Raw genomic sequence first — 70,341 nt, forward strand, 5'->3', positions numbered from 1 at the left:
TCTTTGCATTTCAACGGCTCAAGATTTGAGAACAAACAAAGTTTACCTATTTCTATCAGTTTCAAAGTATTGTTACACTAATCGAGGAAAGCCAAGGAATTAATCTTTATTAAGATAATATATTAAAGATTAAGTACACACTGAATCAGCTAAAATACCTTGTTTAATCAGATTATAAAACACGCACTGAAAAACCATGCTCTATTGTTTTGAGCACATACCAATCAATATCAAAAGACTTCTTTATTCTAAAGAAAGGAACGACGCTTTCCAGTTTTAAATACATGTCGATACATGTTTCGACAGTAACGTATGTCATCGTCAGTTACAACAAGAGTGAATTTGAATATACATGTAGATATACAAGTTTTGCACAATAGGTGTTACCTAGAATAACTTACATAACACGGATAAAATACATTTTTCTGCACATTTTTTTTCAATGTTGTTTTGTTTTCAATTCTGTGTATTTTATTTGTGTTACGTAAAATTTATTAGTAGCCTGCTGCTAAAAAGACTTCTGTATTCGTTATTAAGTGTTCTTCTGTTGAATAAACAGACTCAAGTTTTTAAGGTATAGTTCGGCAGAATAGGAAATTGACATCAATGAAACTGTGATTTTCACCTCGTTATTTCTGTTAAATTACTACAAATGATGACTCTGGAGAGATAAAAGTTCAGTAATGACACAGGCCTTTTTATTTTGCTACAGAAATCCAAAACTATGTAACTTATGTTATCTACATATGGCCATATATCCCAATATGAGACAAGTTGGACCCGCGAACCTTTTTTTAACCACGGTACAATATCGTTCCCAGGGTGTTCGCGCAGTTAGGCGAAGACAGCCACTCAGGGCCTAGCTGCCCCGCGTAGGGAGGGGGTAGCAGGTTGCCTTGATCCTGAGAAAATTTTTACTTTTGCTCCCTTGTTTCCAATTAATAAAATCCACTGTTTCCAAACATTTTTGTCAAAGTCCTCTTTAATGGTAGAGATATTCTTGGTTTCCTCAAATTAATCCCCAAAAATATGATTTGTTCCCTTGAAGTAAACCTAACCCCTCGTTACCTCTATCACACGTTAGCCTGGGTCTTTTTCCTGGTTTCTAGACTTTTTTAGCCGGCATTTAGGAGATTCCCGTTTGGCTTTTATCGACTGCAGACGAACAACCTTGTTGTCATTGTTTTCTGGAATCTCAGAGCAACTAGTGCTCTGGGAAAAGGTTGAACGCCGGCGTAACGATGGATTCGTTTGGAGCGAAAAGCGAAACAGCTTGGCATACACAGCTTTAAAGCGCCTATTTCGGAAGGCGAACAGAAAGGGATTTAGCGCCGAGTTAAGGTAACCGAGCATCAACAACACTACGTAAACTTTGAAAGGAAATTCTTCCCAATTATCGCCGTCAAGGTTCGCGGCGATGCTGAAAATAGAATACGGTATCCAGCAGATGAAGAAGGCCATCACAAACATTGCAGTCGTTTTGGCCGCTTTGAGGTTTTTCAAATACCGCCTGTTATCTTCTTTGGAAGGCTTTTTCATCGGAAAACCACTTGTGTTGGTGAACTTGTGATGCTTGCGAGCAATGAGATATATCAGGATGTAAAATACGCACGTGATTAACAACGGAAAAATCCAATTTAAGGCGGTAGTGACCGTCGTGTATTCCTTGGTGAGCGGTAACATACAACTGCCCTTGTATATCGGCTCTTCACCTTTTTCTAACCATCCCATGCCAAGAAAGGCCCAGAAGATACTGTAAAGCCAGAGAATTAAGATCACGATTAACGCCCTGTTGGGAGTCAAGAACTCCGAACGCCGAAACCGACCAAGAGGATCGCTGAGGGTCTTGTAGCGATCCACGCTGATGGCCAAAAGGGTCAAAATCGAGGTGGGCACAGCGATGAGGTACACCATAGTCCACGTAATGCACATCGCTTTTCCGTGTTTCCAAACCCCATTCAGAAAAAGTCCCTCTATGTCAAATGGAACGGCCAGCGTGACGGTGAGAAGATCTGAGACAGCCAAAGACAAAAGCAACAGGTTTGTTGGATTGTGGCGGAGGCTTCTATTGGCAAGTATAGCGTAACAAACCAAAAGGTTTCCAACGATTGCTACTGCTACGATCAATATGTAACAAGTGGCGACTGGATACACGAAGGTGGGTTCGAAACCGAACAAGGGTTCTTCCTCAATAGAGTGATTTGCGGTGGTGTTGTTCATCTTGTTATTCCGGGGCTGTTCCGCCTTCCAAACTTCCCTTTGACCTTTCAAGGAAACAAACACCTCTGCTTTCCGGTGTTCCAGAGAATCTCGCTTGGTTTCAGCGTTTGTCAATTAAGCTGTACCTCGCACTGCAAGTTGTAAAGTGATAATGGGTGATTGAACAACAGCAACAACAAGTTTTCTTCTGCACTCACGCTTTCTCGTATTTGTATAATGATTGAATTGAATTAAAAATACAAGGGGCGCCAACTAGCTGGGAAACATAATATCAGTAATATTAGCTTGGATGACTTGGGCTTAATTTAACACCAGGCACTTCAATTTTTGGCGGTTTTTTATCATCCTCAATATCACTATGTAAAATGAATCACCGCGGTTGTTTTTTCAAGTAAAAATGCAACTCCAGGGAGGTTTATTTCTGTTGTAAAATGGTTTTAATTTTACTTTCAAGTACCTATGGAGGTAAATACGTGTGATTTAGAATGGTTAGAAGTAGAGCACGAAGAATTTTTTTTAGAGCACAATTAGCATAAAAAAGATCTTAAACTAATATCAAAACAACACCTTCTTCTCAAGGTGAATGGTAGCAACGTGTCACGTGACAAAGGGGAAATTTGGATAAGAGATATTTGGATTGGGTGAAATGTGTCACATGATAGTCACATGATAAGATGACGCGAAAAAATAGAACTTGTCTTTAAATCTCCCTCTGTATTGGTAGACTTTGTGCTACTCAGTTCGTCACAAAAGCTATTTTTAAACTATATTTTTCCCAAGGTAAGAGGTGCTTTTAAATGTAATGTTGGCATCCGGGAGCCATATCGACAAAAACAAAGTTAAAAATACTTTTTTTTGTTTTTTGTGTTTTTTTTAATGATTGAAAACGAAAGAGAGAAGAGATAAACAGCTTGATCCACTTCTTGGATAAATGCTATCTAAATGCATTTCTACTGTGATGCTAAGTAATTTTGTTTTATTCGGTGCGCAAATGAGAGAAACGTTTCTGATTATATATGATTTATCTAAGACTTTCTTTAACAAGGGAAGAAAATTGCGATGGAGAAAACATGTTGATGCGAAAGCGAGAAAAAAGGAAGTAGAACTACGGACTCGTCAAGATATGTGTGTATTGTAATCTTTACCCGACGGTACGTTGTATTTGACGTTGAAACTCAGAAGATTTATTACCGAAATGATTAACAATAAGGATATAATGGGAAAAATCCCCCTGCTAAACCAATTATGTGTGAACCACCACACAGTGGTAACGCAGGTATTCCGTATAAAAACCAACAACTGAATGAATATTTTCTTTGTAACGGACCAGTCAAACAAGCGAAGATCTGAAAAACTACATGAAGATCGTCAAGATTTTTATCAATCTCTTCTGACCGTTCAACTTAACGTTACTGGTGTACAGTCCTTGTTGGAGACCGTATAAGAAGCCAATATAGAAATTTCGTTACATTTAAGGCCAAGTTAGTATATCAGTTAATATCGCACTTCCATCTTCCATCCTTCAAAACGCTTGGAGGTGGCTGCTTGACAACACTCTCCAGCAGTTACACTTTGACGGATCAATACTACCCCACTTAATCAAGTGATGTTACAATATTGTTATCATACAAGTGGTCGATCATCGTTGAAGAAGTAGTGGTCATCTTCATGGCACAAAAGGTTACCATAGCAACGATATAACCAGTTAAAAACACCCTTAATTTCAGCTCTAAGTGCTTTACTTCAATTTTAGTTTAAGTGCCTATAATTTGTTAAAACACCCTTAATTTTAACCTAAGTGCTAATAATTTGTGGCAGAATAGGCCACCATAGCAATGATACAATCTGTTAAAACCCTTAATTTTAGCTTAAGCGCTTATAATTTATTATTATTATTGTTATTATCGTATCGTTGCTATGGTAATCTATTTACTGTGAAGATGAGCACTACTTGTTTAACGATTGAGCATTTGTGTGAAGTACTTGAACCTAAAATTAAGGGTGTTTTTATCAGGTTGTATCGTTGCTACCGTAACCCTTTTGTACCATGAAGACGACTGCTACTTGTTTAACAATCGAATTGTGATAACAATTTGAACGTACAACTTTTTGCAAATTTGAAAAAAAAATTGTATAAGGTTCAGAGGCAACTTAAATTTTGGAAACTTTGAAATGGATCAAAAAACCCCACCCCCTACCCCCTACCGAATGATTTAAACTTTGCAAAAAGTTGTATATTAATTAACGTGCTGATCACAATTCGATAAAAAGAGAAATGGTTTTGAACTGTAAGCACTCAAAGCTAAATTTATGGGTGTTTTTATCTGATTATATCGCTGCTTTGGTAACTTATTGTGCCATAAAGATGACCGCAACTTGTTCACCAATGATAGGGTATTTGTATAATATGAATATTGTACTGATCACTTGATAATGTGCGTTAGTATTGATTTTTCAAATTAAGACTACTGGAAAGTGCTTAGTGGAAACTCTTGCCAGCCACCTTATCCAGCGCAATACTAACACAAATAGCAAAGTAGAGTACGTTAATGTTTTTCCCTCGATCAGAATTGAAAGTGGTCGAGTCAAGTCAATGCAGGGAGATTTCAGCAGCTGCGACGTGTGATAAGGCCCAGCTTGTGAAAACAATGTTCTTGTTCTTGACTTGTTCGCTCCTTTGTGGAGTAAAGGGCATCCACAGTTCTCCTTCACCCGTCTTGATTCTAGGCTTTGAGTTCCATTTCCTGCCATCGCGAACCTATCTGTCGCAGTTCTTGTTCGGCTGACCTACCGCAGTTGTTTTAGGCCTTCCCCTTGTTTTTCTTTGTCTCCTTGCTTGCCCATTGTTGCCGATTCATTTCCGCTTCTTCCTTCTTATTTAAATTAGCATCCTATCTTCCTGTGTTTTCTTCCAGAGATCTTCTTAAGTACTGATGACCAGGCTTGAACTTTATCTGTGAAGTTCTTTGTCACTCTTCAACGTTCTGCTCCAAACATCGACTGACGGTCTTAACATTTGTATTAAAAATCCTAACTTTGTTCGCTAGGAATATCTCCTTAGATGTCCTCACGGGTCTGAGTCAGAGAATAAATACCGCTCTGGCATTGCCAATTCCTCCCTTTACATCCTGTTCAGGTCCTCTCTCCATAGCTATCACGCTTCCCAGACAGGTTAAGGAGGAGACATCTTCTACGGCCTCGTTGTTTAGCTTGATTGAGTTCTTTTTTTCGCTTTTCATTCGTAATGACTTAGTTATTTCTCTTTTGATGGTAACACCTGTCATTTGTGAGGTTCTGGCCAGCGACTGTATTTTATTCTGTGGGAAAGGAGGGCGATATCATCAGCAAAATCCAAACCTTGTTGTTGAGAGAGAAGGGTCCATTGGATTTTTGTCCTGTAGCCCTTTAACCCGATCTGAGAGTTATAATACGATTTCTATATGATGGTGATGAATTTCCCTGGAGTGGCTACAAAATCTGTCTGTGGCGGCCGGTTCAACAATTCCAGGAAGTTGCTTATTAAAGCTGACGCCAATGATTACTCTCGGCTACTGTCTGTGCAAGATGATTCCTCGTCTTGTGCAAATCAGCCGTTTTGTACCAACCTCGTTCCCAGGGTCTCTCATCTTACCGCCCCTGGGAACGAGGTTGGTACAAAACGGCTAGTCTAGAAAGTTCAGCTTTCAACACCACCTTCATCTACGTCTTCCGCGATGGTGAAACGATTATATGATTTAGTACTGACTGATACCAGTTCACCATTACAGTTGAGTTCATAGCCTCAAAAACAACGTAGCAAAACAAATTTGATGAACTGAAAAATATATTCAGACTATAAAGATGAAAAGGAGTCCAGTCTAATAAGCATAAGCTACTGCTCAGTATTTTGGCAAATGTTTGATTCGTTGTCATCGCAGTATCCTCGTTTCAGCGCAACCGAACATTCCAGAACATGTGTATTTAACAAAGTATTTTTTATGAAAATCAACGAGAAAAACTTTAAAAGTCCTAATGGCAGCATGATTCTTTCTCGTGGCCTCGGGCAATTTTCAACATATTTAAATACTTAAGTGTTTTTAAAATTGTTGGAGCTTTGGTGACAACAGGCTGTAATTTACATCTTATTGCGAGTCTGTATATAATACAGTAAAACCCGCGTATAAGAACCTAGGTTTTTTCAAGTTAGCCTCCATGGGTTCTTATATAAATGGTGTTTACTGTAAAATTAGGCTACCTAGTATCTTAATCACTATCAGGTTCTTAATTTTTGTAAAAAAAATTAAAAAAAAACCCAACTTGTTCTCATGGATGTGGCCTTTATATTGAATCATTCACGTACAGTATTGGCGTCTTATAACACAGCCAGTGTTCTGGCTAGTTTTTGTTACCTTTTTTTTACTGCATGTTATGTACTGTATTATATTTGAAAAAACTCTATATTTTGAAAATAAGAACCTGTATTGAGATTTTAGCCTAGAATGGTTCTTATGTGAATGTCTGCCGCAAGGGGTTAGGTCACGCAATTTTAGGCAATTTCAGCACTGATCAAATGGCCATAGAATTAACTGAAATATCACAAAAACGGCTCAAAATTATAGAAGATCTCAAACAAAACATAGGAAAGCCAAGAAGGGGCATGGATGGACAAAACTGGAGAGGATTAAAGTGGGTTGTATTTGGGTAAATTTGAAAAACGTCGGCCCACCTTTTTTCAAATTCATATCAGTTTATATCAAAATGTCATTTACACAGCTGGAAAATCATTCTCTTTTGTAATAGTTTCTTTGTTATATAGAAATATGGGCCCTAAAAATTAAACTTGAAAACTGAGCCGGATTCGTTTAAAAATAGCTATCAGTAATGCTTTGTCTCTGTTTGTTATTTGTGGAGTCATGTTTACCCAAGACGCGTTTGAGACCTGTTGTTGCTGGAATTGAAATCAGTGGTGGATCTAGGGGAGAGGCGCGGGGGTTCGCCCTCCCCCCCTTATTTTGGGTAAAAAAACAAAAGATCACAGAAGGATGAAAAGCCGGCAGGGCAAGAAAAAAAATACACCCCCCTCTCCCCTTAGCTCAAGGTCTGGATCCGTCACTGGGTATTGCCAAGATCATAAATACCCCAAAGAAAGTTATAGTTCTGAAGTTGTTAACTTTTAGGGAGGGGTGATCTAACAGGCAGATGTACATTTAGTCAAAAGCAGGTCGCTTTTCCTTCATTAACATTCAATGGATCAGTAATAATAATGCAGTTATTTTAGCCCTTTCCAAGACCCCTAGAGCACTCAATTTTCTTGATCCATGTTTAAAACGTGTGTTTTCTGGATCATGCCTGGCTCAGACGATGATTTTCTTAAGCGACGTCAAAGCTTTGTTAAAATGATTCGGCTCTTACTAGTTTCTTCTACGATAGGTCCGCACTGCGTCATGAGAGTCTTTGGCGGCTTTCCTATTTTTATCACAGTTTCAATTCCGACAACAACCAGTATCGGGTATTTTGATGATAAACACACGAGAAAAAATACCCTTGCATTACCGTTAATTAACAGTCAGAACATTAGAGACGAATCATTACTAACAGCCAACTTAAAACACTGAGACCTGTCTTTTCTTTCTGCATGGCAACAGAAGTAAAACGCTTCCTTAAAAATTACTTCCGAATTGAATACCGAACGCTTGCAATATTTGCTTCACAAGGCAGATTCCGATATACCTGCCGATATAAGTTCTTGGAAGAAAATAACTCTTCGATCGACCGTGCGCTTATCAGCGAAAATTATCGGTAATGTAAATCCGTCACGTTTACTTATTCTTGTTATATTTAGATAAAAAATAATTAGGTGAACTAGACTAATACATCCTTTCGACCAGAGCACAAACAACTTTGTGGGCTGTTATTAAATAAACTTGATCTAGAATTGTTTTGCGTATAAAAGTTGCTAAATGAAGCTTGCATGAGTTAAGAATTCCAACAATTTGATGAAATCCTAAGGCTGAAGGGTTTACCCCTGGGTGTCATGCAAACTTTCGAAATTTTCCTTCAGTTTCAAACTGTTGTAAATAGAGACACTCAGTTAGAGTAAATGGGCATCAATGTGAAAATTTTCACAGATAATATAGCCAGGGTATGGAAGATGTTTCGAATACCGGAAGAATAAAATAAATAGCCAAAATACTTAACGTTACTCCTTGTTCAAACGCAACGTTTTATTCACTTTAGAAACGCGTCAAAATTTGAGAAAACTTCGAGTTCTTAAACTCAACCAAGTAATAACGATGAAGTCAGTAGTGTAAAAATGCAGGCACTGTTTATGCTGTGTTTCAGATCACGGCTTCAGGTGATTGATCGAATGCGATATTGATTTGTCATGGAAGTGAACAGATTAGACGCACGGAAGACGTAATAGGCTCAGTTTGTCGATTGGTGCGGTCAGTAAAGTGATCGCTTTTTAGCTCTTATTCCCGCCAAGAAACAGACCAGGGGACCAGGGGAGTTTGCAGTAAGGACCAACAACAAGGAACAAGAGAATAGGGAACCAGGAACAGTTGCGAAGACGGACGAGAGATGAGTAACGCGTCGGCACCAAATACGAGCGACGTTGTTGATGATGAACCATATTATTCTTTCTCAGCTGCCTTCAAGTATCCTGTCTCAACATGTTACATAATAATCATTGCAGTGGCAATCATTGGAAACTTAATCGTTTGTTGTACAATCCTGGTTGACAGAAACCTTCGAAACAACCCAACAACCCTCTTTCTTCTGTCGTTGGCATTCTCGGATTTAGTGACGGCGACGGTCGCTGCGCCGCTTGACTTAGATATATTTTTTCTACGAGGGGTCTGGCTGCATGGAGAAATGATGTGCGAAACCTGGAGCACTGTTTTTTTGATTGCTGTACCCACCTCGATTTTGACCCTTTTTGCTGTTAGCGTGGATCGCTACAAGAGCCTCAGCGATCCACTCAATAGGTTTCGTCGAACGAGGTTCATGACTCGAAAAAAAGCTTTAATAGTTATTTTCTTCATATGGGCTTACAGCGTTGTGTTTGCGTCACTTCCCCTCATGGGCTGGCGAACTCACCCAGGCGAATCAGTTATCTTTGCAGGCATTTGTTGGTTTCCTTACACAAGAGTTTACACTACGCTGACATGTTTTCTAAACTTTACGTTGCCGTTACTCATCACCTGCGGAATTTACACGACAATTTATCACATTGCGCAGAACCGAAGCAAAAGCGTCACCGCCATTCGACGATGCGAGTGCGGGAAACTTACATTTTCACAAGAAGCCAATCGTTATTTAGGAAACCTTAAAGCAGCAAAGACTATCTCAATGTTTGTTGGGGTGTTTTTTTTCTGCTGGGTCCCGTATTCCTCGTATATAATTACCATCAGCTTATGTAAATCGTGCAGTGACATAATACCACTTGAAGCTTATCCCTTCATGCTGATGTTGGGTTACCTGAACTCGGCCCTAAATCCTTTTCTTTTCGCGTTCCGAAGCAAGAACTTTAAAGACATTTACTCCAAGATGAAGATTTCTGTCGTTCCCAAGATATTGCCAAAAAAGAAGTCTCGCAGGGCTTCTACAATATCACAACTCACTTTCACATCTGAGATTCCAGATACAATGGACGATGGCATTTGGCTTCAATCAATAAAGCTCCAGCAGCCTGGTGAATTAGCCAGTGTCCAAGATGCGAGGCTGTAGAACAGTAAAAAAAGATCCAGTTGATTTCTTCACCGTCGCACGCATTATTGACTGTAAATATTTCCCAGTAAAAAGTCCAATATTCCGTAGTAAGAAACTGAGACATTGAACTACTTAAGTGTCTCACTCTTTCAATTAGACTAGAAACTTCTCAAACTCATTAACAATTCATCAAGTTTAAACAAAGGAAATCATGACCGTGACAATGTTTGGATATCTGATCTTAATTAGCATAGATTTTGATGATTTCATTTCTCCGTTTTCCCCTTAGTTTTGGTTTTGATAGAGAAGAAGTATCAAACACGAAAGACAGTGTTTGACCACATTTTTCAAACACTCGAGGTACGTCAAAAATACTCCGCTACCCGTCGTATTTTCAACTCTCTTCTCGGTGTTTGGGAACGTGGTCAAACACTGTCTTTCGTGTTTGATATATTATTTCAATCTCGGTCTTAATCGTCTTAATCTATCTGTGTATCTGGTGGAAAATACAAAAGGAAATGATATGCTAATTAGAATTTTAAACATGACCTTTCCATCTCATTTTACTTTTCAATATCAGTTAAAACTGAGGCTATACATATTAAAACAATACGTTTGTCTAAAAATAACTTGAGAGGGATTTTTAGCCTGCAGTGCAGGCGTTTTCAGTGTGTTCAGGAGTTATTGGTATTAGCTCGCGATCGAGTAGATTCACCGTCTTGTTGACTCAGGGAAAGTGGGCGAGACACTTCTACTGCCTGGGACGCCTTTCTGTCTCTCCGGAAGCCTCCTCCAAGTTTGAATCCAAGATGGCGTTTGCTTGATCAAAATGCGCTCGCTCGCCAAAATACGCCTGCATCGCATCGCGAATTGCAGGCTAATCCTTTGTCCTCTCTTAATAATGTAAGTAATAACCCAACTTTGGGCTGTTGTGTTGGTAACTTTCTTATTGGTTCTCGAACTCGGATTATTTTACCTAATCGTGCCTTTCCTGTTACGCTTCGGTGGCATATCTGGCACGTTTGGTGAAGCCATGGTTGGTATTTTGGCGAGACGTAGCTGGGTCAAAAGACCCATGGCGAGACCAAACGCGCTTCATACACCACCGAAGCATGATAAAAAAAGTACGATTAGGTATTTACCGTACCCAAATTTGGCTAAGTGAACATGATATCATAACCATATCAGGTCAGTGACTTGATATCGCAGGATATCAAGAGAGTAGACACGGCTTCTGATTGGCTAATAACGAATTTGGGTACGGTAAACGGCGAATAGTAATGAGGGGCCTAATAATATACTCATTCACTCAATTATATTCCTGCCCTTGGGCACATAAGGCCATAATATGATAATAATATAATCCATGGCAAAACGATCGCAATTCTTCAACGTAACATGTCGCAACAATGTTGGGTGCAACATGGTGCGCGCGTTTGGCCACATTGTTGCGACACGTTGCGACATATTGGGTGTTGTTAGTTCAAGTTTGAAAATGGTCAAATTTGAGCCAACAACACCCAACATGTCGCGACACGTCGCAACAGGGTGACCAAACGCGGGCAACATATTGCGCCTAAGAATGTTGCGATATTGAACTCAATTAATTGACCTCGCTCCCAATGTGTGGCTTCATAGCTCAGTTGGTAGAGCATCGCACCGGTATCGCGGAGGTCACGGGTTCGAATCCGGTTGAAGCCCTGATTTTTTCAGGCTTCTTCTTTCCAATTGCTTAAATTAGAAAATTTACTGCGATGATCATTCTTCACTTTCATCTACAACCGAAGTTCAAATATGAATTATTTCATATATACTTCACAATGTTGCGATATGTTGCGTTGAAATGTTTCGATCCTTTGGCCGGGGCTCAATGTGATTACTGTACAACAATATGGCCAGGTCGCACTGAGAGTGCTATCTACCTTATGTTCTTTTAAAAGAAGCAATGTAAAAGCCGTTGAAGTCAGTGCAAATGAATACGAACGAGCCGAACACAGCTAAATTAGAGGTTAAATTGATCATTTGACTTGGAGCACTAATTTAAAAAAGCTAAACGTCTGAGATATCACCCAAATGACTTTATTATGTCTATTGTGGAGTAAATTAGCCAGTTACAAAAGACTGAAAAGTGGTCAAACCTTTCATATAGTTCTGTATTTTAGTCAGCCAAAAAAGTGGCCTTATTCTTTACCAATAGTTATATACAATATTTAGAAATAATATAAGCCTCGTGGTTTCTTTATAGGCCACCTCGCCACTTTCTGACCCTTTTTGCTCTTGTTTGTACATCTCATTTATTTTTTCGATATTTGTGGCGAATAAAAAAAACGAGCAAACAAACAAACAAACAAAACATGGTCCCCAGCGTTTCCGCGAAAAATATTATCGCGTGCGTTGCGTGGATGTTTTCGTGGAGGGTGAAAATGCGTGTTTAGTCGCTTGAGCTGTCCACGTGATTGCCTATCTCTTGGCCCTCCTGAGATTTGTGAACCTGGAACTGATCTAAGAATAACGTAAGAGGGATTACTTTAAAAACAAGACCTATACAGGGACCAAACTCCTTTACCCTTACTCCTCTCTGGAAGCCGAGGACTATCTATCTAATAATTTACATATGTGTTATTAAAATGAAATCGCGTGGGAGGGGTTCATCCACTTCCCACCCTCCCCCAACCCTTGTACCACGGTGGGTTGGGTGTACGTCCGAGTGTTTTAACACTCTTTGGTCACGCCCAACAGATCTCCGCCTCCAGCTTATCATCAACATGTTGACGTGTAAAGTGATCTAGAACTCGCTAATCAGTCATAAAATCTCTCTACAGCTGATAAAAGGTGAATAGGGCTCAGCTGCCATTGGCTTTTCATTTACTCTCTAGTCTATCGCGTATACGTAACGAAGGAAATCAAACATCTTCTTGTGTGTGTTCATGTTGTGATTTTGGCCCCGTTAATTATGCGGATCTTTCTGACCTTGACCGTGAGCCGTCATCTTGAAATAGAGCTCTGTTAAGAACCTCTATTAAGCGGCCACCCTCGGGGAAATTGGAGGTGGCCGCTTAATAGAGGTTTGCTGCTTAATAGGAGTTGGTGTAATTTGAATATTTTTTACCATCGGGTAAATAACTGCTTAGTAAACGTGGAATCATGGTTTTATGAGGCGTCCCTTTCTATTTCAGACTATTTTCCATCATCGCCTTTTCCAAAACGAACCAATATGGGGTGGCCGCTTAATAGAGTTTCGACTGTATATCATTGTGTCTCTGAACGAACAGAACACATGAGGAGACAAGTATAATTCAAGGAGAGAAGTCCATGCGCTTTGATCATGTTTTTGCGGCAATCGAAGGAAACCAGGCATTCTTCAGCACCAAGGGTTTTATGAATCTCTACCCCATGATTTACTTCTTCGTTGCCTCTCAGACATTGTTTGATGTTTCTATTTTAACTTTTATTTGACTAATTTACATTTCTGCATTCCGGAATTAACGCTGACACGGTATTTCCACTATCAACTTTTATTTTAAGTCGCTACAGCAGATTAATTGATATTATTTACACATTTATATTCTTAGCAAGTATTAATACCTATTAGTTAAACAATTACAATGTAGCAGTTCTTTTACCAGGTAAACAATATTTTTCCACATCGCAAAATTAATGAGCTTGGAAAAAGTTAAAGTATGAAACCCACCAAGATCTAGAGTTGAAAATGATCTAGCTCATTTGAGCATAGTGCAACTTTAGATTTTGAATGAAATATCTACAAGAAGAAACAAAAGTTGAGAAAATCTGACTTTCGATTAGAAATATGATGTTTCCGTCGAGTTATAGAAACGCGAGTGAAAGTTTTTTGAGAACGAGAAATGCTGTGGGAACAAGGCGACAGGCAAATGTTTCCACAGTATTTTCGAGTGTTGGGCGTGACTAGTCCAACCGTTATCCTGTGCATTTATATTTGACGAGGTTACCTGAGTACTGTTTATACATAAAGCGATATTCATATTTTATGTATGCTGGCTAGTCCTTAACAAATGTTTTTTGCCGACCCCTTGCCTCGTAAAATATCATTTCGTAACCGCAAATATTTTATAATGCCTGAATGAATGACTGCTGGCCTCTTGATAAAACAGCTGCATCTGGATATATACCTTGTATGTAACATCCCTTAAAATTCCCGTAATAAATCCATAGATTTAATTTGTTCAAGGAACATTTCAGGTTGTGTTGGGGGTGAGGTGAGGGATGTTATTATCGGAAAGAAAATGTTTAGGTCTATATTTGGAGGAAAGTTTGTGCTTCAATAATGCTACGAGCTTACAAGAATAATACAGGTAATACTTCAGCTCTAACATACCGATGTGAAAAACAAAACAAGTTTAACAGTCGATGTTAGAAATGAGCAAGACAAGTGTTCGAGCATATCTAGCAAGATGAAATAACACGGACTGTACAATAAGGGCTTTTGATGATCGAAAGAAGTTTAATCTTTCTTTAAAAGCAATATACATGTTTCCTTTTTGATTGGCAATAATGCGTTTTCACTCATGTCGCCAGCAGCCATGCAAATTTATTGGAACAAAAGAAAGTGTTCAAATAAGAAAAGAGTTGAACTCCCACAAGATTGGTTTAGTACACCAACATGGCCGCCGTTTCATTGTTTTGGAACACCAATATGGCTGCCATGACGTCATGTGAAAACGCTCTATTGGCTGGTTTTGGTTTTACGACACTCAATTGGAAATTGCTTTATAGATTGCAGCAAATCCAAAACCAGTCACTATTTGGCGACTTTGTAACTTCTCGGCGCCATGAATTTTACAGGCGGATTTATGCTCAAGCATAAATCAAACACAGTGTTGACTGCATACTCCCCTATATGGGCTAAATAGGTTTGTGCGGCCCCAAAGGGTATGGTATTTTAGCCATTTTGGTAAGAAAAAGGGTATCGATATTAACCATTTTGGTTTCCAATAGTGTATGGTCTTGAACTCTAGACTTGAATTAGGTATGTTTTTTAGAGAATACTAAGACCATCAACAAAAACGCTTCACAATGCCTTTAACATCTGAACTGAAGAGCTAATTATAAGGCAGGTCTGAAACAGGGTATGGGTTTAAGGGTTAGGTCTTAAATAGGATATCGAATTTTTGATCAGGTCACATTAAAAATAAGCTAGGGAAAATCGCAGATTTTGGTCCTAAATGCGGTAACGGTTTTGGGAAGTGGGCCGCACACCCCCACCCCAATTTTCAGGGAGTACCTCTGGGGGTACAAATAAACATTATTCTTACCCTGATTTCAGTTTTGTGCATTTTGCTGACGAAGTGATTTGCGTGGTCCTAGCAAAGGTGGTAACATGTAAATAAGCAAAAATCATATGTTAAATTGGCGTGCGTTCTAATTAGAGTATTATAGTTACTGCGTATCAATGTAGGTTCTGACCGTTCTGTGTTCCAGTGAAGAGGTTTCTGCACAACATGTGACTCCTCAAAACTTGGACTGCATCTTTGCCGACAAACTCTCCCTTCTCAATTTCGCCGCGTGAGCGCGAACCTCGTATTCGTGTAGATCGACAAAATCTGATGCAAGGGTGCTCTGGGTCAGCGTGGAACGTCTGCAGCTGAAGTCGTTTGTGGCCTTAGGTCGGGGTTTGACAGATTTGAACACCATATTGTAGGTAGCCTTAAATCGATTGTTGCGGAACGCGAAAAGGAACGGGTTTAGCGCCGAGTTAAGGTAACCAAACATCAGCAGCACAATACGCACTTCATTCGGAATGTGGTTTGCACACGTCTCACATAGAGTGGCGACCATACTGATCGAGGAGTATGGAACCCAACAGCAGAAGAAAACCCCCACAAAGATGGAGATGGTCTTGGCTGCTCGGACGTTTTTGGAATAAACCTTTTTTTCTTCTGTCGAACGTAGTTTTCGGCTCTCAGCTCCGCCAAAGTTGTGTTGCTTGCGAGCGATGAGATAAATCTTGATATATATGGCACAGGTTATCAGCAAAGGTAAAATAAAATTTAGAGAAGAACTGAGCGTCAGGTACTCCAAGGGAAAAGGGAAATAACAGACGCTATTGTAGACGAACCTCTCTTCTGTTCGCCAGCCCATTATGGGAAGTAAAGCGAACAGCAAACTGTATAACCAGATAATGAGGCTGATAATCAGAGCCCTTTTCCGAGTCATGAATCTGGAACGGCGGAAGCGATTCAGAGGATCACTGAGACTCTTGTAACGATCAACGCTGACGGCCAAAAGGGTCAAAATCGAGGTGGGTACAGTGATGAGGTACACCGTGATCCAGGCCTTGCACATTATTTCTCCGTGCTTCCAACCCCAATCAAGAAAAAGTCCCTCAATGTCAAACGGCACAACGATAATCACGGTGAGAAGATCGGAGAACGCCAACGAGAAAATAAAGAGGTTTGTTGGATTATTGCGAAGGTTCTTGTTGACGAGAATAGCGTAACAGACCAAGAGGTTTCCAATGATTGCCACAACTACGATTAGTATGTGACACGTCGCGACTGAATACACGAAGCTTGGCGAGAATGAGAAAGAAGTAACTGTGGCGCTTGGGGTTGCTTGTGGTACGGAAGTGTTGTTCATCTTTTGAATCGGAGGCTGGTCACAGAAAGTTTACCGTGGCAAGCTTTGAAAAAGCACACACTAACACTGGCACTTTTCCCAGTTGATTTCTTTAAGCGGCAGTTATTCTACGCTGTCCCAGTTTTTCTAGGCTTGTAGTGCAGGAAGTTTCACAGATCCTTGGATCGGAGTCTGTTGTGATTTATACGACAAACAAGGCGTCCGTTTGCCAAGTGCTGTCGGAAAGTTAACAGAATCTACTTAAAAGTGCTTGTCAAGACTAATCATAAGTTTAATCCACAGCCCTTGAGATATTCTCTCTTAATTGAGCTGAAAATGAAAAAAATAAAAAGCACTTCATTAAAAGCGGTATTCTCAAAGAAAAGGTTTATTTAAAAAAACAAAAAACGTTTAGGTCAGGCATGCGTATTGTAAGAGCGAAGTTCCTTTCTTCTGGGTAATACTAGATGTATTTTCAGACCCAACTTTGTATTCTGCTCTTTAAAGACTCAACTTCAGATCTGCCGTTACGAGAATTTATTACGAATTTAAAAATTAAAGTTGCAATTGCTTCACGTGGGCATTTTAAAAATTAGCTGTATAATTTTTTCCGTTGGATAATGGTATTTTCTAGTTATTGGTACCCTTGAGTCAGTGGTAAACAAACACAATTCTGATTCTGGCTTTAATCTCTCAGAGACACTATTACCAGAGTCGTCAATATTACCAGAGTGAATTTTGAACTATTTATTAATTTCTAAGGAAGTTGTATATCATTCTGTGGTATGACTGCTAGCAGATAACATCAGTAACAGAAACTAATTTGTTCTATCGTTCTGTCAAAGCCAGGAATAAATAAAAATGCTGGGAAGACGGAAATGCCATTTATAGATCTACTGATAACAAGTGCTTTTGTGAGACGCCAATTTTCGGCTAATATTAAGTGTGCTACCTCAAAGATGAAATCTTCCTACAAACATTAGACATAACACCAGGGATGTATACTGAAAATGAGAAAAGGAGCCACCACGTAGAACACTCTTGCACGCATTTCAACGGACGAACTAGAGCCATCTAGATGATTTACATATATATATATATATTAGAAAAATGTCGGTTTTATCAGCCAATTTTGTTTCATTTCCTCTATTTCATTCTATGCAAAACAAAGCAATTCGTGTTCTATGTCAAAAATAGGCCCATAATGATTTATTTAAGAGAACTTTAATTTCTTGATCAACTTACAGTTGCAAGATTTGGGAAGATTTGGAAGAATGAAATTTCATGAAGAGTGCTAGAGGGCTTGCTCAGCAAGTGATCTTAATTGAATTCTAGAATGATCAAAGAAATTGTCTTGTACAAACGTAACGTTTTCCCGAGTTAATTTGCTCATGGGAAGGTCTCGACCAAAGAAGCGATTAAATGCAAGATAAATTCCATGCTCTATCGACATCTCTAATTACTTAGTAAAACTAAAAAGGTTATCTGTTGATAAGTTTTCTTTCTTCTCAAAAGCCAAGTTCATCGAATGTCCCAAAACCAGATAAACAAATGGACAGAATATATATATTTATATATATATTTTTTTTCAGCCAAGCGAGGTTCCATAGTTAATAAATCTGTCTGATTCTGTTGTATTTTCCCTGTGTGATATTCTTAACAGCGTTCCGTAGCTTCTTCAGTTTCGTGTTTGGCGAGAAACGAACACTGCTGCGAAGTCAAAACAACTTGGTAGTGACGCCGAATTCATTTTGAATTTCGGCAATTTCACAGCTTAAGGAGGTTTCCTAATTACTCTGTTGCATTGTTGATTATCAATGAGATTTTAAGCTAAACAATAGCTGGAGGGGAACACGGAAGGAAATCAAAACATGAAAAAAAAAAAAAATTTTAAGGATTACTAAGGATTACTACTATTTATGATCTTTTACACCGCGGACCCGCCTCTATTTTAACTGGTGGATTAAAAATTATTGTTTGCCACTTATTTCCTGACGAGTCCATGCATTTGAATTAAAGAAAACATTTAATTTTAGTTTTAGTATTTCAATTTATCTATAGCTAAAAGACCTCCGCAAATGGGATTTTGTTTTGACAAACACAATATAAAAATAAAATCTCATCTTCTAAATACAAACAGTGACAGCGAAGAAAACAAATTCTCCGGCCTAAGCGGACTATAATTTTCGATAAACGATTTTTCAGAGTCTTTATAAAATACAAACAACTAGCTCACTCTCTCGAAAATCATCTGCAAAACACAGGTGGGCGGTGGTCACTTGTAATCAGTTGTTTTTGCACGGTGTTTTGGAAAGAGCGCATTTTCTTGAAATTATTAATCCACTTAGTAATGGAAGAGGTGTTCGACTACCGATATCGACAAAATAGCACTCTGAGTTTTTCTGACGTTGCTCTTTTCATGTCAAGATAACATTATGTTGACAGTAACTGGGGAAATTTAATCATGGCTTGATAACTTGATTTAAATCTTTGATGTTCCTGTTTTGTCGCATTTCTGTCGCAACAAAAAAATTGCTTTCTGTTATTTTCAATTCTTCATATATGTATAATGGATTTTTCTTTCAAGCAATCCTGTAGCTAAATTGGTAAGTCATCTATCGGAGAAAATGTCTCGTTTTTTTGACAGCTCTTTACACCCTGCATACATTTTGTTTCAACGGGGGAAAATTCAGTGTCGACCCTACGCACACTCATCGATATAAACCTTAAGTTAACGCATAATTGCAACTATATTAGCTCGACTGCTGTATGCATTGTCCGTGTAAGTTTCACTACAATGCTTGCATTGTGTACAGAACAAAGTAAAGATAGAAATGAGGGAGACAGTCACATCAACCAACAACATCAAATGCACGTTTTGACCTTCCAAAACAGTCCAAAGACAAAATCGGTTCACATTACCTATAACGTGAACTTAGTTGACGAAGCGAAGGTAACCTTGATTTGTAACACCTTTCCTTACCTCATCCTTTCGGGTTGGTTTTAACTTAAATCTGTGAAGTATTCGCCTATTTAATTAAAAATATTGACTTACTTATAACAGTCTTGACGGGTTCGAGAAGGGGATTATCGCGTAACGCCCCGCAACTCAATAACTAAGTACTTCTGGCTTCTTCTGATTGAGGAATAAGATCAGAAGACTTAAAACTCAAATTTGACGGGCCTCAAGGGTGATACACGGAGAGACAAACAAATTGATTTCCGCAAAAGTAGCGAATCTTATTAAATCGATGCTATCAACAAGAAGCGACAAAGATTTATGAAGCTTTACCCCCTATAGAGATCAAATATCTCCAACTTATCTTTACAGACTGTTTAATAGACTCAAAATATGAATTCATCTTGAGAGCGTCTAGGCAAGGCGCGTTCTTTTGCGTGCTTGGAAATGCTAATTATTTTTCTCTGGTAATGAATTTGGAAAGGCAAAACGGAAGGCGGCCTTGTGGAAGATGGCAAATTCCTAAATTATTAAAGTTTGGCGGTGTTTACATCTGCAATAAAACGAGGCTTATACGGAGAATTAAGTCGAGAATTCCTGTTGTTAACAAGTCAATAAGACTTTGCTGTCAAGCTGTGATGTCAGTATACGTCCGGCAGCTTAGAGAGACCAGGGTAGGATAGGATGCTCTTGATCACGTTTCACGGAAAGTGAAGTCCTTTCAAACCTCACGGATTGCACGCATCACGATAAAAGAGGAGACATTTTTACCCGAACTTGCAAAATTAAAGAGATCTTGATACTTAAAGGATGCGTATCTTGAAAAAGTTAGCCTAAAGTTTTCAAGTTCGTCGTTTGTAATCCGTGTTAATCTTCTCCATCCTTAACCATCCTTGTTCCTCTATGACTTATTATTATTATCTCCTTGGTGTTTTTCTATCTTAGTAAACTATTATTTTCAGGTCTCCGTCAATTTAAATGTAATTTTATACATAGCTAAAATATCGTGACTGAGCTCCTTTAATGTCCAAAGAACAGCCTTGTTCGACATCTTCATCACCTCTCCACTTCTTTTTTCCACTAGCAGCAGAAAAAAAAAAAAAAAAAAAAAAAAAAACTGCGTTCCACTGAAGCCTAATGCTGAAGGACCGAGCGGATTATTTTTTATTTCACAGAAAATTACTCTGAAAAATCATGGTTTATACAGTACTAATGAAATCACGACCGACGAGAAAAAAAAATCACAAAAACTAGCCGTTTCACTTTACACGAGAAAAAATAACATCATTTACGAATCACGAAAATACGTTTTACCACTCACCGAGAGAGGCGTTAAACTTTCCTTAGATGTTCGTCCAAATTAACATAAGTCTAGAGTACTGCAAGCATTTATCGATATATAGATCTGACGAAAACGTGATCTTTGAAAGCTATATCTAGTTTGTGCACAAACAATGTATACCACAATAACTAATTTTTCGCAGTTACCAAACATTCAAATTAGAATTATGATTAGAGTTCAACTTCAAAATAAACAATTTGCGGATTTGCGCAAACCGTGGAGAACATCAAACTTAATAAAGGACGTGCTTTAAGAAATCTCCTTGAATGTGGCTGACAATAATTTTCATTTTTTATGTATTTAAAGATTAACGCACGTGACCAAATGATTTGCCGAGCAAATTGGCTGTCAAATGGAATTCATTCATATAGAAGGGAAGTGGTGACCGGCTCTGGAGAACAAATGTGTCCCACAATCACTTTGGGCCATGAAGCACTGCCAACCCTCCGGCTGTCTCCAACCATCAGTCAAAATGCCTTCGTCTCTAATTGTTGCTCTGATAAAGTACTTGGGAATACGCAAATCCGACTCAGAACGTTTGCCTGCGCTCCCAAATTCGTCTAAGAACCAAATTGCTTCTCGGCCGAGGTGGATAATGGCTCTTTTCAAAATTGATTTTCTTCATTCACAAGAAAGAGACTAAGCACAACTTGCCGAAATTAAAATATAAACGGGGAAAAAACACCAGTGAAAACATTTATGTTTAACTGAAGCCGCTCTTCAAATGACAAAAAATGAAACATTTATATAAGATAGAAGCAAAGCTTCAGATTAGTAGTATATAGGGGATTAATCAAATACCGTTTCGCAGAGGGAGAAGTATTTCCCCGTTTCACAACCCCCAGCTTTAATTCCGAAGCTCGCAAGCTCGCTTCGGTTGAACCAGGGGGTTGGAAACGGGGAAATGTTGGGTCCCTCTGCGAAACAGTATTTGATTAATCCCCTATATAATACTACAGGGACGGAGGGAAGGGGAGGGCTTCCAATTAGAAACAAACGACCCCGCTGTTATACCGCTCGGACATAAGCGATGATTCGAGCAACAAACAAGTGTGCGTGGTTGATGCGTAGCCGGAAAGAAAGCTGCGAACTTTCCGATGCCATTCAAAACCTCCCTCCAGAGCTTCGCGAGAAAATTTACAAAGATTATGTCACCATAAAGCTTTGCCAGCGAGCGGATTTGGGCTGGGACAAGGTCCACGAGCATATTTCAAAACTGCCTTTCTGCCAATACAGGAAGCAGATTGCACCAATGATAATCTGCTTTGAATATCCGGACTGCTATTTCGAGGGCTGTTGTTTCCCCTGTTTCGAAAGGGAGGGAACTATTCATAAAGCGACGCTAAGCCAGGCCTGAGTACAAGAATTTTTTGAAAGTATGCTCCTGGGATGGTTACAATTGGCATGAGTGGTTCCTTTTTGGCAGGGAGCGTTAGCGAAAAAAAGGTGGGGGGTTCCTAGTAAAAAACCTCATCAGCATCAAGCATAGCAGCAACGACCTCGCGCGTAATATCGCGAGCATCTTTTTGCAACTCAAGTGTGAAATATTCGTGGGCGAGAAACGCGATCAAGTGGAAGCAGACGAGCATGTTTTTATAATATACAAATAAAACCGTCTCTTTCTAAAAGTGAGTTCGAAGCTGGGGTGTCTGTTATTTTTTTTTATCAGTTCAGCTTCAAGTCTGCCGCGGATGTCTTTCTCCAGTTTCTTGACATCGACATCGGTAAGCTTTCTCTTTGACGGTTGGCGAAGCATCTTTGCTCGGACTTGTTCCTTGAGTGCGTTATACTGTTGAAACTCGGAAAGGATGGTGTCAAACTCGTGGGAAGACACTTCGTTGTTATTCAAAGCTTTGGAGAGCAATCTGTTGATTGTATCCCGCTTGGCAACGGCGAGCGTGGTAATCTCTTGATGTTTTTTAATTTTGGAATCAAGTTTTTTGCTGGTGATTATCAGCCCCGAAGAAACGAGAGCTAAGCAATCCCCAGCGCCGCCCAGTGGAACTGTTGCTGGCAGGCCAACCAAAGACATAGCGGAGCCAAAACTAGCGCTGGAAAACGCTGCCGAGAGAACACTGGAGCCGGCAGCACTCCAATTAACAAATTTTCTTGCCCGTTTGTATTTTTTAGCAACCAGGCGATAGTGGGCGACCTCACCGTCCAAAGTGTTGGCAATCTCGTTGATCTTTTGCAAGCGGAAATTTTCGGAAGGCGCCGCCAGTACTGGATAGAGAGGCTCGGCAGGCGGCGCGCTTGGAGGTAACAGATTTACTGAAGACATTATATATAAAGAAATTTAATTTAACTCTAATTCAAAAAGAAGCGGGAAGCCCTTGAAATCAAAGAGTTTGCCAATTTCATCTTTGACGCTAATAGTGATGCTATTTATAAACTCGTCCGTAGAGCAGTCACGCAAAACCTGTTGCGGAGAACCATGGTAGCTTACATTTTCAAAAGGCTTCCCTTTCACATCAAACATAGCTAAGACATCTGACTTTTTGCCATTGAACAGATTCCGTTCTTTGTCGATCAAATCACAATGAATAAAATATGTCGTTGGAGATGTAAGCCTTTTTACGCGGGTTAGATGATTCAACTTTCGCCCAATACCAAGCAAATTGGCTAAATCGCGATCAAGTTCAATCGGTTTACCCCCAGAATTTCTGATTACAAGCTGGCCAATAGGTTGATTTATTGCTGTTTCCAACTTATAGTTATATTTGCCAAACAGACCGTCTATTTCTTTTGCAATTCTTTCTAAACTATAATGCCCTGGGAGTAAATTACTAACTGACAAAGCTTTATCTTTGTCTTTATCTCCCAAGGTGGCTGAACCTTCCTTTTTCAGAGTGTCCCAGCTGTTGAATAAACTACAAGATATGAGTTTCATGAAATGTACTTTCGGTATCGGGTATTCAAAATAGATAGTCCCTCCGTTCTCTTGTGTGACAATAGTGAGAACAACCATTTTATATTTAACAAACAAAATTGTGTTCAAATACAATGGCGAATCCGTGGAAAGATCCTGAGTTTGTGAAAAAAGCGGCAGTCGCCAAAGAAAAGGCGTGGTCAAATTTTTTAAACAACTTTCCAAAAGCGGACAAAAGCCGGTTCGTTTCGCAAGAAAGCATCGACGAGAAAAATAACGCAGCCGCAGAGGTGTTTTTCAAAGAAAGCGAAGGCTCGTTACAAAGCGTCTTCGGATCAGACAGAAAATATTGGAGTGCGGAAATGAAACAAGCGCTTGGTTTGGGGGACAGCTGGGTTTTTCCTTACCAATTGTCGCCACTTGATTCAAAAGTTTCCTTACCCATCCCCGCGGAACCTTTCGACGGAAAAGCGTCAAGCTTGAAGAAAATATTCAACGCCGAAATCAAAATCTACGTCACGCCTGACCAATATTTCACGACAAAATTCAGAGAAATATTTCAAAAAACCAAACTCGGGCACACTTCTGGAGCCGAATCAAAACACTGGTTAGGAGGGCCTGACATGAAATATTGGCCGCAACAGCTCAACTTCGCGGTTTTCTGCGCGACACAGGGGTGCGGAATTTCTCGCGAAATCTTTGACAACGGGATAAATCTCCCCCGCAGATAAGAGCTTTTTACACCTTCCACGTGTATTTCACCGTCAGGCGCATTTTGTACCAGCTAGGAGGAATTCAGAGCATGAGCGCTTTGCCCGGAGACCCGCCTTTCAACCAATTCAACAATCATTATGACGTTGCTTCGTACAAAAGGCTATGCAGCGAGTTCGGCATAGACCCCTCGAGCGATTTTCGCTTCACGCACGGGGCAAACCACGGTCTTGGAAGCGTTTACGTCTATGCGAGCGGCGCGTCGAAAACTGATTACCTATACCCGGGATGGAACAAATTCAGTGATGAAGGAGGGAAAGCGCTTAAAGGAAACCTGATTTATTACATCGAGCCGGGTGCTTCTGCTTATGTTCAAGCGGACTGGTTCGCGCCAAACACAGCATCAGGTTTGACGCAGGCGGGCTTGTCGAGAATCAACCAGTCAATCGAGGCTTTCGTTTACTGCATTCTGGGCGCGCAGGTGAACGTCCGCAGCAGCATTCTCGGTTCTGGGGGCCGGGCGAGAGAAGCCCAGAGCGAGTTCCTGGTGCTGATGGAAGACGCGATCAGACAGCCCGACCTGGCCGCGAGCGTGCAAAGGTACCAGCTCGCAGTAGATCAAGCGAAGGTTAGGCTCAATCTTGCTGTAGCCCCCATGGCCTGGCTTATGCCCGCGCAAATGATAATCAACACCGAAAGCACAATCGGTTACAACAACAAGCTGAAACAGGCGGTCTCCGGGATGAAACTTGGGGTGAACAACGAGGTAAACCCGGAGACAAAAAAAGCCGCGCTCAAACTCATGGCAGGCGGCTCGTCAAAAATTAACACTCCCAACAGCCATCCTTCCAACCCGATACACAAAGCAGCAACAGCCGAATCAAGGAAATCAGCTTCAGCCGAAACTCAGCAAGCACAACCAACGTCACCAAAAATAGAGCCCAAGGCTCCAGATAAAACACCGCAACATGAAATAAACAAAACGGCGGTAATTGTCGGTGTAGTAAGATTATCGGCTTTGCTGTTCATGGCTTGGCGGTAAGCTACCGCTGCTTCTTAAAATATTTTTCGAACAAAAAGGCCACCGCGGCAAGAATAAGCAGCCAGGTGTGCTCGGCCAGAAACCCGATGGCTTGGCCGGCGGTTTTGAACAAGAAGCTCACGATCGATCCTATCAGCCCGGGCAGAATAGAAGCAAGTTTCGCGCCAATATCTTTTAGGTCTTTCCCCAAAGCCTTGCCGGTAGCTTTCAAATCTCTGGTGAGGGCCCCGATGACAGCTCCGATTGTGGTCCCTGCAGCAAGACATATTGCTGTTACCGTCACGCCATATTTTTTGAAGATCTCTTTTACCCTTTCCAAGAGAGGCCGCGCCCTTTCCCTTTCCGCAATCTGAGTTTGCAAACGTGCGATCTCCTCGTTTCTTTCTGCCACTCTTTCTTCTGCGTCTTCTATGTCGGAGGGCAAGGCATTCTCATCTCGGATGATCTCCTGATCTTCCTCGTTTTGACGCTTCAGCTCGCTCTCCCGCTGTTTTAGGTGGTACAAAGTTTTTGTCTCGTTGAGCCTTTCTTCCATCGAATTTCTGTTCTTTATCTCTTCCGCAATACTTGCTTCAAGGCGGGCTTTCTTTTCATCTTGATCGTCCAGTTTTTTACTTTTTTCTCTCGTTCTTTTCTTTCTTTCAATGCTTCTTTTAAATCTTTTTCTAAATTATTTGTCAGTTCTTTCTTCCTTTTAATTTCTTTTTCATATTCTGGCAGGTCTTTGAGTTGTTCAATCTTGGCTTTTTCTTTATTTAACCGCTCAGTAAGAGCCATTACCAATTCATTTTGTTCTCTCAATCTTTTTTCTGCTTCTGCCCTTTTATTTCTTATTTCCTCATATTCTTTTTGCTTTTTTCGAATTTCTTCAGAGTTTCTGCTGATAATTTCTTCAGCAGGATTACCCAGAGCATTTTTGACGAAGGTTTTGTTTAAGAAGGCTTTCTGGAAATCGCTGCCATTTTCCAAAACAATTTTTGTCTTCCCCAGGTTCGGACCAATGACAACCACACCTCTTTTACCTTTTTCTTCGGAGAATTCAATTCTTAGCTCATTTGACCCCAAACCAAATTTGGCGTTCGGGTACCGAGCTTTGATAAAAGTTTTGATTCTTTCGATTTCTTTTTGTTGTAAGCCGGGGGGCAAAAGCTCGATTCCGGAATCATTCAGCAGCCCCGTGTTCTTGTCTCTCAAGGCGTCTAGCCTTCTTTGAATCTCTTCGTCTGTAACTTTTCTATATGTCCCCCCATAAGAAGTTTCAGGCAGCCCTATCTGCTCGTGTTGCCACGTTTTCATTCCTATTGTCTCTCCGCCGTGGTAAGGAGTGGACCACGCGCCTGGCTGAAAAGGCTGGGTTCTTTCAGCCTCTTGTTCGCCATCGTCGTCTTGATCGTCCGTATGACCAAGGAGAATAGCGCCTTCTTTGTAACCAAATTCGCCGCCGCCTTCCGCCATAGCAATATATTCCAATTCTGTAATTTTTTAAATTAGAAGAATATTAAACGGTGGTATTATACAATGTCAGTGCCAGAGAACCTTCGCCCAGCGTATACAAAAAAGACATTACGCTCCATGCAAGCCTAGCGCGCAGTCAAGCGAATCACCTTTTCCCGCACTGAAGCCAAACCCGGCGATATTCTGTATGTTTCAGTGCCCAAGCTGAACGTGAACGAGGTTCTGGTGCCGGGCTCGCTAGCGCTTGTCTTTAACATCGACCTTTCTGGAGGGCACGCCAACAGCTTCCTTGTCCAGAACGTCACGCGGGCGCTCGTTGACAGGCTGCTCGTGAAGTTTGGAGGCACTACCTTGCAAGACACGGTTGGATATGGCATCTACAAAATCTTTGATGACCTTTTCCTTTCGCAGGAAAAGCGAGACGGCATGATTCTCGAAAGGATTCAGAGTGAGGATCTATGCAAGATCCGCTCAGGTGCGGGAGACAAGAAAACATCGGGCGTCGACGCTGAAAAAAAGCTGAATGAGGTATACGGAGGCAAGTACCGGATCAGGCTAGACCATCAGATTCTAACTGACCACGGCGTTTTCTACCCCCAGGCCCTTTACAACGACCTCGTTTTCGAAGTAACCCTTGCTGAAGCTGAACATGTGGTCAATGGCTCTGATACAACCCAGCTGAAATACAAGCTGACCAACATCCAGCTCGAGTACGAAATGATCCGCAGCAAGACTCTGGCAGACGAGGCGTACAGCGTTTACTCTAGCGGCAAAGAGTTCGCCTATGACCACGTGATGCGTTGTGAAGTGGTGATCTTCAAAAAAGACACCGACACGAGGATCAACATCAAAGTCGACGCCCAAAAAAGGTCACTAAAAGCCATCCTGCTACTGTTCATAGAGCCATATGGTGATGGCGCCAGAGATTCAGAAAAATACGTCTTCCCGGATCTGACGAAAGTCAGCGTCACGATCAACGGCTCGCCCAACATGATTTACAACAACGGAGTCGAAGGCAAGGACATGTGGGAAGAGGCCCAACGATTCTTTGTGAAGGAAAAAAATAAAACCGAGCACATGAATGCGACAAAGTTTTATACCGGGGATAATTTCGGGCTTCTGATAGATACGCGCTCCATGGCGGACCAAGAAATGCACGGAAGTGGCAAGCGCCTTGTAAACAGTACCGACGGTGTCCAGCTGGAAATCGAGAGGAAAGCCGAAGGTTCAGGCAACGTGAACTGCCACGTATTCGTCATCGCCGACTCCCAGGTCAACATTATGGACAGACAACTAGAATCTGTGCAGAATTGAATATGAACATGGACCCAAGCAAGATACCCTTCAACGCTCTCATCGTGGGGCCGACTAATTCAGGCAAATCGAGGTTCGTGGTGGACCAGATCTACGGCCCTTTCCGCTTCAAGTTCGACTACATCGTTCTAATCTGCCCGACATTTGCGCACAACAAGACCTACCACAGAATTGGTGAAAGTGATCCAAGAATGGATGTGATAGTATGCAAGCAGCACGACGTGGAAAAATGGTTAAAGCTCGTGAGATGGCTTTTCGAGGGCGCCAACACGCTCATAATACTCGATGACTGCGCAGCCTCCAAAGATGTGAAAGGGCGTACAGGCGAGCTGGTGAATCTCGCCTTTTCTGCCCGGCATATGGGCATCAGCGTTTTGGTGCTGACCCAGAAGATAACCGGCATAAAGCTTCCTTCCGGGAGAACGTGGCGGCGATCGTTCTCTTTTACACCCCCTCGGCCAAGACCACGAAAGCCGTTTTCGACGATTACGTCGGCGAACTCTCTCCGGATGAGTACAAAGGTCTGGTTTCAAAGCTGAAAGAGCGAAAGTTCTCTTATCTTGTGTTCTCGCTTCGCCACCCCTACGGGGTAAGACATTTTAAATAAAAAAATGGAAGCTGTATATAGCCTTGCATAATGGCTGAAGAAGAGGTCGCGTTAGCAGAAGTTATGAACCTTCTTCAAACCGAGCCCGAGCCGAGTGGTCCAGCAGTTGGCATGGCTCCAACCGTCCCCGGGCCTGACATTCCTTCTCTTCGCGAGCAGCTGGCCGTGCTGGTACGGTGTCTACAGGAAAAGCAAAAGACGCCATCGGAGTGCAGTTAACCCACGAGCAGATGAAGCGCCTGAGCGACAAAGAGGTCGAGAAATACACCAAACGCTACGAGACATACGTGGGCTCAAAGACAACAGAAAGTTTGATCGACAGCTTTATTTTTCTTGTATCCAAAGTGGTCGGAATGACCGTCAACATCAAAGACATCGACGCTTACCAAAAAGAACTCAGAAACGACTACATCATAAACAAAGAGCTCTCCAATCTGGCCGGCAACCTTGCTTTGAAGTGCGGCCGGTTTCTTGCTGCGGCCAACGCGGCGCTGATCACCACAAAACATGTTGATTTTAACTCACATTTGGAGAGAAAGGCCGAAGTAAAATCGGAAGAGCAATCCTCAACAACCGCTGAGTAATTGCAGAAAAATCCTGAGTGAATTTGTAAGCATTATTATATTTGCACAGCATGTCTACCGAACAATCCGAGAGCGCAACTGCCGTCACGGCGCATACGCAGGGCGAGACCCAGGCAGCACCTGCCGTCGCTGTCACACAGCAAGCGACAACTCCGACTGCAACAACGTCAACGCAGCGCGTAAAAAATCCCAAGCGTGTGGCCGCTGGAAAAATGGTTGCTGAAAGAACGCGGCTGGTACGGGAACAACAGAAGAAAGCGGCCGAGGCTTATCTCGCGGAAAATAAGGCGAAAGCCGCCACAGCCGCTCCTGAACCAGCCCCGACTACAGAAGGCGAAAGCCCAAAGTGCAGCGTAGAAAAGAATAGCGGCCTCAGCACCACCCAATGGCTTGCTGTTGCCAGCATAGTCGTTTCACTGGTCGGGATTTATTACAAACGGGAAGAGCTCAAGGCCGTATTCGGTAAAAAAACGCCTGAGCCCGCGCCTGAGCCCGCGCGTGTTGAGCCAGAACCTGCTCGCGCGACACAGCCAAAAGGTTTAAAAAAAATGATTTAAACTCTTCCGAGTGGAATATATATCAACATGCTTAAAGTTGACGTTCCGCAGATTCTCATCTCTTCAGCCGCAATTGTTGGTATAGGGCTGGTATGGTACGACTTTAACAGAAAGGTATGAAACAGTACTCGATCTTCTCGAGGTAATACTGTGTGAAACGGCCGAAGAAAAGGCAAGAAGAATAAAAGAAATAGAGGAAGAAATAGAGGAAGAAATAAGAAGAAAAGAAGACGAAGAAGAAGAAGCCGCGGGAAAGACAGATTAAATTTTGATTTGAACTTGTATATTTTCTATAATATCAAACGCTACCATGTCCGACAACAAGCTTGTCAAGACCGTCATTGACGCCGCTACTATCACTGGCTTAGCCGCAAAAAAGGTTGTAAAAGAGAATTTTACTTCTGATCCCAGCAGCAGTGCGATGAATTACGTGAAGTTTACCGCCGTCATGGCGCGTAGCATTGCGCTCAAACAGTACCTCGAGGACCAAAAAATCTTTCCCACCAGCGTCTGAAATTAATGATTTAAAAAAAGACTCTGATATATAATAACACCATGGCAAGCATCGCGATTATGGTTGGCGGGGCTGTGTTGAACGCCACGGCTTTTATCGGAGGCAATTATCTGGCGAGGGCGCTTGGCGGGGGCGACAAAACTGCACTTGAAGAAAAAAAGCGCCATGACAAAGCTCGGGAGGCGTACCAAGCGGCTTACGTCAAATACACGCGCGACCGCACCAAACTTCTTGACTGGATTGCGACTAACGCTGAAACAAAGGCGGAGGCCAAGCAGAACTTCACAAACACTGACTATGCCTTCAAACTCTACAACCAGGCGCATCCTGACGAACGAATGATACCTCCCAAAGATCCCAAGTTCTCAGATTTCTATCAGCCAAGCGAGCAGCAGGTGAACTCATGTTCGTGGGCGCCGGGGCGCTCGCTCTGGGCTACGCGGCCTTCCGGGTCCTTTAACCTTTTTTACGCCTTACTTATAGTAACGCTATGGACGGCAAACTCGCAAAGATATACTACGGCCCCGGGTGCTACTGGAAAGGTATCGCCGCGATCAAAAAATTAGCCGAAGCCGCCAAGGTACCTGAAGAAACCGCAAAAAAGTGGCTGATCAAGCAAGCGCTCTGGCAGATATTCCTCCCCGCGCCGAGGCGAATTCCTTGGCCGAAATTCGACGTTCCCACACCCAACAAGGTCCACCAGGCGGACCTTCTTTTTCTGCCGCACGACAAACTTCCCCGCGGCCGCAAAGTTTTCAAATACGCGCTGACCGTTGTCGACGTGGCCAGCCGCTACAAAGAGGCCGAACTCCTGACTTCGAAAAATTCTGATGAGGTCGCCCAGGCCTTTCAGAAGATTTACAAGCGCTCGCCTCTGAAATGGCCTCAAATGCTGCAGGTTGACCCTGGGCGCGAATTCATGGGCGCTGTCACAAAAGAGATGGGAAAGCACAAAACATATATCCGGCGCGGGCGCGTTGACATTCACCGCGACCAGGCCATTGTAGAACGTTTCAACCGCACCCTGGCTGAGCGCTTTTTCAACCACCAGTACGCCGTGGAAGTGCGTCTCCCTGAGGGCCAGCGGTCCACTGCCTGGGTCAAAAGACTTCCAGAAGTTGTTTCGGCTTTGAACAACGAGGTAACAAGCCTTATCGGCAAGAAACCCGCCGTTGCCATCAAAGAAAAATCTGTTTATGCAAGGCCATCGACACCTTATTCAAGGCCTGTTGGGAAAAGCGAAAAAATACTCCCCTCTCTTGTCCAAGTTCGTTATCTCTGCCAGCCCGGCAAGCTTGAAGGCGGTGTAAAAAGAGCCACAGACCCAATCTGGTCTTTGAAAGTTTACAGCATTGAAAGATCTTTTACCAAACCCGTTCTCTACTATTTGCGCGACGGCCCCAAGCGCGTCTTCGTGCGTGAAGAACTGCTGGTTGTCCCTCCAAACACTACTCTTCCTCCGGCTGACGTGAACTAAATGTGAAATTCGATTGGTTCGGTGTGAATCCCATCGGGCAGCACCCACCGCTTGTCGTAATAAGCGCTCAGCCCCAGCTTCTGCTGCTCGTAAGTGACCATCTGCCCGTCCTGCATCCTGAAACCTCTGTTGGTTGCCATATCCTTGCTGCCTTCCAACGCTGCCTTAAAACGCTGCCACGGGATCTCGGTTTGCTTCTTCGACATCCCCTTCGTGCTAAACTTCTTTTTTTCGCCCTCTTCTTCGTCGACGAAATAACACTTCGAGCAGAGAGCGATCATCCGGCTGCCCTCGCACTCAAGCTTGAAGAGACCTGGGGTGCGGCCGCTCCACTTGTCCCAACCCAGCCACTTATTTTTTTGCGCCTCAAATTCTTGCTTCAGATCCGGCCGAACAATGTCCTCGAGACGCTTTGCAGAGATAGCCATGTAGTTACTGTCCGTGTCCATCTGGATCAGCTCAAAATCTCTTCTGTCGATATACCTGTCGAGAAAGTCGTAATAGAACTCCAGCATCCGCAGCTTTGCCAGCTGATAGACAGCGATTCCAACTTGAAACGGCCGTCTGATTGTGATCCGAGGCTTCCGGCTTTCCAACTCATACGCCTGCCCGATCTCGTTAAGATCAGAGTAATACGCGCTTCGCAAGGCTCTGTCGACTACCTTCTCGTCTTTGGTGTAAATCACGTTTGTTTGCCGCTCCAAAGCTTCAATGAGCTTCCCGTACGCGCTGTTTCCCAGTAGTTTGAACACTTCAGCGACAAGCGCCTTGCTTTTATCCACGTCTCCTGTCCGGCGCGCCTCCGTCACCTGCTCCACGAACCAGGGAAAGATCTTGGCCGGTTGGTAGTCGATTGTTCTGTAAACCTTCGTGACTACCGCCCCGTGGTTCACGTACCACAGCAGCAGAGGGGCGTATACTAGCATCCGTTCTGCAGACAGCGCCCCCACAAGTTTTTTTCCGTTTCCGCGCTTTCTGCCGTTTCGAACTAAGTAATCGGCCATATGTTTCGGCACAGCTTCGGCAGGAACCTTTTTGTTGTTAAAGAAAGGACACATCTCCTCAAACTTTGGACGCAAGCGCTCTGGAATCTCGATGTCCACTTCGGCAAATCCAAACCAACTTCCTTCTTTGAGCCTGTGCGTTAGTGCAGGAGCCGCCTCCGCTTGGAACTCGCCGCTGTAGTGCACTACCCTTTCCTTCCCGCAAGGCATTTCTCTGGGCATGGTCGAAAGATAGAGGGCGTTGGCGTCATAACCAAGGATATTTTTGCAAAGACACGGTTCTGATATTCGATGAGACCTTATCTCTTTAACATCAACTTCGCTGTACCTTGTGAAAACTAGGCTCGGGCCCCCGACAACAGCTTCTTTCAGCATCTCATACGCTTCTTTGCCCGGGCTGTAAAGCTCCGCACCACGCTCAACCGCTCCCCGGAGCAAGTAATGCAAACTCACGCCTGGGATGCTGACAGCGTCTTTCAAAATGTCGATTCCCTTCTCGGTGTAGAAGTTTCTCATCTTTTCCAGGGCCTCAAGGCCGGGAGCCACATCTAGATTGTTGTAGTAGCGCAGCCAGTCTGAGAAGGTGCGCATGCCCTTTTCTTTGAACAACCGCTGACACCCCTCCCATTCATCCCGCGTGAGTACGTATCCGCCCTTTAGCTTCGAATACCACTCCTCATATTTTGGGAGCCCAGGGTAATCAAGCTTTTCGGGGGTGTCAAACCATTCGTATGGAAACCACGATTTCACTGTCTTGCATTCGTAGGCTTTCACCCATTTCTCGTAGCTCGTCCCCGGCCCAAGGTAATTGATGATATCGAGGAAACGGAATCCCCAGGTGAGAAAGAACATGGTTTTGTTCCCGTTTTTTGCCACTCTGACTTTGGGCGATGTTTCAGCGAGGCGGCCAGCGAAGTGGGTTTTGATCAGATTCAGATCGTAACTCCCTGAGTTGAACCCGACGACAGGAACCTGGTTGCACCATTCATCGATTTTTTGTCGCTGCGCTTTTGGCAGCAGGTGCGCGTCTTCTGGCACAAACTCCGCTCGTACCTGGGCCCGGATGTTTTTTCCGCGTCTCTCCAGCTCTTCCATAAACTTGCGGACCAACTCCGCGGAGTCTCTTTCACAGATGTGGGTGGGCTCTCTTTCAAGGGTGTCGCCAACGCTCACCGAAATTGGCACGTGCGTGTTTTCTATCGTGAGCGCGGGCGTCGCTTCCTTCTGATGATTATTATCGCCATACGCCTCGAAATCGTACAAGATCGCGTGCGGGTAGCTTTTTGTTTCAGCCCGCGGCGTATCAGCGGCGCTTTTCCCAACTTCGCACGCCCATGCCTCGATAACTTGGTAGCCGGCCTCTTGCAGGAATCTTTTGCGTTTCATTGTGGCTTGCTACATATCTTCGCGCGTTTGGTTGTTGCGGTAACTGCTTTTGTCGCGATCTTGCGGGTAACATTTTCGACACCCGTGCCAGTGGCAGCCGTGGTATTGAAATACAGTCTTCGTTGCGCGGTTGTAGCCGTCGACATGTGCGCGCTCAACCCAACGCTCGCCACCATGCCCGCACATTGCGTGGTAAATGTGGATTTTCCGCCGCTTGGCTTCTCGATCAAGCCACCGAAGCGATTCTTTGGAAGCGTTGTCTTTTGGATAGAAAGCTTTCTCGAAAGCTGTCTGCGGGGCTTCGACCCTTTCACCCGGGCAATTGATTACCGTTTTTCCTGCAGTGCAGGTTTGGAAATGCCGATGCAGATGGCAAACTTGTGTGAATCTCGCTCTGCAATGAGTGCATGCATAGTTTTTGGCCAGCCTGGCAATATCTTTGATGACGAACGCGTGCCCTTCGTAGATACCGATTGTCAGAATGTTCTTCAAACTTGATGCTGGGTTTCGCCTAAGGTGCCATACCACTTCTTCCGCCCCTCTCGGGCTCATACATCCGGATGCCGAGCCAGTCCGAAAAAGCTGTACCTTGATTCAGATGCCTTTCAACCTTTTCTAATTCATCCAGAGACGTTTTTGGGCAGTCGGTCGGCATGGTTTTGAGTTTGAAGAAACTCTTGGCTAGACCGCGGGCTGCTTTTGTACTTCGATCGACACGCGCCCCTCGGTGCACAGCGATACAGCGCCAAAGACACAAGTTGTCTTTATACATGTCCAAAGCCGCCATAGCCCCTCCGTGGGCAAGGTTGCGCAGCCAGTCCGGCAAAGAACCTGCGCCCAACAACCGCTGGCGGTCAATCACAACCTTCAGGTCAACATTAAAAAAGCTTACAAACTCCCACTTTGTTGATGGTCTTTTGATTTTGTCATGGTCCAGGCGTTTCGTCTCTTCTTCACTCAGCCATTCTTCTGCCTCTGCCAGTCTGTTTATCCAAGGTGAGCCGTGGTTTTTGTAGTACAGAATCACCGTTCCATCTTCAATGTTGCGCAACTGATACGAGAAAACATGCCTCAGGTAAAACGATGTGCCAATATTTCCTCGAATTTTTTCCATAAAGGTTGTTGTTAGGTCTTTTTCCAGACCTCTGATGAAGCGCCATGGAATGTAACGCCGTCCTTTACTCTCTTCCCCCTCATGTGTTGCATTATCGAACAGGTCCAGAATCTCATTCTGGTAGTCTGCCACTGTTCGGATGTTCTGCGCAGGGAAAGGGTCGTACTCCCTCAGAAGCTCTTGCGTTTTTCTCCCATTTCTTTGCCGGGGAGGGGGTCTTGGTTGGTAAGGTTTTGGAAGTAAAGGTTTTTGCAAACGCTTCTCCGTTTCTTGGGAAATAGGTTCATCCAGCACGTTCTGAACGATCTTTCTAACGGCTGGCTCGTTTTCTCCAAGTAATTGCTCTAAACATTTCAACGTTGCTGGATCAAATTTTGCAAACTCTTCTTTCAGAATTTCTTCAAACCTTTGGTCAACGGAAGCCATAGTGACTTTTTGTATAACGGAAGGTTTTATTTCTCTAATTGGCTGACCTCAGCTCGAGCAAAACAAGTTCAAAAGTTTTCTTTGCTTTTTTTGCGCTTGCGGACAAGCCGCTGTTTTAGCGCGCTACCGCCGCATGGAATACATAGACGGTAATCACACAAAACCCCGACTCCGCAGCTATTACACGAAGCTGGCATTTTCATTCCTTTCTTTAGTTGGTATTTGTGCTGCCTGCAATAAGCGCCGACACAGCTCTTTCCGCAGCTTTCTTTCCGGCTACGCATCAACCACGCACACTTGTTTGTTGCTCGAATCATCGCTTATGTCCGAGCGGTATAACAGCGGGGTCGTTTGTTTCTAATTGGAAGCCCTCCCCTTCCCTCCTTCCCTGTAGTAGTATATAGGGGATTAATCAAATACTGTTTCGCAGAGGGACCCAACATTTCCCCGTTTCCAACCCCCTGGTTCAACCGAAGCGAGCTTGCGAGCTTCGGAATTAAAGCTGGGGGTTGTAAAACGGAGAAATACTTCTCCCTCTGCGAAACGGTATTTGATTAATCCCCTATATACTACTAGATTAGTAGCAGAGCCAGGAGCAGAGCTTTTTGTTAACTCTATTCAAAGTCGCTTTCTTTTTAATATTTCGGTTTCCACTGATTCGCCGCTTATTTTCAATGGTTCTGCGTCGCTGGATTCAGGATTCAGTATTCAGGAAATTCTCGATTCAGTTTAATGAACGAAAGACCTTAATTTAGAATTAAACGCACTATGTGAACTAGGGGCAAGTGCCATTGACGTCGACCACCAGTGAAAGAATTTTAATTTGTCGTGCGAACAAATTGTTTTGTATCTATGTGTTTCTTCCCTGAAGCCAACTACTGTTCATTTTCCACGCAGATAGCGTCCTGTTTACAAATTGCGGCGAGCCGGGATTGGTTATTTTTCTTAAAAAAAACTATGCAGCCTTGCAGCTGGTGCGGAAGAAGAAAAGCGAATTAACCTCGCGACTATAAAACCAATCTTTGGACAATTCCGTTTTGGTTCTGGCTTGCTAATGAATTTTCTCAGTCCGTTTGATCAAACCGTTATTCCAAACCGTAATAACTGCTAGCTCTATTTCTCTCAAATCGTCAGTGAAATCTGGAATTGCCCCAAATAGGCTCAAGAAAACTTCATTAAATTCTTATTTCTATGTATTAAAATTCATAAATGTGACTTCAGTATCTTACATTTGAAAAGTTAATTTCATTTCTTATCTTCTCGCATTTTCATTTTAATATACTGTAAAAAATATAAACTTCCGCGTACATTACAGAGAAAATGATGTACCCAATGTGGACACTTTCACAAATAATTCTCATCTTCTTTCTTTTTAACTAATGTACACAATTCAATTCACCGAACCAAAAAATTAAATCATTTAGAGAAATAACACAGGATTAAACTGCGTGGTTAAATAGCGTTAACCCGTCACTATCAAAATCTTCACGGAAGTAATTTACTTTGTCGAGCAGACTGTAATTTTGCGCAAAAGATAGTGTTTTCTAAAACTACCTCAGTAAAACCCCCTGACTGAAATTAAAGTCAGCTGGCACTAAGAATTTGACTTGGATAAAACCCTTCCTCGTAGACGTCTAGTCAAAATGGTTTCCAAAATTTAGATTCATGCCGATTAAGCTAGGCTCCCTTATCTTTCCACCAACATTTCTTGCATGTTGATACCGTGTAAACAATTTTTACAACGAAATAACTGAAGAGGACGAAGGAGGACTAGCGAATATTCGTCTACGCAAAACGGCTTTGAACAGCTGCAAAATTATTTAGCGCTTGACATTTTCGCAAATTTTCAACGCCTTGAAGAGAGAGGAGACGGCGATAGCGTTGGATACGCGTTCTTAATTGTACTAGAGCGTAACAGTCATAACCGCAAGGAGCGAACATATAAAGCAATGACTAGCCGATCGTACAACCGCGAAATTTATTAACGCCAGAAATGTGTTGTTTCCTAACTTGAACATCGAATAGTCACACTGCACTACTCATAAAAACTGTGTCTGGCTAGATTCTAATAATCATGAGCAGTTTTGAATTTCAGTCGGTATGAAAATTTGTGCAAAGAAAATAAGCAAACAGAGACGACGTGGGTAAATGAGATTGTTAAGTAAAAGTAAACTTACGTTTTATAAATTCAGCACTGAAGTGGCACAGCACTCAGCAAGCATAATCCAGTTTGTAGCAGCTCTGTTGGCTCAGCTTTATATTATAAACTACGTCTTATTTTAAAAGCTTTTTAATTTTTATTTTATAATTTATACGAGACCCGAAAAAGTTCTTGTTGCGTTGAGGTCACATGAGGTTTCGTTTGTAATTTAAGAGGAAGGGTCTTTTCAGTTCCAAATCCCCCCCAAAAATAAACCGCTCGATTTTGCAGAAAACAACACTATGAATAAAAAGACCAAAATAGCTACATTTCGTAACTTGTGTGGCAAATGCAATAGAACCGTGACATACAGAAAGAAAAGTATTAAGATAATTTCTTTACGCTCCGCTTCCGGCAAATATAAACAATGCGGCAAAGTTGTCAAATACTAAACATCGATAAGCATTTTAAGTGTTTTTGTTTAGAGAAAATAAAGGATGTTTAACTGCTTTGTAAAGCACCTTGCAGAATACAATCGAAAAACAAGAATTTCAATCTAAACTACTTACCCGCGTTCTATGTTACTCACAACTGAACGTTCTCACACGCAAAGTATTACGAGCCATACAAAGGTTCTACTTTACATTTGAATATCCGCAGACCGTGAAATCGCAATAAAATAGGCAACGATCAAGCAAAATTCCAAAACGCAATCACTGATTGAGGTAAAAGGAAAACAATATTTTGCTGACTGAACGACCTAATACAGTATGGAATGTGTTTCTGTAAGTGAACATAGATTATTTTCTGTATAAATCTCAGTAACCAAGTCTGGTTTTGTAGTTGGAAATACAATTAGTAAAACGCCCTTTAGAATATCAATTTTCAGAAAAAAAAAGCAGTAGACATACCAAGAAAATGCGCGAGTCCACCAAAGGCTTTTAAAAGATGCTGAAACCCTTGAGTCTTACACAAGTGTGGTCTCGCTCTGGGGTTTGCCTCGAAACATATTAACCTGCACATTTCATTTCATTTCCCTGAAAATCAATAAACAACAGTCCATGCTGAGCTTACCCATTTTACTTATTTACCCGACAAGGGCTCGCACAGGGAACACAGGACCCGAAAAAAAGAAATGAACTATTGTTGTGTAAATATTGCAAATCTCCGGCTGTGCAAAACATTTTGAGAGACAAGGCATTGATAAAGTGACGCCTGGATACACTGACAAGAAGAAAAAACTCAGATCTTGTAAATGCATTTTCATTTACACAGTGTCTTTAAGTGATTTTTAATAGAAAGTAAACAAAAACGTAGCCACACAGACTGAAAAATGTCAAGTCGCATTAAACATAATGGCTAGCATAAGCGGTAATGATTTTGGGCTGCTGTGCAGGTAAGGTGGGTTCTTTTCAGAAAAATAGTCACACCAACATGGAAGCTCGCATTGCTCAAATGCACAAAACTGTTGAAGACAAAACTAGCAGTGAAATTTCTTATTCGTTATTAAGTTTCACTGCAGGCGAGTAGAGCGGAATAAAACCAAACTCCACAGAATCAAAAAGCTAGAACAACGGAAAAGAAATGATTAAAAGCTAGAAATAAGAAAAAGGCACATTCAACAGTCTTTCAACCGAGAGTAAATGTGAACAAACCGTGCATTATTGTTTGTCAAATGCGAAGCCTCTCAACTCCTGAGAACCAACTCTTCAGAATTTTTAAGCGGCTGCATTTGAAGAAAACATTACACAACTCAAACATAGATTACGCGACAGAGGTTAATAGCAAAGTCAACCCTTAATCCGACTTGATATTTTAGATGCAAAAAGTTAGACCCAGTTCAGAGGCCGAACTTGTCATGAGCCGAACCTAATACGATGAATTAAGTACATAAAAAAAGTTCGGCGTCTGAATCAGTTAAGAACGGCTATTTGAATTTGGAGAGGCTCAGCCGTTCTTCCCGCCTAGCTCAGCCGGGAATTTCGGCTTTGGAAAGGCTTTGATTCAGACGTCGAACTTTTCATGTGCCGCAATGCCGAACCTAATGCATACACCTTTCCTGAAAACCGCTGACCTTTCAATGTGTTTTGGTTCAAACTAAATTAAGTTCGGTGAATTAAGGACGGTGCCTACTAAATACAAAGGTTTTTGCGCCAGGTTAGGACCGTGCGGAAAAAGTAGATCTTTTCAAGGGCTATTGGAATCCACAAAGAAAACTGCGGGTAGCTACGCATTTTTTCGAGATAATTAGCCTTGAATCTCAACAAAAATGCTCACATTAGCATTTTTCTGAAAAAAGAAGAAAAGAATATTTCCTCAGAGATTTCCTTAGAATTCACCTTTGCATACATTAAAGCAAACACATTTATAAAGACCTTAAAACTGCATGGTAAATGGTAACATAAAAACCATTTTCAATATGTTTTTAATAACAAAATCGTTGCAACAAAGCTCTTAGCGTCCCTGACAGCCTTCCTCGGGTTCAGCTGAAATACAGTCTAAACACGTTTTGCGCACAACCAGAAACTAATCATGTGTTGAATAGGCATGCCACCTCCATTTCATAACATAAAATGTAGGGGTAACCACGCGTTTTTTAAAGTTATTCATCTTTTTTGAAAACTTTTACGATGCCCGTTACATTTTTCCCTGTCACCTCCCTAGTAAGTAAAACAATTGCGTATCTCGCACTTGTTTTGCGCGCGCACTACGTCATCTGCAGGTACGTGTTTACAGTTGGATTTCAGTATAATTTTCGAGAGATAACAGATAGCTTTTCAGCCGGAAGACGGTAACAGTTGGTGCTTAGCGATACGCTACTATTGTGGTGTTCCTGGGTTAAGTATACGCGTATACGTAAGGAACGAAATCAAACATCTTGTGTGTGTTCATGTTGTGATTTTGGCCCGTTAATTATGCGGATCTTTCTGACCTTGACCGTGAGCCGTCATCTTGAAATAGAGCTCTATTTAGCCTTATGTGCCTTATGGCATAAAGAGATATAGATAGATAGATAGATTAAGCGGCCACCCTCGGGGAAATTGGAGGTGACCGCTTAATAGTGGTTTGCTGCTTAATAGGGGTTGGTGTATTTTGAATATTTTTTACCATCGGGTTAATTAACTGCTTGGTAAACATGGAATCATGGTTTTATGAGGCGTCCCTTTCTATTTCAGACTATTTTCCATCATCACCTTTTCCAAAACGAACCAATGAGGGGTGGCCGCTTAATAGAGTTTCGACTGTATATCATTGAGTCTCTGTACGAACAGAACACATTAGGAGACAAACATAATTTAAGGAGAGAAGTCCATGCGCTTTGATAGTCGTGTCTTTGCGGCAATCGAAGGAAACCGGGCATTCTTCAGCACCAAGGGTTTTATGAATCTCTACCCCATGATTTACTTCTTCGTTGCCTCTCAGACATTGTTTGATGTTTCTATTTTAACTTTTATTTGACTAATTTACATTTCTGCATTCCAGAATTAAGGCTGACACGGTATTTCCACTATCAACTTTTATTTTAAGTCGCTACAGCAGATTAATGAATATTATTTACACATTTATACTCTTAGCAAGTATTAATACCTATTAGTTAAACAATTACAATGCAGCAGTTCTTTCATTAGGTAAACAATATTTTTCCACATCGTAAATTAATGAGCTTGGAAAAAGTTAAAGTATGAAACCCACCAAGATCTAGAGTTGAAAATGATCTAGCTCATTTGAGCATAGTGCAACATTAGATTTTGAATGAAATATCTACAAGAAGAAACAAAAGTTGAGAAAATCTGACTTCCGATTTGAAATATGATGTTTCCGTCGAGTTATAGAAACACGAGTGAAGGTTTTTTGAGAACGAGAAATTCTGTGGGAACAAGGCGACAGGCAAATGTTTCCACAGTATTTTCGAGTGTTGGGCGTCACTAGTCCAACCGTTATCCTGTGCATTTATATTTGACGAGGTTACCTGAGTACTGTTTATACATAAAGCGATATTCATATTTTATGTATGCTGGCTAGTCCTTAAAAAATGTTTTTTGCCGACCCCTTGCTTGGTAAAATATCATTTCGTAATGCTTGAATGAATGACTGATGCGCTCTTGATATAACAGCTGCATCTAGATATATACCTTGTATATAACATCCCTTAAAATTCCCGTAATAAATCCATAGATTTAATTTGTTCAAGGAACATTTCAGGTTGTGTTGGGGGTGGGGTGAGGGATGTTATTATCGGAGAGAAAATGTTTAGGTCTATATTTGGAAGAAATTTTGTGCTTCAATAATGCTACGAGCTTACAAGAATAATACAAGTAATAGTTCAGCTCTAAACATACGGATGTGAAAAACAAAACAAGTTTAACAGTCGATGTCAGAAATGAACAAGACAAGTGTTCGAGCATATCTAACAAGATAAAATAACACGGGCTGTACAGTAAGGGCCTCTGATGATCGAAAGAAGTTTAATCTTCTTTCTTTAAAAGCAATATATATGTTTCCGTTTTGATTAGCAATAGAGCGTTTTCACTCACGTAACCAGCAGCCATGCAAATTTATTGGAACAAAAGAAAGTGTTCACATAAGAAAAGAGTTGAACTCCCACAAGATTGGTTTAGTACACCAACATGGCCGCCGCTTCATTGTTTTAGAACACCAATATGGCTGCCATGACGTCATGTGAAAACGTTCTATTGGTTGGTTTTGGTTTTACGACACTCAATTGGAAATTGCTTTATAGATTGCAGCAAATCCAAAACCAGTCACTATTTGGCGCCTTTGTAACTTCTCGGCGGCATGAATTTTACAGGCGGTTTATGCTCAAGCATAAATCAAACACAGTGTTGACTGCATACTCCCCTATATGGGCTAAATAGGTTTGTGCGGCTCCAGAGAGTACGGTATTCTAGCCATTTTGGTAAGAAAAAGGGTATCGATATTAACCATTTTGGTTTCCAATAGTGTATGGTCTTGAACTCTAGACTTGAATTAGGTATGTTTTTTAGAGGATGCTAAGACCATCAACACAAACGCTTCACAATGCCTTTAACATCTGAACTGAAGAGCTAATTTTAAGGCAGGTTTGAAACAGGGTATGGGTTTCAGGGTTAGGTCTTAAATAGGATATCGAATTTTTGACCAGGTCATATTAAAAATAAGGTAGGGAAAATCGCAGATTTTGGTCTTAAATGCGGTAACGGTTTTGGGAAGTGGGCCGCACACCCCAACCCCAATTTTCAGGGAGTACCTCGGGGGTACAAATAAACATTATTCTTACCCTGATTTCAGTTTTGTGCATTTTGCTGACGAAGTGATTTGCATGGTCCTAGCAAAGGTGGTAACATGTAAATAAGCAAAAATCATATGTTAAATTGGCGTGCGTTCTAATTAGAGTATTATAGTTACTGCGTATCAATGTAGGTTCTGACCGTTCTGTGTTCCAGTGAAGAGGTTTCTGCACAACATGTGACTCCTCACAACTTGGACTGCATCTTAGCCGACAAACTCTCCCTTCTCAATTTCGCCGCGTGAGCGCGAACCTCGTATTCGTGTAGATCGACAAAATCTGATGCAAGGGTGCTCTGGGTCAGCGTGGAACGTCTGCAGCTGAAGTCGTTTGTGGCCTTAGGTCGGGGTTTGACAGATTTGAACACCATATTGTAGGTAGCCTTAAATCCATTGTTGCGGAACGCGAAAAGGAACGGGTTTAGCGCCGAGTTAAGGTAACCAAACATCAGCAGCACAATACGCACTTCATTCCGAATGTGGTTTGCACACGTCTCACATAGAGTGGCGACAATACTGATCGAGGAGTATGGAACCCAGCAGCAGAAGAAAGCCCCCACAAAGATGGAGATGGTCTTGGCTGCTCGGACGTTTTTGGAAAAAACCTTTTTTTCTTCTGTCGAACGTAGATTTCGGCTCTCAGCTCCGCCAAAGTTGTGTTGCTTGCGAGCGATGAGATAAATCTTGATATATATGGCACAGGTTATCAGCAAAGGTAAAATAAAATTTAGAGAAGAACTGAGCGTCATGTACTCCAAGGGAAAAGGGAAATAACAGACGCTATTGTAGACGAACTTCTCTTCTGTTCGCCAGCCCATGATGGGAAGTAAAGCGAACAGCAAACTGTATAACCAGATAATGAGGCTGATAATCAAAGCCCTTTTCCGAGTCATGCGATTCAGAGGATCACTGAGATTCTTGTAACGATCAACGCTGACAGCCAAAAGGGTCAAAATCGAGGTGGGTACAGTGATGAGGTACACCGTGGTCCAGGCCTTGCACATTATTTCTCCGTGCTTCCAATGCCATTGAAGAAAAAGTCCCTCAATGTCAAACGGCACAGCGATAATCACGGTGAGAAGATCGGAGAACGCCAACGAGAAAATAAAGAGGTTTGTTGGATTATTGCGAAGGTTCTTGTTGACGAGAATAGCGCAACAGACCAAGAGGTTTCCAATGATTGCCACAACTACGATTAGTATGTGACACGTCGCGACTGGATACACGAAGCTTGGCCAGAATGAGAAAGAAGTAACTGTGGCGCTTGGGGTTACTTGTGGTACGGAAGTGTTGTTCATCTTTTGAATCGGAGGCTGGTCACAGAAAGTTTACCGTGGCAAGCTTTGAAAAAGCATACACTAACACTGGCACTTTTCCCAGTTGATTTCTTTAAGCGGCAGTTATTCTACGCTGTCCCAGTTTTTCTAGGCTTGTAGTGCAGGAAGTTTCACAGATCCTTGGACCGGAGTCTGTTGTGATTTATACGACAAACAAGGCGTCCGTTTGCCAAGTGCTGTCGGAAAGTTAACAGAATCTACTTAAAAGTGCTTGTCAAGACTAATCATAAGTTTAATCCACGGCAGAGATATTCTCTCTTAATTGAGCTGAAAATGAAAAAAATAAAAAGCACTTCATTAAAAGCGGTATTCTCAAAGAAAAGGTTTATTTAAAAAAACAAAAAACGTTTAGGTCAGGCATGCGTAGTGTAAGAGCGAAGTTCCTTTCTTCTGGGTAATACTAGATATATTTTCAGACCCAACTTTGTATTCTGCTCTTTAAAGACTCAACTTCAGATCTGCCGTTACGAGAATTTATTACGAATTTAAAAATTAAAGTTGCAATTGCTTCACGTGGGCATTTTAAAAATTAGCTGTATAATTTTTTCCGTTGGATAATGGTATTTTCTAGTCATTGGTACCCTTGAGTCTGTGGTAAACAAACACAATTCTGATTCTGGCTTTAATCTCTCAGAGACACATACATGAATACCGATAAGTCGTCAATATTACCAGAGTGAATTTTGAACTATTTATTAATTTCCAAGGAAGTTGTATATCATTGTGTGGTATGACTGCTAGCAGATAACATCAGTAACAGAACCTAATTTGTTCTATCGTTCTGTCAAAGCCAGGAATAAATAAAAATGCTGGGAAGACGGAAATGCCATTTATAGATATACTGATAACAAGTGCTTTTGTGAGACGCCAATTTTCGGCTAATATTAAGTGTGCTACCTCAAAGATGAAATCTTTCTACAGACATTAGACATAACACCAGGGATGTAAACTGAAAATGAGAAAAGGAGCCACCACGTAGAGCACTCTTGCACGCATTTCAACGGATGAACTAGAGCCATCTAGATGATTTACATATATCTATATATTAGAAAAATGTCGGTTTTATCAGCCAATTTTGTTTCATTTCCTCTATTTCATTCTATGCAAAACAAAGCAATTCGTGTTCTATGTCAAAAATAGGCCCATAATGATTTATTTAAGAGAACTTTAATTTCTTGATCAACTTACAGTTGCAAGATTTGGGAAGATTTGGAAGAATGAAATTTCATGAAGAGTGCTAGAGGGCTTGCTCAGCAAGTGATCTTAATTGAATTCTAGAATGATCAAAGAAATTGTCTTGTACAAACTTAACGTTTTCCCGAGTTAATTTGTTTATGGGAAGGTCTCGACTAAAGGAGCGATTAAATGCAAGATGATAAATTCCATGCTCTATCGACATCTCTAATTACTTAGTAAAACTAAAAAGGTTATCTGTTGATAAGTTTTCTTTCTTCTCAAAAAGCCAAGTTCATCGAATGTCCCAAAACCAGATAAACAAATGGACAGAATATATATAGATATCTTTTGTTCAGCCAAGCGAGGTTCCACAGTTAATAAATCTGTCTGATTCTGTTGTATTTTCCCTGTGTGATATTCTTAACAGCGTTGCGTAGCTTCTTCAGTTTCGTGTTTGGCGAGAAACGAACACTGCTGCGAAGTCAAAACAACATGGTAGTGACGCCGAATTCATTTTGAATTTCGGCAATTTCACAGCTTAAAGAGATTTCCTAATTATTCCGTTGGATTGTTGATTATCAATGAGATTTTAAGCTAAACAATAGCTGGAGGGGAACACGGAAGGAAATCAAAACATGAAAAAAAAAAAAAAAAATTTTAAGGATTACTACTAGTAACGATTTATGATCTTTTACACCGCGGACCCGCCTCTATTTTAACTGGTGAATTAAAAATTATTGTTTGCCACTTATTTCCTGACGAGTCCATGCATTTGAATATTAAAGAAAACAGATTTAATTTTAGTTTTAGTATTTCAATTTATCTATAGCTAAAAGACCTCCGCAAATGGGATTTTGTTTTGACAAACACAATATAAAAATAAAATCTCATCTTCTAAATACAAATAGTGACAGCGAAGAAAACAAATTCTCCGGCCTAAGCGGACTATAATTTTCGATAAACGATTTTTCAGAGTCTTTATAAAATACAAACAACTAGTTCACTCTCTCGAAAATCATCTGCAAAACACAGGTGGGCGGTGGTCACTTGTAATCAGTTGTTTTTGCACGGTGTTTTGGAAAGAGCGCATTTTCTTGAAATTATTAATCCACTTAGTAATGGAAGAGGTGTTCGACTACCGATATCGACAAAATAGCACTCTGAGTTTTTCTGACGTTGCTCTTTTCATGTCAAGATAACATTATGTTGACAGTAACTGGGGAAATTTAATCATGGCTTGATAACTTGATTTGAGTCTTTGATGTTCCTGTTTTGTCGCATTTCTGTCGGAACAAAAAAACTGCTTTCTGTTATTTTCAATTCTTCATATATGTATAATGGACTTTTTTTTCAAGCAATCCTGTAGCTAAATTAGTAAGTCTTCTATCGGGGAAAATGTCTCGTTTTTTTGGCAGCTCTTTATACCCTGCATACATTTTGTTTCAACGGGGGAAAATTCAGTGTCGACCCCACGCACATTCATCGAATAAATCTTAAGTTAACGCATAATTGCAACTATATTAGCTCGACTGCTGTATGCATTGTCCGTGTAAGTTTCACTACAATGCTTGCATTGTGTAGAGAACAAAGTAAAGATAGAAATGAGGGAGACAGTCACATCAACCAACAACATCAAGCGAATCTTATTAAATCGATGCTATCAACAAGAAGCGACAAAGATTTATGAAGCTTTGCCCACTATAGAGATCAAATATCTCCAACTTATCTTTACAGACTGTTTAATAGACTCAAAATATGAGTTCATTTTGAGAGCGTCTAGGCAAGGCGCGTTCTTTTGCGTGCTTGGAAATGCTAATTATTTTTCTCTGGTAATGAATTTGGAAAGGCAAAACGGAAGGCGGCCTTGTGGAAGATCACAAATTCCTAAATTATTAAAGTTTGGCGGTGTTTACATCTGCAATAAAACGAGGCTTGTACGGAGAATTAAGTCGAGAATTCCTGTCGTTAACAAGTCAATAAGACTTTGCTGTCAAGCTGTGATGTCAGTATACGTCCGGCAGCTTAGAGAGACCAGGGTAGGATAGGATGCTCTTGATTACGTTTCACGGAAAATGAAGTCCTTTCAAACCTCACGGATTGCACGCATCACTATAAAAGAGGAGACATTTTTGTCCGAACTTACAAAATTAAAGAGATCTTGATACTTAAAGGATGCGTATTTTGAAAAAGTTAGCCTAAATTTGTCAAGTTCGTCGTTTGTAATCCGTGTTAATCTTCTCCATCGTTAACCATCCTTGTTCCTCTATGACTTATTATTATTATCTCCTTGGTGTTTTTTTACCTTAGTAAACTGCTATTTTCAGGTCTCAGTCGATTTAAATGTAATTTTACACATAGCCAAAATACCGTGACTGAGCTCCTCTAATGTCCAAAGAACAGCCTTGTTCGACATCTTCATCACTTCTCCACTTCTTTTTTCCACTAGCAGCAGAAAAAAAAAAAAAAAAAAAAAAAAAAAAAAAACTGCGTTCCACTGAAGCTTAATGCTGAAGGACCGAGCGGATTATTTTTTATTTCACAGAAAATTACTCTGAAAAATCATGGTTTATACAGTACTAATGAAATCACGACCCACGAGAAAAAAAGAATTACAAAAACTAGCCATTTCACTTTACACGAGAAAAAATAACATCATTTACGAATCACGAAAATACGTTTTACCACTCGCCGAGAGAGGCGTTAAACTATCCTTAGATGTTCGTCCAAATTAACATAAGTCTAGAGTACTGCAAGCATTTATCGATATATAGATCTGATGAAAACGTGATCTTTGAAAGCAATATCTAGTTTGTGCAAAAACAATGTATAGCACAATAACTAATTTTTCGCAGATACCAAACATTCAAATTATAATTATAATTAGAGTTCAACTTTAAAATAAACAATTTGCGGATTTGCGCAAACCGTGGAGAACATCAAACTTAATAAAGGACGTGCTTTAAGAAATCTCCTTGAATGTGGCTGACAATAATTTTCATTTTTTATGTATTTAAAGATTAACGCACGTGACCAAATGATTTGCCGAGCAAATTGGCTGACAAATGGAATTCATTCATATAGAAGGGAAGTGGTGACCGGCTCTGGAGAACAAATGTGTCCCACAATCACTTTAGGCCATGAAGCACTGCCAACCTTCCGTCTGTCTCCAAGCATAAGTCAAAATGCCTTCGTCTCTAATTGTTGCTCTGATAAAGTACTTCGGAATACGCAAATCCGACTCAGAACGTTTGCCTGCGCTCTCAAATTCGTCTAAGAACCGAATTGCTTCTCGGCCGAGGTGGATACTGGCTCTTTTCAAAACTGATTTTCTTCATTCACAAGAAAGAGACTAAGCACAACTTGCCGAAATTAAAATATAAAAGGGGAAAAACACCAATGAAAACATTTATGTTTAACTGAAGCCGCTCTTCAAATAACAAAAATGAAACATTTATACAAGATAAACGTAAAGCTTCAGATTAGTAGCAGAGCCAGGAGCAGAGCTTTTCGTTAATTCTATTCAAAGTCGCTTTCTTTTAAATATTTCGGTTTCCATTGATTCGCCGCTTATTTTTAATGGTTCTGCGTCGCTGGATTCAGGATTCAGTATTCAGGAAATTCTCGATTCAGTTTAATGAACGAAAGACCTTAATTTAGAATTAAACGCACTGCGTGAACTAGGGGCAAGTGCCATTGACGTCAACCACCAGTGAAAGAAGTTTAATTTGTTGTGCGAACAAATTGTTTTGTATCTATGTGTTTCTTCCCTGAAGCCAACTACTGTTCATTTTCCACGCAGACAGCGTCCTGTTTACAAATTGCGGCGAGCCGGGATTGGATATTTTTCTTAAAAAAACTATGCAGCCTTGCAGCTGGTGCGGAAGAAGAAAAGCGAATTAACCTCGCGACTATAAAACCAATCTTTGCACAATTCCGTTTTGGTTCTGGCTTGCTAATGAATTTTCTCAGTCCGTTTGATCAAACCGTTATTCCAAACCGTAATAACTGCTAGCTCTATTTCTCCCAAATCGTCAGTGACATCTGGAATTGCCCCAAATAGGCTCAAGAAAACGTCATTAAATTCTTATTTCTATGTATGAAAATTCATAAATATGACTTCAGTATCTTGCATTTGAAAAGTGAATTTCATTTCTTATCTTCTCGCATTTTCATGGTAATATACTGTAAGAAAAATAAACTTCCGCGTACATTACAGAGAAAATGATGTACCCAATGTGGACACTTTCACAAATAATTCTCATCTTCTTTCTTTTTAAGTAATGTACACAATTCAATTCAATTCACCGAACCAAAAAATTAAATCATTTAGAGAAATAACACAGGATTAAACTGCGTGGCTAAATAGCGTTAACCCGTCACTATCAAAATCTTCACGGAAGTAATTTACTTTGTCGAGCAGACTGTAATTTTGCGCAAAAGATAGTGTTTTCTAAAACTACCTCAGTAAAACCCCCTGACTGAAATTAAAGTCAGCTGGCACTAAAAATTTGACTTGGATAAAACCCTTCCTCGTAGATGTCTAGTTAAAATGGTTTCCAAAATTTAGATTCATGCCGATTAAGCTAGGCTCCCTTATCTTTCCACCAACATTTCTTGCATGTTGATACCGTGTAAACAATTTTTACAACGAAATAACTGAAGAGGACGAAGGAGGACTAGCGAATATTCGTCTACGCAAAACGGCTTTGAACAGCTGCAAAATTATTTAGCGCTTGACATTTTCGCAAATTTTCAACGCCTTGAGCCGAGAGGAGACGGCGATAGCGTTGGATACGCGTTCTCAATTGTACTAGAGCGTAACAGTCATAACCACAAGGAGCGAACATATAAAGCAATGACTAGCCGATCGTACAACCGCGAAATTTATTAACGCCAGAAATGTGTTGGTTCCTAACTTGAACACCGAATAGTCACATGCACTGCTCATAGAAACAGTGTCTGGCTAGATTCTAATAATCATGAGCAGTTTTGAATTTCAGTCGGTATGAAAATTTGTGCAAAGAAAATAAGGCAAACAGAGACGACGTGGGTAAATCAGATTGTTAAGTAAAAGTAAACTTACGTTTTATAAATTCAGCACTGAAGTGGCACAGCACTCAGCAAGCATAATCCAGTTTGTAGCAGCTCTGTTTGCTCAGCTTTATATTATAAACTACGTCTTATTTTAAAAGCAAAAATAAACCGCTCGATTTTGCAGAAAACAACACTATGAATGAAAAGACCAAAATAGCTACATTTCGTAATTTGTGTGGCAAATGCAATAGAACCGTGACATACAGAAAGAAAAGTATTGAGATAATTTCTTCACGCTCCGCTTCCGCAAATATAGACAATGCGTCAAAGTTGTCAAATACTAAACATCGATTAGCATTTTAAGTGTTTTTGTTTAGAAAAAATATAGGATGTTTAACTGCTTTGTAAAGCGCCTTGCAGAATACAATCGAAAAACAAGAATTTCAATCTAAACTACTTACTCGCGTTCTATGTTACTCACAACTGAACGTTCTCACACGCAAAGTACTACGAGCCACACAAAGGTTCTACTTTACATTTGAATATCCACAGACCGTGAAATCGCAATAAAATAGGCAACGATCAAGCAAAATTCCAAAACGCAATCACTGATTGAGGTAAAAGCAAAACAATATTTTGCTGACTGAACGACATAATACAGTATGGAATGTGTTTCTGTAAGTGAACATAGATTATTTTCTGTATAAATCTCAGTAACCAAGTCTGGTTTTGTAGTTGGAAATACAATTAGTAAAACGTCCTTTAGAATATTAATTTTCAGAAAAAAAAGCAGTAGACATACCAAGAAAATGCGCGAGTCCACCAAAGGCTTTTAAAAGATGCTGAAACCCTTGAGTCTTACACAAGTGTGGTCTCGGTCTGGGTTTTGCCTCGAAACATATTAACCTGCACATTCCATTTCATTTCCTTGAAAATCAATAAACAACAGTCCATGCTGAGCTTACCCAGGTAGTAATAGACGCTAATATGAGCGGTAACCAATCAGGAGCCGAGAAAGACAATAGGCTATTGTTTGGAGAACAATGGATGCTATTGTTTTCCAAATCCAAGATGGCCGCCACAAATTTCAGCCAATCAGGAGCCGAATTAACAATTCAAGATGGCGGCGCCCACGAAAGTTGGCCATGTTGGAAAACAGCCCACCAGCCTCGACGGAGGACTGCGATCGGTCTCACGGATATCCATGGCGACACAAATCACGCCAGGGTCACGCAAAAAATGTCATGCAACTTCAAAATCGATACTTACAGTGTCCTGTGGTCCTAAACGACAGAGGTCCGTCCGACAAGTGGCCATGATGAAGACTGAGAGACTTGGGTCCGAGTCTAGCCTATATAGGGGTGGTGCAAAGCATCATGGGACAATGACATCACCGGTATCCAATCAGAGGAAAGAAATCAGAATGAATTAAAAACAGTGGCTTCCCCAGTCCCCCTCTCTTAAGGAGAGCACTAAACCCCGAGCGTGTCGATAAGTGGGGCACTCCCCGAGGGTTGGTTACCCCAGCTCGTGGAGGAAATCCCGGACCGATCGACACTCCCGGGTTGGGTATCATCGAGGCGCCACCTCGACTCTTTGTGGCCGGGAACTATCTACCAAAAACTATGTACAAAAACACAAAGTCCCGACCCTTCCCTAATCGAACCTTGTCCCGCGGGCTAAGTGACCCGTCCAAAGACGCGCCAGTTCGCTAGGGGTAAAACTATTTACAAGAAAAATAAAAATAAATAAATAAATAAAAATAAATAAATAAATAAGAAATAAATAAATAAAACATTAATAAATAAAATTAATTCCCTCAACCAGGATTCGAACCAGGACCTCTGGGACCACAGCCCAACCTCTTAACCACTAGACCATCGAAGCATCAGCTAAAAAACACAGGCCTATTGTTCAAAGTCATCCTAACATGCAAAGTTGTATCAAAATAAATTTGGTTTTTACCAACATAAAGTATGTAGGATTTTAGAAGGCTGGCATACCTAGCTTTCTCCGCTTCAAGAAGACGTGATACGTACGGGAGAATGGATACGCCGTAATGATGCGGAATTTATCTCCGTACGCCTCCTTCCAAGAGAAGTACACGCAAATCTCGTTCGTAGGAAAACCCCACGGACCGACTCCGATCACTTTCTTCATTTTGAAGACGTACATGTAATAGTACCCATGACCTACCTTGTAGCCTTCCTCGATGATTTCGTAATCGTCACTATCGAGGAAAGTTTTCCGCGTTAGAAAGGCCAGAGTTGACGTGAGATTAAAGGACCGCAGGAATTTGGAGTCTCCGAGTTCCTTGTCCAAATCCACGTACCTTTTGTTGATATGCTCCGCACGTTCTTGAGAGAGCATGGCGTAATCGTTTTCAAATTTGATGCCCATTATATAAAAAGGCGCTCTATACACATACAAAGATGCAGAGTGATGCGATACGCGACGCTTGACTCTTATATGACATTGTTTAACTCCAAGCAAGAAACTTGGAAATGCTGAATTTGCATGAAAAAAATTAGCACCTCTTTGTTTTTTGTAGAAAGCAAAAGAATCAAACCACACAGGGACTAAAGTTAATTGAAGTTGAAAATACTTTTCGTTTTACGTACGTAAACACTCAAAATAATTGTCTCTTAACAATTGATGTTATCGCTTTAACTTAAAGCTTGTACTCCCATGGTAAAACCACATATTTTGTAAAACGATAACCATAGACCTAAGGACATTTTCAGGTAACAAAATTTAATTCGGACTAAAAGTGTTTTCTTCATTAACGCATCAAAGCAAAACAAAAACAAAACAAAGCATCAACACAACGCGTCTGAGTCTTTATAACGTTTATAGAATAACACGAACTCCAAAGGGAGAAATTGATTACAACTTTAACTTTTTCTTAGCCTGCATGATTCTCTTCACAATCCTTTCCGTCATTGTTTTGCCGCCGGGTAACTTATCGATGGCCTTGATCATCTTTGTATCCGCTTTCCACTTGTCTTGCATATTCTTAGCGTGACTGTAATCGATATCGTGTTGTTTAGCGATCTTGTCCAAACGATTGATGCCTGGATCGCCTCGTTTCAGTCTCTTGGCCAATTTGGTCCCAGGTCCCATGTACTGGTACCCAGGCCAGTGAAATTCGATTCCTGTCTTGCCCAGCCATTTCTGAATGTCGACACCACTCCCGCGTTGCTTAATAAGTCGTCGGGTCTTGATGCGTTTACTACGTCGGGTCTTGCTAGTACGAGTCATAATCATGTTTTAGATTTCTTCTCAGTTTCTTTCCTTTGGCCCAGTCTTCCCAACCACTTGTAGGTTTTAAACGTTCGGCCTCGTTTTTACGTTTGCCCTTGCCTTTGCGCTTGTCTTTACCCAGGAGAATGTCAGCTTTTCTTAGGAGCGTTCCCAGTTCCGAGTCAGGCGGAGGAATGGGTGTTTTAGAAGCGAGTGGCCTCTTTTTAACACCTGACGTAGACGGTGTAGCTTCTTCCTTGATCCAGGGCTCCTTCCTCCTCATCTTCCTCTTCGCCGACATCAGCACTATTGCTCGACAAAGGACCAATATGTCTGATACGTTTGGTTAAACGACCTCTTTGACGAGCTAGAGGTTTAATTTTCTTGATGGCAATCGAATCTGGAATCGATTTATCGTGGAGTATCACGTGACTTTCGGCGACCAAACGTCCCGCTTTGTTCAACAAGGCATTGTCGGTGATTTCTCCTTTGTAATACTGAACCAATTGGTCAAACTCTTTCGTGGGTACCATCATGACTTCTTCTGTCATCCTCGAAATGTTGTTGGAGTAGCGTTTCGTAGCTGTCTTGCCAGTAACGGAGTTCAGTCTCTTTCTTCTCGAGTTTGAGCGTCAAATGGGCTGTTGCGTCTTTATCTCGACTGCAATTCGTACACAGAGTAATAGTATCTCCGGGTGCTGTGGTGTTTCTGATAGTATGACACCTTTCACACAAGTCCTCAAACGTAAAAGCTAACTACTCTTGATTGAGGTTTTCGTACCTCCTCTTCCAGTACTGCACATTGTCTTTCAATTGTTCCACTCTTTCGTTGGCTTGTTGTAATAACTTGACCAATTCGCTCAAGGTGTCTTTGGGTTTGGGGACGAAGTCGTAACCTTGCAGTGGATAACCGTGGGCATCTCGGGTGTTTAACATCGACATGCTTGGAACACGCCGTTAAAACCTTGCCAGAATCCGCTACCTTTTTGTTCTTTGAGATGTTCTCTTCGCCTCTTGACTGAGTTTCTGCGTTTCCCCACCTCGCGTAGCGTTGTCTTATAGCGATGCGGTTTCGCCATAGTGATTGGGTGAACGGGAATTCTGTTTCGTAGTAGATTGAGAACCATTTCGCTCACGGCGTTGATTTGATCTGCATTAGCATGTTCTAACATCTCCTGTCTCCTGTTCCGATTAGCCTCTTTGAGAATAGCCTCCAAGAAAGGGCGTTGTCTGCGTAATCGAATCATACTTCCCAAGATGCAGGACGTCTGTTGTAACTGCCTGTGACACCCTTTACACCCATTCTCTTATACCGTTTGTCCTTTCCGAGCTTGTACCCGATCTTGGCTGCATTCTTGAGAACAGTAAACAGTGCACCACCACGTTGTCTCTTGTTATAGTGATTCACATTGTCTCTGATTCCTTTTGCTGCCTGACCCGCTAATTTCAATGCCAGCGTAGCAAAGGTAGGTGAGGGTCCCAATAAGAACATACTGGCTCCTTCGGCGATCTTGTCTACCAATCGATGTTTACGTCGTGCCAGTGCTCCACCTCGCTGTTTACTCCTTTTCTTGGTCTTTATTTTTCATCGTCGACGTTTACGCGAAGCAGCTTCCAAACCTTTTTTCACACCGTAACCAGCTGCACCAGAGATTCGTCCTAGAGCCGCCGCCTTGCCTGCTGCTACTAAAGCTGGAATGAGAGCTGCCAATGGTAACAATCCCCCCTTTTGTACCTTCCTTCGTCTCCTTGGTTTTCTACGAACTGTTCGTTTGCTCTTCATGACACATACTACCACTCATACGTCAGTCCTCCCGCTCTTATCGACGTGGTCGTAGCGAAATCGTTGTTCGTACTCTTGCACGCCCTTGTCAGATACAGGGGGTGTGAAATCAGTGATTGTGTCATCCAAGGTTTGCATCTTGATCAAGAATCCGTCAAACTCCTCCATCGGAAGTCCTCGCACGTAGGTTCTCAATTCGATCAAAGCTTTGTCGTAAGTGGTGTAGGCAAAGCGACACATGTCGATTTTGAACGAAAACTTTTTGAAGTCGTTCCACCCCTTAATCACAGTTCCAGCGGCGGATAAACAGGCAATCAGGAGACTATTTTCCAAGACGGATCCTACGACGATGCCTGCTGCCACGATGATCAATGCCAAAGCGTTCAAACAACCGTGGCACCACTTAAAGTGGTAAAACATCTGGCGATGACACCACCACTGACGGTGGTAAAAGGAAAACAACCCATCCAATCGGTACAGCAAATCTTTGTTTACCAACTGGCGTTTTTCTTGAATCCGTTCATTAGAGATACGGCAGTGATTGAATCTTGGGAAGGACTCATCACGATGTCTCGATGAATTTGTGACATCGCATACATCCTTCGTCCTTTAAAAGGTGGCTGAGAATCCTTTGATCGTCCAAACTGCCAGGATGTAAATCCAAGACCATGTATCCGAACGGACGTTCTGTCAAACGTTGAAACGTGTCCTTTAAAACTTGCCATTGAGTGGGAAACGCCTGTAACAATAAATTTCTCATGCCTAATTGATCTCGTGGATTCTTGAAGGCAACGATGTAGTGGGCGTTTCTGGAAATACTCTTGGCATATTTCCCTGGCGGAAACATGTCTTGGCACAAGTAGAGCACTGTGACGTTCTGATGGTGAGAATGTTTGGTGAACAGATCTAACACCCGTTTATCGTTTCCTCCTTCAGCCATTAGATCGTCCAGTACGAGTAATCCGCCTTTAGGGAACCACGTTTTCAACTGATCTGTGTCAGGAACGCCTTCGTGAAACTTGATCCCCTGTTTTTTCATGGGTTGAAACCCGTCTTGCCACACCCCGTAGCAATAATGTATTTGGGAGAGTGGGGTATGAAACAAATCGAGGTTGTTCAGTAAAAGTTTGGTGGTGAACACCGTCTTGCCACACCCTGAAGGACCCACCACCAACAGACTGGAAGGGGTATGAAATCGAAAAGCCTTGCGTCGTTCCATGAGTCCAAATGACCAAAGGGACATGGGCATGCAGCTTTTGTTACCACATGGAAAAATTGACCCTGCGAGGAATCAAGTGACAGTCGAGAATACTAACCATTGTACTACACGATCATCCCACAGAACACGTTTTCAATCGTATTTTAATGTCAAACCAACAATCATTACACTAAATGTCTCACACCGCAACGAGAAGTGTCTTGGTGATGTTTCACTTTACACACTTTATCCCATTCTAACTCTTTCTCGACCAACTTCTTTAACATCTGGCCTACTTTGTGATCATTGTCTACATAATCATGTTTCGAGAAACGCCTCAAGAACTCGTTCATGCTTTGACCTCTCGCTCTGTCTTTTAAATAGAACAAGGCATAATCACCAGAACTTTTACTGTAAATGGATTGCAGAGACTGTCCATTGTAAATCACATATTTCCATTGACTTTCTAACCAGTCTTGCAGGGGCTCTGTTGTCCCGTAAGACTCCAAAGGTAGGGCGTAGCTGTCCAGCACCTCGCACACATTCCCACTATGGGTCCAAAGCGCCAGCCAGTGTCGGCCCGGTCTATCATGTGGATCTGTGTTTACAATGTACCCACGAGGTTCTTTCTTGATCGGTCGACGTGGTAATCGATCGCAAGCCACCGTCCCGTAAAAGTAGGGTTTCAAGATGGCATCCGCTGTCGCCAAATGATTCAGTTGTACGTTATTCAGGGGTACTTTCTCCATTAGCGTTGGTAAATGTCGTACAACACGGCTTTGTTCTTGTCTATTTCCAAGAGGTTCTCAAACTCTCCGTGCAAGATGATTGTGAGTTGTTACCTGGTGGGACACCGAAGTTCAGCACAATCTGTAACTCTCCTGACTGCTTGGGGTTCAACACCGGACTGTCCAAACATCCGTTGGCTGCATTGTCAAATACAAACAGTGTGCGATTCTTGCCTTGACCCCAGTCTTCGCTTCTGACCATGTTACCTTGATGTTTGCACAAACATCCTGTGGCTTGTAAGAACCGATAGTAACCTCTCTGAACTTGGGTACCGTCGTTGTGCACTAGTTCCAGGGTCTCGTAAGGGTACTCTTCTCCTCTGACCAGTTGCCTGAGGTTACTCACACCAAACTTTTGAAAACAGAATGGGTCACGTGCCACAGTACCATTGAAGGCTTCTGAAAGCACGAGTCCAACGATGACTCTGTTAGGAATTCTGCCTTGAAATAAATTGTTGCACTCGTGTCTTTGCTGGTTCCCTTGCATGTTGAAGGTCCTAATCTCACTTCTTACGGTCGGGTAAGCCACTATGGTTCTGTTGACGTTCATTTTCGTCATCAACTCTCGGTAGACACTGAGGTTGAGCCTTACTTGACACAGGTGCATTCTCACTTTCACCTCTTCGTGTTTCAACCTTCCAGCTACGTTCACACCATTCAAGAACAAATTGGGAGAATTGAAGTACATCTGGATTCCAATCTGCACACCAGGTACCAGCAATTTGTTTAAGTGGAACACCTCGATGTGGCGTGTGAACCTTAGCCTTGTTCTGCTTTCATGAGTTGCACTGAAGCTTGTTGGTTGAAGGACAATGCTTGGAAAGCCTCATGCTCATCTCCTTCCGTGTTTGTGTTGTGCACAGTCAATTGCGCTGGAAAGTCCAGGGCATTGTACCAACTTTGAGGTTTTAGCACGATTTCTCCATCATCTCTGTTGTAGTTGAGCAATGTTTCCAGGTATGCTTTGTAATGATAGGTGTCGGTCTGAGGACTGATCAAGGTACCATTGAGTCTCACACTGATCTGTTTGAACAGTGTGGGCCAAATTACTCGTGGGCCAGAGTCTCGTGGCCTCCACAACGTTATCACCATTCGCCAGTTTGAGTGCCAACTCAATCTCAAAGAAACTTCGACCGAGGTCTACGTAATCTTCTTGAGGATCCACTTGGAATTCCACGGGGTTGATGCCTGTCGTGTAGGTCTGAATGGGTACGATGCGATAACTGGACATGCTGAGATCAGTGGGTGGAACGGTGAACAGGCTCAGTTGAGGATTCAGGACTGATTTGGAACCCGGATGTAACAACCTACCGTCCATCAAGGTATCCGTCATTTTCTTCTTCTTCTTCTTTGTCTTCTCGCTAAGATGTGATCCCAATCGTAGCCAACATGTTTACTGACCTCAGGGCCAACCCATCCGCCTTTTTGTACCTTTCGTTGACGTTTGGAGCTTTTTTAGAACCCTTCACGACGTGACGTTGACAACCCTTTTATAGATTTGACGAGTCTCGAGCTTCTGGAGTAGATGGGATTCATTAGTCGCCGAAGATGTCGTTGAATTTCCGCTTGATGTTTCTATCTAGGACTTCGTAAGCTTTACGTTTCACTGCTTGTTTAGCGCTCCGTGTTGCACCCTCTTTCGCCTTTCGAATGCGATCTCGAACGCCGCGACCGCTTTTTAACACTTTCAGACCTCCCCTGACACTCGCCTTCAGCAATTCTTGAACAAAGCCACCTCCGTCTTATGGGTCAGGTTTGAATCGCGTTAAACTTCCACCTTTCATGCTCGTTTGAGGTGAAGGGTGAGAATCGTGTTTCCTTCACCAAATTCGGTCAGTTCACCTGTTGTCTCCGACACTTGCGTCTCAATAATGTCCAACTGGGCCTTGCGCATCGGAATATATTGAACGTGGAGCGGTTCAAAGTAGTGACTTCCATCCCCTGTGCGTCGGTAATTGACCTCTCTTAATAGATCCGTGACTTGATTTCCAACCATTGAACTTCCTCCCACGTCGGAATAGATGAACAAGGAACGTGATGTCGAACCCACCACGTTTTGAAAGGCTTTGTTGAGATTCGTGAAGCGCCAATCGCAAGTAACGCTCAGATGAAAAAGGTCTTCTGCTATCAGCCAACACAGAGGCTCACCCCTGTCGTTTTTCAGATCGTGTGTCATCGTTTCTAAGTTGGATACCGTGTCTGTAAAAATCTCTTGACGTAAATTGGGTCCTAAGTCATAATTTTCAGGGCTTCTCTCCTTCAACCATCCCGTCTTTAAGGCCAACATCATATTGATCTTCAATGCTGGTGAGTCACTGGAGCGTACGTGTGTCGCTTTGTTATCCGTCAGCAGATCGTCTCCATCCCAACGAAATTTCACGTACATTCTCTTTCCATCGGATGCTGTATAGCTGCTACCGAGATGGGGTCCCTGGTAATTCAAGATGCGCCGCTGCTCGAAAAACGTCACCATACTTTTCATGAAACCAACACCATCAATATACTCAACCACGGTTCGGAGATCGTTAGGGTCATAGTGAGCGCTACCAAACTTTAACGCACCAGAAGGGTATTTCATGATCCAGTCCATGGTAAACAGGATGTCGTTACCGTTGACCAACAACACTTTCACTTCTGGTAACGAGATGCTAATCAATCCCACTTTCCAACTCGACCCTTGCAGCCTGATGGGGTGGGGTAATCGAATCTTGAAATGATTGCTTTGGTTCTGTGGAAACTCTGCGCGGTTGCTGTGACTAGGCAAGGTGATGTAAAACTCCTCATTCATCCTCGAAGCTTTTTCACGTCCTTCTTGTCAATCCAACATCTTTCCCATGTCTGGCCAAGCTTCAACCCCAGATTGTTGCAAACACTTTTCACGGTCTTCATCACGATATCAAGATCTATTTGCTCACAGGTTTCATCATGATAATAGTACCACGCGTCTTCATTATCCATCATCAGGCAGAGTGTTCCCTTTGGCTTGGGTGATGAATAGCGCAGCCATAGCATCGATTTACTCTCTTTTGATGAATGAGCTTGTCATAAAACGCGGCATAGGTAAGTTGGAAAGCATGACCGATGATCGTGGCTACTTTCTTGCGTTGGCTTCGCTCAACTTCGTCCACGGTTAACATAGGTTTAGATGTGGATTCGACTTGCATGTTTGGAAGCTATCCGCTCAAAAATATTATTTACTCGAGTTTGTGACAAGAATGACTTGACTGAATGGAAGCGCGCTTTTATTTTGAAAACATAATAGATTCTGAAATAACCAATCCGTGTTCAAAGTTAGTGTTTAAAACAATCAAAACAATGGGGCAAGTCCAGGCGAGTTCAATATGGCATTGTGAAGAAACCAGTTTTTGGGACTGGTTAGTCTGGATAATGATCAGTTAATGAGAAACCACAGCAGTAACTTTTTATACACTTCAGAAGTGTTGTGATTGGTCAGATCTGCAAATGACGTCAACGGTAAAAGTACTGAATCACGTGAAAGTCAGAGCACAGATCACACCGCACACCCTCATCACGTGAAAGTCAAAGGTCGGATCACGCCACCCTTCCTAATATGGTCCGATGAGGTGATGTGATTGGTCAGATTGGAAATCACCTCATGATACGTGGCATTCGCTGATTGGTTTTTCTCACTGGTAAAAGTCGTTCACCCCTCATTTGACATCATTCGCAAGTTGAGAGTAGTGCCAGAACAACTTATGTCACTCGAGCTTGCCAGAAACATGGAAGACGAATCTCCTACTCGCTACATGTTGAGTGAAGGAAGTGTGTGCTTACCAAAACAAGAGAAAGAAGAAGACGCCATGATAGATTACTCTTACAATCCATATTCACCAGCTACTTGTCCGATTTCCACCAAAAAGAGAAAGAGGGTAGTCAAGAAAGAGAAAGCAGAAAAGAAACCAAAGACCAAGAAGATCAAGCAGGAACCCGAAGGTACGAGTCAACGCACTTTGGATAAATGGTTAAAGAAAGACACACCCTTAAAGGGTATTTTAAAGAAACAATCTTCTTCGTCATCAAGGAATGTGTCCTTCCTATTCAAAGTGGAAGTCAGAAACCTTTACACAAATGGGAATCTGTCGAAAAAAAAACACATTTCTCGGATTTAACTTTGGAGGAAGATTGTGCAAAACGAAACACACCTTTTCCACTGAAACCAAGAGAACAAAAGAAGGAGCAAAAACGACGACATTATTGGAGACGACAAGAACTCAAACCCAGACGTGTGCGCATAGTGACTCACATACTCAAAACCATGCTTAGAGAGAACACGCTTTTAGGGTTATGACATTTTATTTTTTTTTCCTTTCACTCCATAGACATTGAAAAGACGTTTCACGAAGTTCCGCCTGTTGTAGAGAATGGGGAAATAGTGGAAGTGCAAGTCCTAGAGGAAGGGGAAATCTTTGACCCTGAAGTCTTTTTGGACGGACTCGCACAACAATGGAAACAAGACCCTTCTAGTACTGCTCAAACTTCTACAGAAACCTTCAGAAATCCGTCACCACCGATCCGAGGGAACACGGAGATCCTGTACTCTTGCCTTGTGCATCCGGACGATACTTTACAAAAGAAAGAGACCAACACTCAGTACGGCCATTGGGAGTACTACAAGTGCCCCGTCCAAAATTGTTTTGTCAGCTGCGCTGTAGACAGTGTAGAGAATTACTTAGAGTCGGCCAAACATCAACTCCACAACTTCTACCTGGCCAAACCTGGACACATCATAAAGTGTTACTGCCATCGTCCATTGATCATGTCCTTGTCCCAGTCAGAGGAGAATCCAGGGAGATTATACCTAAAATGTTCCAAACGTTGGTGCGATTTCTTCCAATGGGTGGATGAAGAACCCCGAGGCAAAGCCAAAGCTTGGATGGAAGGGGATAGCATCCAAGAAGGATATCCACGACCCCATGAGTTGTTCATACCCCAGCAAAGAGACTTCGAGAGGAAGAAGGCCGAAATTCAAGAAAGAGAGGAAAAAAGAAAGAGAAAGTATGCTGAACGGCAAGAGAGGGAACGTCAGTATGCAGAGAAAATGAGAAATGGAACTCTTGAAGAACGGGAACGAGAACGCGTGTATCAGCGGGAAAAGAAGAGGAACGGAGGATTGATCAATGATGTCATGGAAAGGCGACGATGGGGGTTGGTAGGCTCCTCTGAAGGGAATTGGATCTGGGACGAGTAAGGTGACGTGGCAAGCTTTGATTGGTCAAACTATCTCATAAAGACCCATTTGCAAGTGAACATTCATTCATTTTTAAACATGGAGGTGTTACAGGATGAACTCTGCTTCATTTTGGATTTAGAAGGTTTCTTTCTCAACAAAACATTTCACGTCAGAGAACTAGCTTATTACACTTGGAACGGAGAACACGGGCGCCATGCTTTCTTCATCCCCGTACCGTACAAGAACTTGAGCGACAAAGACAAACGAACTGTGAATTTTGTGAGAAGGAAGATACATGGATTGACCTATCAACCCCTCAAGGCTGAACATTTCCAAAAACCTGAAGTCCTCAGTGAACTGATCAAGGACATATACTCGACGTACAAAGATTGCAGTAATGGCGAGAGAACCATGGTGGGATATAAGGGAGGCCATGTGGAGAAAGACCTGTTGGTGAAACTGAACATTCCTTGTCTCGATCTAGAAACTTTAGGATGTCCTAAATACGACAAACTCAGACACATCATTCCCTCACCCCTATTTTAGCCCTTCGACCGAGAAGGGAGTGGGGCAAGTATGCTGTGCAGGCTGTGCAGAACTACGCATGTCGAATCGTTAGTGGCGCGAGAAAGTACGATCATGTAACTCCCCACTTAAAAAGTTTGTCTTGGTTACCCGTTAAGGACCAACTATACTACCGCCAAGCTACCATAGCTTTTAAATGCGTTTCCGGACACGCCCCCAAATATCTGACGTCACAATTCATTACCCGCGAGCAAGTTACCAAGCGTACAACTAGGAGTGGCCAAAAGCTTGATATACCTTTTTTTAAAACAGCCTCAGGACAAAGAACATTTTATTACAGAACTACTGGACTTTGGAACCATTTAGACCCCTTTTTGTAATTTTGTAAATACTCCTTAAACTTCATTTATTTTTAGTATTTTTCGCGACTACAAAGTTTAGATAATGTTGTAAATGTTTTTTAAATTTGATTAATTTTGATTGTGTAGTTATTAGTAACTTAGTAATTTAAGTAATTGTTCCTGAAAAGCCCTATTGGTGAGGTAACAGTAAAGTATGTATGTATGTATGTAAGTATAGGATTGGCTCCCGATGAGGTCACGGTCCGACGATGCTTTGGAAAGGGGAGTACCCCCTTACCCCTATTTTAGCCCTTCGACCGAGAAGGGAGTGGGGCAAGTATAGGATTGGTTCCCGATGAGGTCACCGTCCCACGAAGATATCGTGGCAAAACAAGTAAGTTACTGGGATTTGTTACCCTTTATTTAATATTAATGTTATTATTATTATCATTATTATAATTATTATTGAATGTAGTACCCAGGGTTTATGATACAGAATTTTACAACATGCTATAGTCTCACATGTTTAATAGTACATATGTGGATGAACGTGTTTCCCATGTGCTTTGTAAATGTACTAGGTGGTGATTGGTGTATACTCATTTCCTTATTTGGTCACATTTTGTTATGACTGGTCAGATATGACTGGTCATTTTCATTGCTAGTCGTGAGACAGTCATGTTCACTTCACAGCACATCAGCGTGTTTTACGCCGGAGCCGATCTCTATCCCCTCGGCGATCGTTTCGCCTGGTCATCGCACCTCGTCGAAGTAGATCCCTGGGGCGTAAGCCAGTTCCCTTAGCAACTAAACGACCCTTCGACGATGCCTACTTGGATAACGATGATGATCAGTGGGTTTTTGACCCGTCTAATGATGTCCTCATGGACGAATATAACTCCAACAAGAGACAAGATGACGATCAGTGGATCTTTGCCCCGTCTAATGATGTCCTCATGGACGAATATTATTCAAACAAGCGACCCTTTGAAAAAAGTGACGATGACTCTCAGGATGAGATAATGATTGGAGGAGGTGCCACACCATTGTTGGACTTCCAGCTTCGCCCAGTGAGTGCTAGACGAAACTGGAGGAACGTTCTCAATAAACAGCGTTTTGAGGCACGCATCCAGCAACACAGGGATGCCAAACTCCGTGATGACTTGGGGCGTGAAGTCACCGAGGCCTTTCGTCGCACCATCACACGGCAACTCGAGGAGGACGCCACCCTCACTCCTCACTCCACACTGCATTTCGTAATGCAATCACATGCTTTCAACCATGCGTTCCAGTACACCACCTTCACCGTGAGGGAATGTGAGGACGGGTCAGAGCGCTTAGACACGTATCTCCAAGCCCTGGCGCAGAAGTTAAACTCAAACCAGGAATTCACCCCTGACGACTCATTCACGGTGGAGACCACTTTCATCCATACGCCTAGTCCTGGGAGTGGACATGGCAAACGCTACAAACCGAGCAGTGCAGTTGTCCGTGGAATCGTCAAACACTCCCGCATCACCATCAAGAACAAAGACGAGTTGTGTTGTGTTCGGGCCATCGTGACCATGAAAGCCTTGATCGATGTAAACGGTAATACCAGGGATCGTCATTACCATAATCTCAAACAGGGTTATCCTGTCCAGCAGCGGGAAGCCCAAGCCCTCCATCGTCTAGCTGGGGTACACGAGGGACCATGTGGCATCTCCGAACTACAAAAGTTCCAAGCGGTTCTCCCTGGCTACCAGATCAAAGTCAAAAGAAGATGACCATTACGATGGGTGTAACTCGTTCTCGGGTTTTCTGTCCAAGATTTACTTCTGTTATGAGTGTAATCGGGGGTGCGATCACGATGATCATGAAACTCATCCCTGCGATGGTAAATGGTGTCCATCTTGTCATCGAAAGGACTGCCCGGATTTCACAGAGGCTAAACGACCATTGGGTCCGGGTCAGTTTCCTTCACCCTCTTCTCTTTATCGTCTGTGTCATCGATCCTTTGTTGGTGAGGACTGTTACTCTTACCATCTTCATCGTCGCGGAAAAAATATTCCTTCCATCTGTCTCACCTACAAAAAATGCCTCGAGTGTTGCAAGATGTATGAAGTCGAGAATGCAGGTAAATCTAGAAGTAAACCTAAACAACACAAGTGCGGATGGGGAGAATGCCCCTTTTGTGAACAACAAGTGCACGTCGCTTCTCACCAATGTTACATCCAGACCATTCCGGAAGCAGAGGATGATCCCAAGACGAAACGGGTGCCGCGCGACGAAGTGGGGACGCGTCCTTTTGAAGAACCCGATCCCGAAGATCCAGATACCAGAGTGTGGGTAGAGAGAGATCCACCCCTTCAAGTCTATTGTGACTATGAAGCGACCGTGGACGACGAGGGAGTGCAAACTCCCATCTTGCTTAGCGCCGAGAGCGACGAAGAGGACCACACAGAATCCTTCTATGGTGCAGACTGTACAGAGACTTTCTTTGAATGGTTGGAATCTTTGGCTGTTGATCAAGACGGGGACGATCGGAGCGTAATTGCTGTCTTTCATAACCTCAAAGGATATGACGGGATGTTCCTGTTGCACCATTGCTACGCGAAGCATCGGGAAGTCACGGATCAGATCACCGTCGGCACCAAAGTGCTGTCCTTCAAATCAGACCGATTGACCTTCAAAGATTCACTCTGCTTCCTTCCCTTTCCTCTTACTAACTTCCCTTCTACCTTTGGCATCCAAGAATTAGTCAAAGGGTTCTTTCCTCACAAATTCAATACTCGTGAAAATCAAGACTACGAAGGACCAATGCCTCCTGCTGACATGTATGATCCTGATGGCATGTCGGCTAAGAAGAAGGCAGAATTTGAGCAGCGGTATGCAAAGAAAGGTCACAAACAACTTCATCTTCAATCTTAAAACAGAAATGAGAGCCTACTGTGAGTCAGATGTCAAACTCTTAAAAGCCGGATGTCAAAAGTTCCGAAACGAATTCCAGCAACATGCCGAATTTGACCCCATCGAGAAGTGTGTAACCATAGCGTCTGCGTGCAATCGGTTCTGGCGGAAGAAACTCCTGACTCCCAACAGCATAGCCACAGAACCCATGCAAGGATGGTAAGGAGCTCGTTCCAACCAATCCGTTAAAGCGTACAAGTGGCTAGCATGGCAGGAACACCCCAACGACGTGCCTCAAGCAGACTGCATTCGACATGCGAGCAATGGCGGCGAACAGAGAGTGCTCCACTTTCTTGTAGATGGCCTCGACGTACAGAACCACATTGTCTATGAATTTCACGGATGTCTATGGCACGGTTGTCCTCGTTGTCATCCCCATCATCGTGACCGACATTCAAAATTCCATCCTGATCGTACCATCCAAGAATTGTATGAAGTCACTCAACAGAAACACCGTCTCCTGCGCCAGCACGGGTACAACCTTCAAATCATGTGGGAATGTGATTGGGATCGTGAAGTCAAAAGCAATGAAGATCTCAAACAGTTCTTAGCATCGTACGAGATGGTCGAACCTCTTAATCCAAGAGATGCCTTCTTTGGGGGACGAACCAACGTTGTTCGCCTCCATCATGTGGCCAACGAGGCCCAGGGTGAACAAATCAAATACGTGGACGTGACCACCTTGTACCCGTGGGTTAACAAGACACAACAGTATCCCATTGGTCATCCCATCATCATCACCAACCCAGAGACCCAAGACATCCATGCGTACTTCGGTGGAGCAAAAGTAGATGTGATTCCTCCCTATCATTTGTAGCATCCCGTCTTGCCCTTCCGACATCGTGGTAAACTGACTTTACCTCTTTGCAGAACCTGCATGGAAGAGGAGATGACCAAGGACCTCTTGGAAAAATCGCATCATTGTCCTCACTCTCCAGAGCAACGTCTTCTTAGGGGTACGTGGTGCACCCCTGAACTCGTCAAAGCAGTAGAGGTCGGGTACCGCATCGTACACATCCACGAAGTCTGGCATTTTTCAGAAGAACAACGTGAAAAAGGGTTCTTTGCTGACTATGTCAACATGTGGTTAAAAATAAAACAGGAATCAGCCGGGTATCCTACATGGGCGCAGACTGAGGAACAGAAACAGCAATACGTCCGTGACTACCAAGACAAAGAAGGCATCACCTTAGATCCTCTCCTCATCGAAAAAAATCCAGGACGTAAAGCTATGGCAAAGTTAATGTTGAATAGTTTCTGGGGCAAGTTTGGCGAAAATCTTCAAAAGAAAACCACTGAGGCAGACACCACACCCGCTCATCTCTTTGCTCTTGTGTCAAACACCGTCACAGACATCCACACGGTCCGCATTTGTTCACAAGATTCCTTGGAAGTGGTCTATTCGAATCTAAGAGAAAACCAGCCCGACAACGGACGTGTCAACATTTTCATTGCTGCCTTCACCTGTTGGGCCCGTTTAAAGTTGTACTCCTATGTAGAGCAACTACAGCAACAAGTCTTATACTTCGACACGGACTCTGTCATTTTCTCCTGGAAGCCTGGCCAACCCGACATTCCTCTGGGAGACTTTCTGGGTGAAATGACCAACGAATTGGACGATGGAGATTACATCATCGATTTCACCTCAGCAGGACCAAAGAATTATGGATACAAGACCAAACACGGTAAAGTGTGCTGCAAAGTGCGTGGTTTCACCCTCAATGTTCGTGGTCAACAAAAACTTAACTACAACATCATGCGCCAGAACCTTCTGGATGAATTGACGGATCCTCTTGACGAACGCAGAAACATCAACGTCGTCAATCCCAATTTCTTCACCAGACATCCGGTCACCAAACAGCTCAAAGTGGGTCCACGTACCAAAAGATATGGATTGGTGTTTGACAAACGTGTGGTGGATCCGGACACCGTCAAGTCCTATCCTTATGGATACAGAACATCTGGGTTCAATGATGTAGATATGGAAAATGCTGAAACCTTGTTCGAATTGTAAATAGTTTTGTTTTTCAAAGTCCGGCAACACCCCGGCAACTTGTAAATAGTTTTACCCCTAGCGAACTGGCGCGTCTTTGGACGGATCGCTTAGCCCGCGGGACAAGGTTCGATTGGGGAAGGGTCGGGACTTTGTGTTTTTGTACATAGTTTTTGGTAGATAGTTCCCGGCCACAAAGAGTCGAGGTGGCGCCTCGATGATACCCAACCCGGGAGTGTCGATCGGTCCGGGATTTCCTCCACGAGCCGGGGTAACCAACCCTCGGGGAGTGCCCCACTTATCGACACGCTCGGGGTTTAGTGCTCTCCTTAAGAGAGGGGGACTGGGGAAGCCACTGTTTTTAATTCATTCTGATTTCTTTCCTCTGATTGGATACCGGTGATGTCATTGTCCCATGATGCTTTGCACGTACCCTACATAGGCTAGACTCGGACCCAAGTCTCTCAGTCTTCATCATGGCCACTTGTCGGACGGACCTCTGTCGTTTAGGACCACAGGACACTGTAAGTATCGATTTTGAAGTTGCATGACATTTTTTGCGTGACCCTGGCGTGATTTGTGTCGCCATGGAAATCGGTGAGACCGATCCCAGTCCTCCGTCGAGGCTGGTGGGCTGTTTTCCAACATGGCCAACTTTCGTGGGCGCCGCCATCTTGAATTGTTAATTCGGCTCCTGATTGGTTGAAATTTGTGGCGGCCATCTTGGATTTGGAAAACAATAGCATCCATTGTTCTCCAAACAATAGCCTACTGTCTTTCTCGGCTCCTGATTGGTTACCGCTCATATGAGCGTCTATTACTACTTACCCATTTTACTTATTTACCCGACAAGGGCTCGCACAGGGAACACAGGACCCGAAAAAAAGAAATGAACTATTGTTGTGTAAATATTGCAAATCTCCGGCTGTGCAAAACATTTTGACAGACAAGGCATTGATAAAGTGACGCCTGGATACACTGACAAGAAGAAAAAAACTCAGATCTTGTAAATGCATTTTCATTTACACAGTGTCTTTAAGTGATTTTTAATAGAAAGTAAACAAAAACGTAGCCACGCAGACTGAAAAATGTCAAGTCGCATTGAACATAATGGCTAGCATAAGCGGTAATGATTTTGGGCTGCTGTGCAGGTAAGGTGGCTTCTTTTCAGAAAAACAGTCACACCAACATACAAGCTCGCATTGCTGAAATGCACAAAATTGTTGAAGACAAAACTAGCGGTGAAATTTCTTACCCGCTATTAAGTTTCACTGCAGGCGAGTAGAGCGGAATAAAACCAAACTCCACAGAATCAAAAAGCTAGAACAACGGAAAAGAAATGATTAAAAGCTAGAAATAAGAAAAAGGCACATTCAACAGTCTTTCAACCAAGAGTAAATGTGAACAAACAGTGCATTATTGTTTATCAAATGCGAAGCCTCTCAACTCCTGAGAACCAACTCTTCAAAATCTTTAAGCGGCTGCATTTG

At 42.3% G+C, this 70,341-nt stretch overlaps 8 protein-coding genes and 3 pseudogenes across 10 annotated transcripts; 5 read left to right on the plus strand and 6 right to left on the minus strand.

The window, feature by feature from the left end:
* Window positions 1-81: 81 nt before the first annotated feature.
* On the minus strand, window positions 82-2,464 carry LOC110050671 (histamine H2 receptor-like). The gene has a single exon (XM_020756589.2). It carries the CDS (start codon window positions 2,218-2,220, stop codon window positions 1,081-1,083), a length of 1,140 nt encoding a protein of 379 aa, XP_020612248.2. The 5' UTR covers window positions 2,221-2,464; the 3' UTR covers window positions 82-1,080.
* A 6,317-nt stretch (window positions 2,465-8,781) lies between these two features.
* Window positions 8,782-10,041, plus strand: LOC149102103 (dopamine receptor 1-like). The gene has a single exon (XM_089274908.1). The coding sequence runs from the start codon at window positions 8,782-8,784 to the stop codon at window positions 9,928-9,930; it is 1,149 nt and encodes a 382-aa protein (XP_089131034.1). The 3' UTR covers window positions 9,931-10,041.
* Window positions 9,205-19,660, minus strand: LOC149102104 (adenosine receptor A2a-like). 2 transcript variants are annotated; one of them, XM_089274910.1, is made up of 2 exons: window positions 15,430-17,074; window positions 9,205-11,412 (listed from the first exon to the last, which is right to left on the minus strand). In XM_089274910.1, exons 1-2 carry the CDS (start codon window positions 16,525-16,527, stop codon window positions 11,218-11,220), a joined length of 1,293 nt encoding a protein of 430 aa, XP_089131036.1. In that variant the 5' UTR covers window positions 16,528-17,074; the 3' UTR covers window positions 9,205-11,217. The 2 variants fall into 2 exon arrangements, with proteins under 2 accessions (XP_089131036.1, XP_089131035.1); XM_089274909.1 differs by lacking the exon at window positions 9,205-11,412 and adding an exon at window positions 19,562-19,660 and having other exon boundaries at window positions 13,412-16,836.
* A 4,244-nt stretch (window positions 19,661-23,904) lies between these two features.
* LOC149102105 (uncharacterized) lies at window positions 23,905-25,506 on the plus strand (annotated as a pseudogene).
* Window positions 25,507-26,871: 1,365 nt separating this feature from the next.
* Window positions 26,872-28,278, plus strand: LOC149102106 (uncharacterized; annotated as a pseudogene).
* A 31-nt stretch (window positions 28,279-28,309) lies between these two features.
* On the plus strand, window positions 28,310-30,117 carry LOC149102107 (uncharacterized). The gene has a single exon (XM_089275115.1). It carries the CDS (start codon window positions 29,440-29,442, stop codon window positions 29,944-29,946), a length of 507 nt encoding a protein of 168 aa, XP_089131241.1. The 5' UTR covers window positions 28,310-29,439; the 3' UTR covers window positions 29,947-30,117.
* A 1,623-nt stretch (window positions 30,118-31,740) lies between these two features.
* LOC149102108 (uncharacterized) lies at window positions 31,741-34,043 on the minus strand. Its single transcript, XM_089275110.1, has one exon. The coding sequence runs from the start codon at window positions 34,034-34,036 to the stop codon at window positions 31,934-31,936; it is 2,103 nt and encodes a 700-aa protein (XP_089131236.1). The 5' UTR covers window positions 34,037-34,043; the 3' UTR covers window positions 31,741-31,933.
* Window positions 34,044-41,509: 7,466 nt separating this feature from the next.
* LOC149102109 (octopamine receptor beta-2R-like) lies at window positions 41,510-52,155 on the minus strand. 2 transcript variants are annotated; one of them, XM_089275113.1, is made up of 2 exons: window positions 52,110-52,155; window positions 41,510-44,897 (listed from the first exon to the last, which is right to left on the minus strand). In XM_089275113.1, exon 2 carries the CDS (start codon window positions 44,589-44,591, stop codon window positions 43,482-43,484), a length of 1,110 nt encoding a protein of 369 aa, XP_089131239.1. In that variant the 5' UTR covers window positions 44,592-44,897; window positions 52,110-52,155; the 3' UTR covers window positions 41,510-43,481. The 2 variants fall into 2 exon arrangements, with proteins under 2 accessions (XP_089131239.1, XP_089131238.1); XM_089275112.1 differs by lacking the exon at window positions 52,110-52,155 and adding an exon at window positions 51,643-51,820.
* Window positions 52,156-56,360: 4,205 nt separating this feature from the next.
* Window positions 56,361-57,146, minus strand: LOC149102110 (uncharacterized). The gene has a single exon (XM_089275099.1). The coding sequence runs from the start codon at window positions 57,113-57,115 to the stop codon at window positions 56,429-56,431; it is 687 nt and encodes a 228-aa protein (XP_089131225.1). The 5' UTR covers window positions 57,116-57,146; the 3' UTR covers window positions 56,361-56,428.
* Window positions 57,147-57,233: 87 nt separating this feature from the next.
* LOC110041826 (uncharacterized protein F54H12.2-like) lies at window positions 57,234-59,994 on the minus strand (annotated as a pseudogene).
* A 7,741-nt stretch (window positions 59,995-67,735) lies between these two features.
* Window positions 67,736-68,872, plus strand: LOC149102111 (uncharacterized). Its single transcript, XM_089275284.1, has one exon. It carries the CDS (start codon window positions 67,736-67,738, stop codon window positions 68,870-68,872), a length of 1,137 nt encoding a protein of 378 aa, XP_089131410.1.
* Window positions 68,873-70,341: the final 1,469 nt, after the last annotated feature.

This window comes from Orbicella faveolata, unplaced genomic scaffold, assembly GCF_042242905.1.
Source record: "Orbicella faveolata isolate gen_17 unplaced genomic scaffold, um_ofav_v1 contig_36, whole genome shotgun sequence".
Classification (NCBI taxonomy): Eukaryota; Metazoa; Cnidaria; class Anthozoa; order Scleractinia; family Merulinidae; genus Orbicella; species Orbicella faveolata.

What these genes read in the sequence shown, in the direction of transcription:
- LOC110050671 (XM_020756589.2), bottom strand. Translation starts at nt 2,220, where the DNA reads ATGAACAACACCACCGCAAATCACTCTATTGAGGAAGAACCCTTGTTC.
- LOC149102103 (XM_089274908.1), top strand. Translation starts at nt 8,782, where the DNA reads ATGAGTAACGCGTCGGCACCAAATACGAGCGACGTTGTTGATGATGAA.
- LOC149102104 (XM_089274910.1), bottom strand. Translation starts at nt 16,527, where the DNA reads ATGAACAACACTTCCGTACCACAAGCAACCCCAAGCGCCACAGTTACT. An exon ending in CGAAATTGAGAAGGGAGAGT is followed by an intron (nt 11,413 to 15,429) that starts TTGTCGGCAAAG and finishes GGCTCAAATTTG; the next exon opens with ACCATTTTCAAACTTGAACT.
- LOC149102107 (XM_089275115.1), top strand. Translation starts at nt 29,440, where the DNA reads ATGTCTACCGAACAATCCGAGAGCGCAACTGCCGTCACGGCGCATACG.
- LOC149102108 (XM_089275110.1), bottom strand. Translation starts at nt 34,036, where the DNA reads ATGGAAGAGCTGGAGAGACGCGGAAAAAACATCCGGGCCCAGGTACGA.
- LOC149102109 (XM_089275113.1), bottom strand. Translation starts at nt 44,591, where the DNA reads ATGAACAACACTTCCGTACCACAAGTAACCCCAAGCGCCACAGTTACT.
- LOC149102110 (XM_089275099.1), bottom strand. Translation starts at nt 57,115, where the DNA reads ATGCCCATGTCCCTTTGGTCATTTGGACTCATGGAACGACGCAAGGCT.
- LOC149102111 (XM_089275284.1), top strand. Translation starts at nt 67,736, where the DNA reads ATGGAAGAGGAGATGACCAAGGACCTCTTGGAAAAATCGCATCATTGT.